General features: G+C 41.9%; 2 protein-coding genes and 2 long non-coding RNA genes across 4 annotated transcripts; 1 reads left to right on the forward strand and 3 right to left on the reverse strand.

Annotated features, from left to right (window-relative positions):
• Positions 1–6578: 6578 nt before the first annotated feature.
• Positions 6579–31802, reverse strand: LOC101174354 (peroxisomal acyl-coenzyme A oxidase 3-like). Its single transcript, XM_023966163.1, has 18 exons — positions 31557–31802; positions 30361–30458; positions 30153–30288; positions 24117–24191; positions 23302–23391; positions 23074–23217; positions 20642–20730; positions 20309–20405; positions 19150–19332; positions 17997–18119; positions 17749–17869; positions 17556–17678; positions 17254–17367; positions 16612–16727; positions 8077–8251; positions 7944–8011; positions 7783–7869; positions 6579–7293 (listed from the first exon to the last, which is right to left on the reverse strand). The coding sequence occupies exons 1-18, from the start codon at positions 31770–31772 to the stop codon at positions 7174–7176; spliced, it is 2175 nt and encodes a 724-aa protein (XP_023821931.1). The 5' UTR covers positions 31773–31802; the 3' UTR covers positions 6579–7173.
• A 5991-nt stretch (positions 31803–37793) lies between these two features.
• On the reverse strand, positions 37794–40638 carry LOC111949271 (interaptin-like). Its single transcript, XM_023966133.1, has one exon. It carries the CDS (start codon positions 40462–40464, stop codon positions 38041–38043), a length of 2424 nt encoding a protein of 807 aa, XP_023821901.1. The 5' UTR covers positions 40465–40638; the 3' UTR covers positions 37794–38040.
• Positions 40639–48234: 7596 nt separating this feature from the next.
• LOC110014503 lies at positions 48235–51036 on the forward strand. Its single transcript, XR_002875307.1, has 2 exons — positions 48235–49528; positions 49905–51036. It is a non-coding gene; the product is annotated as an uncharacterized LOC110014503 (long non-coding RNA).
• Positions 51037–53254: 2218 nt separating this feature from the next.
• LOC111949286 lies at positions 53255–54558 on the reverse strand. The gene is made up of 3 exons (XR_002875298.1): positions 54380–54558; positions 53940–54001; positions 53255–53296 (listed from the first exon to the last, which is right to left on the reverse strand). It is a non-coding gene; the product is annotated as an uncharacterized LOC111949286 (long non-coding RNA).
• Between the last annotated feature and the right edge of the window lie 1138 nt (positions 54559–55696).

The raw sequence follows: 55696 nt of genomic DNA on the forward strand, positions 1-55696 counted from the left end.
CAAACCAAGAAATAACTATTGTACATTATATACATTTTCATAAATACATGGAAATAAATCCTAAAACAGTTTTAATTAATGACTGGAAGTAAACATGTACACTTTTGTTAAAAGCTTCAATTTAACCACAAAAAATAAATGTTCTTAAAATCTTTTTCAATGTTTTCCTGGATATTACCAGTGTCTTGTGTCATTACATTTAAGAATCTTGATTTTAACTTTTTTTGTGAGTGGGGGGAAACTAGAGCACCCAGAGAAAACCCCACGCATGCATGGAAAGAACACGCCAATTTAACCATGCAGCCCGTTTTTTCACTTAAAAAACAAAAACAAAAAAACAAAAGTTGAACTCAATCACTGCACACACTCCCACTAGCTTCTAAACCCTGACCAATCATGATTTACATCTTTTCTATTTTTGGTTGTGGGGGGAAAACTGGAGCACCCAGAGAAAAACCCACGCATGCATGGAAAGAACATGCAAACCTTACCATGCAGCCCCTTTTTTTAAGACAAGGTTCATCTTTTTTTTAATTGTGTGCAGTCGCTTGCGTGACTTTTTTAGAGCAAAACAATCTGCGCCAAAATTTGGTGAAAGAAAACCTCTTGACCTTCTTTCCTTTCTTTGGTTCCTCTTCTTCTACCTCAACCTGTTCTTCTGTGGTTTCTCCCTCTTTGGTGATGCATTCCTGATTCCCAGAGTCAGTCTGTACAGAGACTGTTTTCTTCTCCTCAGCATCAGAGTCAATCTGTACAGAGACTGTTTTCTTCTCCTCAGCATCAGAGTCAGTCTGTACAGAGACTGTTTTATTCTCCTCAGCATCAGAGTCAGTCTGCACAGAGACTGTTTTCTTCTCTTTGTTTGCCTTCATTTCTTCCAACTCCCTTTTTGCATCTTCTGCTTCTTTTTCTCTGAGTTTGTTCAATTCAAGGAGAGCCTTTTTCTCCTCCTCATGTTTCTTCAGTTGCTCTTTCAGCTCAGTAATTGTGGATTCATGCTGAGCAGAGACCTCCAGTTTCTTGTTTAGGTCAGCATTTTCTTTCTCCAAATCTTCAACTTCATTGACCAGAACTTGATTTTCTGCCTTTAGTTCCTCATTTTCCTCCTGAGACTCCTGATATTTTCTTTTAAGGTCCTCAAAGGCTTTGTTGGTGTCTGGTTTGGGTCCTTTGCCTCCCTTTGCAGCCTTCTGCTCTTTGAAATCTTTAAGCTGCTGTTTCAGCTTTTTGATGCAAGCTTCATTTTTGTCATTGATGTCCATTTGTTGGATCAACACGGCCTTGCACTCTTCCAGCTCCCAGACCATGTCAAGGTTGGCCTGTTTCAGGGTCAACTGTTCTTCAGTCGTCTGATCTTTCTCTTCTTTTAAGTTGTTGAATTTCTGTCTCAACTCTTTGGTGTCAGTTGAAACAGCAAGTTCTTCTAGTTCTTTCTTCAATTGAGCATTTTCATGCTCAAGAGCTTCCACCTTGGTAGAAAGAGCCTGGCCTTTTTTGTCCTGGATGAGGTTTTCATGGGCCTTTTTCAGCGTGTTGAGTTCCTCCAGAACTTGACTGAGTTTTGGGCTTGGATTGTTGCGCCTGTTTGCCTTAGTTACACGGGGCATTTTTACCACTTGTTAGGTGTAAAATAACAGAAATGACAGAGTTTCCAGAAGATTGCAGAAACAAAAGCTTTTTGTCTCTGCAAAGAATGAGCTCCAAGTGTCCAAGTTTCCAAAGTACTCTTTCTAGAGCAATAACCTTAGATCTCTTCAACCACAGCGAATGTTTTGACTAGAAATCTGAGATGTATATGTGGACTAGAGTGGCAGTCTACAATATGTCACATTATGTCATGTGATGTCATGTGATGTCATATGATGTCATGATGACAAACTCACATCAGGTGCTCTGACATCATCATTACATAAGGGCATTGATGTCACGTGAGATCTATGACATCACTAAACCCCTTTATCTTTAGAATTGTATACCTTTTATCTCTTGTTGTTTTTTTCTATTTTTTAATTAATTAGTAACTAACAAAAGCACCAACATCAGGTTGGTATAGTCATCATGACATCATAAAGCAGTTGGTGACATCAATGGGTCTTGACTTGGGCTTTTTGTCACGTTGCCTAGCAACATGACTAAGGCATCATCAAAGGGCCTTTGTCATGTTGCTAGGCAACAGAGCTCTTTTCTTGGTACAGAATAGGATTGATGCAACCACTTACACAATGTATCAGCTCTCTCCAGCGGTTTAAAGAATGATAAAAGACAATGTTTAAAATTAATTTTAAACAAATATGCAATGAAAAACTTAAGAACAGACAAAAAATGTAAATTAAAAAAACATACATTTAAAGATAAATACAGATAGGGCATATAGACATTTTTGCTCTTGAGCACCTCCTGAGGTCACCAGCAGCTTCCTTTGCAGGTTGTTCCTCCTGAGTATTCTTAGGAAGTGGAGACGCTGGGCCTTCTCCAGCGCCGCTGTGGATTGCTCTGGATCGTATAAATGCACTGTTTACGTTTTCTGAACAAATCTTATCAAGTTGGAATTTGGAGCAAGTTTAACTCGGCCAGATCTTCCTCTGAAGGATCAGCCGTACTGCATAAAATATTCATATTTCTGACAATTTCCTTTTGCTTTATTTTTCTATTTTTGCCAATTTCACCTGCTATATGTCTGCTTTTGAATGTAAACCACTCCCACTTCCCTTTGTTTGTCATTTCCATTCCCTTGACTTTCAAACATAGAGATTTGATCTCCTTGGTAAATATATCTTTTAGTAAAAGTTTATTGTTAAATTTCCACGTGTTGTGAGATGGGTGTGTATTTTTGCAGTTTTAGGGAAAGGTTAATTAGACAATGGTCAGTAAGTGGAGACGGTTCTATTACACAGTTTTCTACATCTGCAGATATCGGTTGAGAAATAAGTCAATAATCTATTCTTGATCGCTGTGATTGTTTGAAGCACTAATCCATGTATAGTTTAGAGACGTGGGATTTTTTAATCTCCAGTAATCAAATGTGTTTGTTGACAAAAATAAGTTTCTGATGACATCATTGTGTTCTGGTTGTTGTCCTTTAATGGGTAATCTATCAGGCCAGGAATTTGAAACAATGTTAAAGTCTCCTCCAATAATTATTTTATCTATTGCTATGATTTTAGTAGAATGGAAAATCTTTCATGCGAGTTTTTCCAACCTATTATAATTTTGTAGTTTGTTATTGTACCCATATAAAGTCAGCACAATAATGAATTGCTCATAAATTTCAATAGCTGCTAATAACCAGTGGCCTTCTCTATCTCCAAGATGCCTAATTATTCTTCCCTGAAAACCTGTTAAACAGAATCATGACTCCTGCTGAGCGGCTCGTGCCGTGTGATAAAGGACTGTATCTCCCCATTGTTGTTTCCAAAATACTTCATCTGCTGGACCTGAGTGGGTTTCTAGCAGTAAAATTAGATTTGCCTTAAATTCTTTTGTAATATTTATCAAACCTCTGGTATTTAATGAAACAAAGAAAATAGACATGAACACTAAACAGAATACTTGGTGTCTAAATAAACGCTGAGATTTCCTAAAGATGCAGGAATGAGCAGAATGTCTGTCCAAAACCATAAAACGACAATACGAGACCAACTTTCCCCAATAACATTAGTTATACGTTTTTTAATATTTGTATATACTTTGTTGTTATCAACCTTTGAACTCACATTCTAAAGCTTAACAAAAACACTGAAACTCTGGTCTTCATGGCGTCACTTTCCTCCCTTCAATCAGCGCGTATCCCTCCTTCAGAAAGGCTCTCTTCCCGCTCCGTATGGCTTGGTCCTCCATCGTTCTTCTTTGGAAAAGTCCTCTCTGAAGTAGATCTTCATCTCTTTGCAGACTCTGGCTTCCTGGGATTTTCTCCACACTTCATCTCTCACCGTGCGCATTGCAAACTAGATCATTATGGCTCTTGGCATGTTGTTATTCACAGCGCCTCTTTTCCACTGCAGCCGATGAACGGTGTCCTGGAGCTTCTCCACAGACACACAACCACACGGCTAAGGATACCGAGGACGACCTCTCTGGTGTTTTGTTGTCTTTCTCAGGCCCCCCCATCAGCCCCAGGTCCCATCTTCTCTTGTATCTTTAGCCCTCCAGACATTTCTCTCTCAACTCTTTGTTTTCTGATGAGAGATGCTCCACACCTTCTTGCAGCTCCACAAAATTTTATTTCTTCTCTTTTGTAGATTTTCCAATCACATCCATGTGATTCTCTATGCCTTCCAATTTCTTTTCCAAGTCGTCAAATCTGTTCAACGTGAGGGAGGCTAGCATTACCAGCGCCATCTTGTTTTTTCAAGGCTCCTCGTTTCTTCACTCTTTTTGGTTTGGGCTGTTTCAGCAGATCGGGTCATTCACATCCTCAGCAGCCGCTTGCTCCATTTGCACCGTATCTCCTTCTAATAACTGAAGAATGACTAATCATGGTCGCTAACGTTAGCTTGCCTTGGGTTAGCCATTCTTTGAGAAGTAGAGAAAAAATATGAAAAATGTATCTTGGATCAGGTATCTTCTTTTTTTATATTGATTTTCTGAGGCTTCTGGGGATGGTTGGTCTCACCACAATTCCTAATTGGACACAAAATTTGGTTTCTCTTTCAGAACCTGCCCCAAAAACCGCCACTCACTCCACCATCTTCCAAAACTCTCAGGTCACGTTTGTTCTGAAGCACTTGTTTTAATTTTAAAATTGATTATAGGTCAAATGTCAATCTTTTTTCTTAAGCCCTTGTTTTTATTTTTAAAGTTATGATAGGTCAAAGGTCACTTTTTTAAATTTTTATATCAATTATGGCTACTATGAAGAACCTATAATCTGACATATTCAGTTCTTTCACACTCTTTTGTTATGTATATCATTCCACATGTGTTAATTCATAGTTTTGATGCATTCAGTGTGAATCTACAATTTATAGTCATGAAAATATAGAAAACTCTTTGAATAAGAAGGTGTGTCCAAACTTTTGGTCTGTATTGTAACTCATCAGTAGGATTACTCCAAAAATATTTGGCATTTTCCTCATTTTGTGCACCAACTACAACAGTAGAAATCTTGATCTTAAACAGTGCAGCTGTTTTCCTGCCTGCATTAGCTTCTGTCTTTATGTCAAATAGGATTCTAACACCATCTAAACAACAGGCAGACCTAAAAAAAATACATTTTAGATGGAAAATAAAGACACATAATAAAAATGTCTACAATAAAGATTTACATTATCATCATGAGCTGAGTCATCTAAAGGCACGCCATGATCCAGGTTTAGCACCCGCGGCTGCGCTCCGTGCTCACCTTGCAGCCTGCGGCCTTCACTCCTCCCCTTTTCCTTCACACACATTTACCGTGTCAGAGACAGGAGTAGCAGCTGGAGGAGGCGCCAATTCACAAGTTTTAGGCCGTTCTAAAATCTGTGATATTACAGATAATAGAAAACCAAAAGTGGCACAGATCTTTGTTGTTTCCAAGCACTGAGCCGCCCCCACTTTAAATTTGCGCCCGCGCCACCCCCCGTACGGACCGTTCCTAAAACCGTCACTGATTTTGGTCTATAATTTTCCAATCTGGTTTCTCGCAGGGACTTCTGGGAGATTTCCAGGGCACTGGATTTTGGAATTGTAGATCCAGACAAAATGGTGAACGCCTATATAGTGCACTATGTAGTGAGTAGTAAAGGAATTCGGACATAGCCAGTGTTTTTCTTTGCATTTCATGACATGACTTTAGCAGCAACACAAAGTTGGAATTTTCTTTTATTCAACACAAACCTTAAAGGAGAAATAAACTGTTTTCCTGCTTTCATCACGATGTTTTGAAGACTGTTAGAAGAGATGTTTGCATTTATTGTGCTTCATGACGGTTAACAGCAGCACAGTAATAGAAGCTGTCACAATAACGCAATGCATCATGGGAAATGCAGTGAAAAACAGTGGTGCTGATGACGGACAGACTTGAATTGAGTTGAATTTCCTCTGTCTGTGTGAACAGGATGATGCACAGATCCAGCTCTTTCTCTGCGCGTTCTTAGTTTATGGATGACAGAAAAGGCAGAGTGGTCAGACAACCTGAAGATGTTTATTTAGTAGGAGGGTAAAGACTCATTTTACATGTCATTTGTGGTCCTCCATTGTTGATATTGGTTCATTTTGAACAATCCAATTCGATCCCATTCACTGACCTAAAATGGATCCAGAACTTCTTTATTCAAAACTTCGGCCAGTGTGACTCAGAGAGAAATACCTGATACTGAACAGTGCAGGTGAAGTTTTCCACATTCCTTGGATTTCTTGGAAGATAATCACATTTAAATTAAATATGTGTCCAAACAAACAAGTAAACAAGAATGAATGTCAAATCCATTCCCATTTTAGTTTTCTAAAGTCCAGCCCACTGTTGTTTTTCCACATCCAAAGAATCCAATCCAAATAGAACATTCTAGCACACTGCATGTTCATGTCTTTACAAATTCAAAGTGTTTCCACACATTGGACTGGAATGATGGACTGATCCGTGTTTGCTGATATCGCTGTGACAACATGTGACTCACAATCAAAATGGTATTTTCCAAGAAGATGGATTTATTTCATTTTGAAACTATTTTCTAATGGTTTAGGTCGATTCGATGAACAACTTGCCTCAGACAGATAATTGCAGCGCCTGGTGGGGAGTTGGAAATGCTGTGGAACAGAAGCCCAGACAGACTCTGCATGTTGTGAGTCTGTTGAAACCTCTGGCTGAGTCATCTGTCAGAAGGGAGAACTTTAGCTGGAACTGAGGGAAACAGCAGACATGAAGTTCAAGTAGACCATGTCTTCACCTCCTTGTATGATGTTGCTGTTTAAAGCTGTGACCTAAAATTCTTGAGTCTCCTGGGACTCCAGTCCACAAACCCAGTGACAGTCAGCAGATGGGAAGAATTCTGTCACACACAGGTTTTTATTAAATCTTTAATTATGGCTGAAATAGACCCTTTTTGATTAGAAAAAAATGCAGTCAAGGTGTTTGAAACATGTCATCTATTTGTGTGTTTGTACAGTGTTGCAGTCCTCATTAGAGACTTTAGTGAATCTGACCCAAAAGAGAGAAATGAGCATTTTTGGTTGACAGTGAAGGAGGAAGATGAAGATCTACAGGTTTGAGCGCAGAGATCCCACCACCGGTTTGTCCCAGCAGAACTCTTTCCACCAGGAGGGGCGCTCCAGCACCTGATTGTTCTGCAGCACCGCCGACCACAGGTTCTTGTAGAGCTGCAGGAAGAAGCAACATGGAGATGAATCACAGGATATTAGCTACAAAAACGTCTACAAGCTTTCTCCAAAGGCGTCTTTATGTTGTCTACTCCTGATTCACGACAATTTGAATAAAGAAACACTCAAAAATGCAGTTTTAATCTTCATTTTCTTTATATAAGTCTTCCATCATCAGGAAAATGTTTGTGTTAAACACCCAAAACACAGTTTTCATTATAGTGGGTCTTTGAATATAACCTAGAAACTGCAGGAAAGCCTTGAATCATTATTCCTGTAAAGAACCACACTAAACTAGAAACTTCCTGCTGAACTTGGAGAAATGGAGCCTGGATCATCCAGAAACATCAGGACTGATAAAAAACAAGTCAAAACCATGAACTGCAGACAGGAGAGACGCTTCTTCATCAAGAACAGCCATTTCTGCTGAATCATGAAACATGGTATGAAGAGATTTTCAGTGCAGTCGGCTCCTGGTGATGCTCTCACCTGTCCGTCTGCTTTACCAATAGGAGAGTTGAGGATGAAGTCGGGCGGAGCCAAGACGTCCACCAGAGCAACGGCGTCATCCTTCAGCTGAGCCACAAACAGATTCAGCATCAGCATCATCAGCCATAGTCATTGCTCTGTGGGTGGATGTCTTTGTGTACCTGGGAGCAGAGAGCCAGGATTGCTGTCTGCAGCAGCTCTGCAGGCCTCCTTCCATTCACATATCCGCCTGCACACAGATCACCTTTGTGTTACCAGCTCTGCCTCCAGCAGACCGCCTCCTTCTCAACATACCCTGGTACAGTGTGGCCATGTGGCTGCTGAGGCTCCACAGTCCATACAGGGAGAAGAGCTTGCTGAGAACGGCTCTGAGAGCAGCCGGCGTGTCCTGATCTGAGATCAGCTGCTGACAGTTCTGCAGACAGCAGTGCTCCATGAAGGCGATGGCCAGAGACCTGCAGAAGTAAACCTGGACAAAGACGGCCGCAGCTTCAACGTCTGAAACCAGGAGGACAAAGTAGAACACCAAAGTGTTGGCCTATTAGACTGGAATTCTGTTCAAAGCGCCACCTTAGGGTCATCAGTGGTATTTCACTGCAGGAATTCTGTGATCAGGAGCCGTTTTCACAGATTTTGGAGATTTCAGACTAAAAGTGATTCAGGAAACTTCTCAGAGCAACAATGGAGAAGAAAAACAGAAGTGGTTTAACCTGATCCTATGAAGGATGAATCATTTTAATAAATCAAAATGTGGTTAACACCATAATTACACGAGGATAAGAGGGGCATTACTGATGTTTGATTTTGTAAATAAATGTAAAAGAACTAGGCCAGAAGAGCAGCGTCTACTGAGCCTGATTAACGAGACACGAGACAGAAGTTGACTGTGTGCTGTTTGTGTTCCAGCTGCTCACTAAAGGCTAACTCTAAAATAAATCCACATTTGTCCGGGTCATCCTTTCAAGTGTGCAACATATATACCCTCTCCATTTCTATGGGCTTGGGACCATCACAGAAAGTACACAGCTTTGTGACTCTGAGGCTGGATTATGTATTTGTTTTTTTATTTTATTTTCTTTACTGTTTTTAATTTTTTTTTATTACAAACTAAGAAATAACTATTGTGCATTATATACATTTGCATAAATACATGGAAATAAAACCTAAAACAGTTTTAATTAATGACTGGAAGTAAACATGAACATTTTTGTTAAAAGCTTCAATTTAACCACAAAAAATAAATGTTCTTAAAATCTTTTTCAATGTTTTCCAGGATATTACCAGTGTCTTGTGTCATTACATTTAAGAATCTTGATTTTAACTTTTTTTGTGTGTGGGGGGAAACTAGAGCTGAGAAAACCCCACGCATGCATGGAAAGAACACGCCAATTTAACCTTGCAGCCCGTTTTTTCAATTAAAAAACAAAAACAAAAAAACAAAAGTTGAACTCAATCACTGCACACACTCCCACTAGCTTCTAAACCCTGACCAATCATGATTTACATCTTTTCTATTTTTGGTTGTGGGGGGAAAACTGGAGCACCCAGAGAAAAACCCACGCATGCATGGAAAGAACATGCAAACCTTACTGTGACAGAGCACAAGTCTGTCACGATTTGAGTTAAATAAAGTGTATTTGCTTCTGACAGCATCAGTGGGTGCACACACTGTATAGCTGTAAACTTCCAACAGTTCTTGCAATTCACTTTATTTATTTTCTGTTTTTGGTTGTTTTCTATGTCTTATCTGTTTACTTCCTGATTTCATAGGAGTACTTCCTGTATCCTGAATGTCCAGTGGACCCACCTATTGTTTTGGTTTCCTTTGACAGGCCTGTTTTAAATTCAAAATGATTTCTTTTTATTTTGCATTTTTGTTTAAAGAATGTTGTTAAAGTTTGGACTTCTTTGTCTAATTATTGCTTTGGTAATTAGGAAAATGCATGTAATTGTTCTTTTGTTTTTAGGAAATGTTTGATTTTGATTGTTAATTGTGTTTGTTTGGCAAGGGGTGGAGCCAACCACCTATAAAAGAGGACCTCTTTTCAAGATGGAGTCTGTCTGGTGATGTCTGGCTGCCATGCTGCTGCACTGTAGGCTGCAGACTTGCCACATTATTTTCAATGGGTGCATTTTTCCCCACATTCTGCCTTACAACTACATAAAGAATGAGAGCACTTTGACTCTTTGTGTGGACAGTAGTTTGTAATTCTGACATATGGTGTCAGAAGTGGGATCAGTGTCTTGGAAGGAGGCCAAATATGGCAAGCCGCAAAGGCCCAAAGAGGAGCTACGCACGTCCCACAATGCGAACCAGAAGTCAAGCGGTGAAGGATGAGGAAGTCGAACCAGACTGGGAAACCGATGACGATGGGCCATCAGCAGAGCGTCCCGGCCCGAGTGGAGATGTGGAGCAGCCTAAGATGGTGGAAATGCTCCAGCAGTTCCTTGGCGCACAGAGGACCAGAGAAGAGGGTTTGTTGGCTGAACTGAAGAACCTGAGGGTGGTTCTCCAATCCCAGAGACAACCTGCATCAGATGTAAGTGACTCTCCACGCGCAGTTAGGAGTGAGGCCTCCTTATTGCCACTCCCAACACCAGCGCCCCCACATCGTCGAACAGATTGCGATGAAGTTGACATGGACATGACAGCTGTACCCTCCATGATGCAACCACCACCCTTCCATCGGAAGGACCCCAAGATGCTACCATATCAGCCGGAGGAAGATATTGAAAATTTTTTACTCCGTTTTGAGAGGATTGCAAAGACTTGGGGTTGGGTGTACACTGAATGGGCATACAGACTTGTACCATTGTTAACAGGAAAGGCTCTAGCAGCCTACTCAGCGATGGATGAGGACCTCTCAGACTCCTATCCTGATATCAAGGAGGCTTTATTGGCCAAATTTAATGTCTCAGCTGAGACCTATAGACAACGTTTCAGAGACACTAATGTCCCACAAGGGGAGTTGCCTACAGAGACCTATCATCGTCTTAGGGGTTTATATCGTCGATGGATAAGGCCTGACCAACGTGGTGTAGAAGATATTGGAGAAATCATCATCTTGGAACAGTTTCTTCGGACCTTACCCCCTGATATACGCACGTGGGTGAAGGAGCATGAACCACCAACTGGGATGGAAGCAGCTAAACTTGCAACACAGTACATTAATGCTCACAGAACAACTGGCCCAAGGACACAGCAGCGGGTCTTTCATCACACCCTTGGAGATGGGCGGCGGCCGGTTGACAAAAGACCAGAGGCTCAGAGAACCGGCAGTGGCGTGAGTAAGACTACACCTCGTGGTGACAATGCAGGACAGGCTTTAATCTGCTATTATTGTCAGCAGCCTGGACATAAAGCTTCTGTGTGTCCTCTTAAAAAGCCCAAAATGTCTGGTTATTGTTGTGTGCCACAAATGAGTGTTACTAAGTTGCAACATCCATGTTCAGACCCTGCTTCTTCCTACCCAGTGATTGTTAATGGTGTTCATTTAACTGCTTTATTAGACAGCGGCAGTTCCAAGTCTTTGGTAAAGAAATGTTATTTACCAGACCATGTTCTCAATTATAAGAACAAAACTGTTATTGAGTGTGTCCATGGAGATGGCAAAGTATATCCCACTGCTGAAGTTACTTTGGATCTGGATGATCGAGCATTTCTTTTGCAAGTTGCAGTGTTGGACAAAATGCCAGTGGATTGTGTTATTGGGAGGGATTGTCCTCTTTTGTGGGACTTACTTGGGGACAAAAGACAGACCAATGTTGTTGCTGTAGTCACAAGGTCTCAGGTTAAGGCTGGGCTGGAACCTCTTCCAGATCTTCATGGTGATCTTTTTGAGGGCGGCTACAAAGGCCAAAAGAAAACACGGCGTCAACGCCGTCAAGAAAAGCATAGAGGGTCTTTTGAATCTCTTGAACAGAAACCTCAATGTCAGAATTTTGTTTGGGATGTACCAAATGACATTAGACATTTGCAGTTGACTGACACTACTTTGGCTTTTCTGTATAATCAAGTTGAAACTGAAACTGACAATGTCTCTACAGATACAAAATGTGTGTTAGATAACGATATTTTGTATATTCAGGGAGAAACAGGTAAGCGGTTGGTAGTGCCTACTGGATGCAGATCTGTAGTTTTGCACCTAGCTCATACAGTTCCATGGGCAGGACACCTGGGCCATCTAAAAACATATGCAAGATTAGCAAAGCGCTTTTACTGGCCAGGTATGTTTAAAGATGTCAGAGACTTTTGTGCTTCATGCCCTCAGTGCCAGCTGACCAGTTTAAATAAGGTTAAACAAGCACCGCTACATCCTCTGCCAGTTATTAGTACCCCTTTCCAGCGCATTGCCATGGATATTGTAGGACCCCTGGAGAAAAGCAGTTCTGGAAACAAATATATTCTGGTCATCTGTGATTATGCAACCCGCTTTCCGGAAGCTTTCCCTTTACGTACCATCAAAACGAAGGCAATAATAAATGCTCTTGTTCAGCTTTTTTCTCGTGTAGGAGTGCCGAGCGAAATCCTGACTGATCAAGGTACCAACTTCACCTCCAACCTGATGTTACTACTGCATAAAGAACTGGGCATCAAAGGAATCCGGACAACGCCATATCATCCACAAACTGATGGCCTGGTGGAGAGATTTAATCAGAGTCTCAAGCAGATGTTGCGTAAATTTGTTTCAGAAACTGGACGTGACTGGGATAAATGGTTGCCTTTTCTCCTGTTTGCATACAGAGAAGTTCCCCAGGCTTCCACAGGTTTCTCCCCATTTGAGCTCCTGTACGGGTGGCCAGTCCAGGGACCCTTGGATTTGCTGAGAAAAGAATGGGAAGCAAGTAAGAAACCAGTGGCTGAGGGAATCCTGTCCTATGTACTTCAGATGAGGAATCATTTGGAAAAGTACAGGGACCTGGCACAAGAGAACCTTACCAGAGCCCAAAGAGACCAAAAATCCTGGTATGACAAGAAAGCTCGTCAGCGTGAGTTGGAACCAGGTAAAAAAGTTTTGATACTTTTACCGCTGACGGCAAACAAACTTTTGGCTAAATGGCAGGGTCCATATGAAGTGATTAGACGGGTTGGTCCAGTAACATATGAAATAGCACACCCAGACAAAGGGAAGCACAGTCAAATATATCACGTCAATTTGCTGAAAGAGTGGAAAGACCGTGAGCAACTACAATCTCAACAGACATTAATGGTGTGCAAAATACACGAGGATGGTGATGACCCTATTACCTGTATGCCAGATGTTTCTTCTATGCAGCCTCGATTGGATCATCTTTCACTTCAACAGAAACAGGAGATGTTGGATCTACTGGCACAAGTACCTGGCCTGTTCAAGGATGGACCAGGGAGGACTTCGCTAGTCCAACACACCATCCATCTAAAAGATTCTGCACCTATTCGACAGAGGCCTTACAGGATCCCTGAGTGTCTGACACACTCTCTTAAGGAGGAAATCAAGAAAATGACAGACTTGGGGGTCATTGAGCCATCTGAAAGTGAATGGTCTAGTCCAGTGGTAATGGTTCCGAAGAAGGATGGGTCCCAGCGTCTTTGCATTGATTTTAGAAAAGTGAATGCTGTGTCCCGCTTTGATGCATACCCCATGCCTCGTGTTGATGACCTGGTAGAGTGTATCGGAAAAGCCCACTATCTGACCACATTAGACCTATGTAAGGGCTATTGGCAGATTCCATTGGAAGCGGCCTCCAGGCAATACACAGCTTTTCGAACACCAGGGGGTTTATATCAATTCACAGTGATGCCATTTGGGCTCCATGGAGCACCTGCCACTTTTCAGAGACTAATGGATACACTTCTGAGGGGTTGTGAAAGTTACTGTTCTGCCTATCTAGATGATGTGGTGGTTTTTAGCCATTCATGGGAAGATCACAAGAGACATCTTAAAAATGTTCTCACAAACATTGAGAAGGCAGGACTAACACTCAATCCACAGAAATGCGAGTGGGCGAGGATGGAAACCCAGTACCTTGGATTTCAACTGGGCGGTGGCAACATTCGTCCCATGGTTGATAAGGTGGAGGCAATACAGAAGACTGAACGACCCCGCACCAAGAAACAGCTGAGATCTTTTCTTGGACTTGTTGGTTGGTACAGCAGATTCATCCCACATTTTGCAACCATGGCAACACCTCTTACGAATCTCACCCGCAAATCCTCACCAAATCCAATTCGATGGTCAGTTGATTGTGAAAGGTCTTTTGATGCCTTGAAGAATGCCATGTGCTCTTCTCCAGTTTTGTGCAGTCCAGACTTCCAGAAACATTTTTTGGTGCAGGTGGACGCCTCAGACGTTGGACTTGGAGCAGTTCTGACCCAGAAAACTGAAGGACAAGAAAGACCTGTACTGTATCTAAGTCGTAAGCTGCTGCCAAGAGAAACCAGGTACTCGACTGTAGAAAAAGAAGCGCTTGCAATCAAATGGGCCTTGGACAGTTTGAAATATTATCTCTTGGGGCGTGACTTTGATCTGGAGTCAGATCATAGAGCGCTGCAATGGATCCATACTATGAAGGATCACAACCCCAGGATCATGAGATGGTACCTTGCCTTACAACCTTTCAGTTTCAGCATACGTCACAAGCCTGGAAGAAACAACACCTTGGCAGACTACTTATCTAGATTTCCCACAATGGCAGCGCTCGGAGAGGGGGAAAGTAATGTGACAGAGCACAAGTCTGTCACGATTTGAGTTAAATAAAGTGTATTTGCTTCTGACAGCATCAGTGGGTGCACACACTGTATAGCTGTAAACTTCCAACAGTTCTTGCAATTCACTTTATTTATTTTCTGTTTTTGGTTGTTTTCTATGTCTTATCTGTTTACTTCCTGATTTCATAGGAGTACTTCCTGTATCCTGAATGTCCAGTGGACCCACCTATTGTTTTGGTTTCCTTTGACAGGCCTGTTTTAAATTCAAAATGATTTCTTTTTATTTTGCATTTTTGTTTAAAGAATGTTGTTAAAGTTTGGACTTCTTTGTCTAATTATTGCTTTGGTAATTAGGAAAATGCATGTAATTGTTCTTTTGTTTTTAGGAAATGTTTGATTTTGATTGTTAATTGTGTTTGTTTGGCAAGGGGTGGAGCCAACCACCTATAAAAGAGGACCTCTTTTCAAGATGGAGTCTGTCTGGTGATGTCTGGCTGCCATGCTGCTGCACTGTAGGCTGCAGACTTGCCACATTATTTTCAATGGGTGCATTTTTCCCCACATTCTGCCTTACAACTACATAAAGAATGAGAGCACTTTGACTCTTTGTGTGGACAGTAGTTTGTAATTCTGACACTTACCATGCAGCCCCTTTTTTTAAGACTAGGTTGATCTTTTTTTTTAATTGTGTGCAGTCGCTTGCTTGACTTTTTTAGAGCAAAACAATCTGCGCCAAAATTTGGTGAAGGAAAACCTCTTGACCTTCTTTCCTTTCTTTGGTTCCTCTTCTTCTACCTCAACCTGTTCTTCTGTGGTTTCTCCCTCTTTGGTGATGCATTCCTGATTCCCAGAGTCAGTCTGTACAGAGACTGTTTTCTTCTCCTCAGCATCAGAGTCAGTCTGTACAGAGACTGTTTTCTTCTCCTCAGCATCAGAGTCAGTCTGCACAGAGACTGTTTTCTTCTCTTTGTTTGCCTTCATTTCTTCCAACTCCCTTTTTGCATCTTCTGCTTCTTTTTCTCTGAGTTTGTTCAATTCAAGGAGAGCCTTTTTCTCCTCCTCATGTTTCTTCAGTTGCTCTTTCAGCTCAGTAATTGTGGATTCATGCTGAGCAGAGACCTCCAGTTTCTTGTTTAGGTCAGCATTTTCTTTCTCCAAGTTTAGTTTATTAAATTAGTTTTATAAACTAATTTAATCAAATATTAAAGGATAATTAAAGAGGTTTTCATGACCAGATGATGATTTCTATGAAGCTTTTTCTCTGAAATTATTGTTACATTTTTCTTTAACAAACTTATATAGTAGAGTGATGGGAAAGCTCTGCAATTTCAGTCATTTCAAAGATAATTTAATAGTAAATGCTTGATGCAAATGATCTGACCTGCTAAAGAAAGAAGGAACTAAACGCATCAGGGGGACAGTGATTAAAAAACATTCAAAATTTCCTGATGAGTAAGTTTAGAAAACATTGTGATCACAGCTCCAGATCTTCTTTTCTGCGTTCCATCTTCTCTACATTTACTTTACATTTTTACAGTTTAACCCTTGTGCTATCTTAGATGACCCCACCCTTTCATTGACGTGTTCTCCCTACCATGACAAAGGTGGATAAAGGTGGAAAGATTTCATGTAATCCATGGACACCAGTGAAGATCACAAATCATTGAAGAAAAAAGGTTCAGAGCACTGTCTAGTGGGTCTAGATGACCCAACTCCCAACGTTAAAGTACCTAGGATAGCACAAGGGTTACAATCATAATGCTGAAAATCCTCAATGCAGTTTCTGTTTTCACTGTTTGATATTTCCCACAATTCCTAGCATATTTATGGAGAATCCATAGTGTTTTGTGGGAGTTTCTGTTTGAATTGAAGCTGTTTTTTCAAATCCAAACCGCTAAAGTGTGTCATCCAGACTGCTGAGTGGATTGTTGGCTCCCCACTACCACAGCTGGAGGAAATCTACTCCACCAGGCCCCTTCGTCGAGCCACAACGACCCCACCACCCGGGACTCTTCATATGCAACCATCTCTCTTGTGGCAGACTCATGAGCAGTCATGACCCCCCCAAGTGTTACTGACAAAAAGTAAAAGGTAGTTATATTCAAATATAATAACATGAAAGCTTTTCCTTCTTTTCCTACCTGGCTGTTGTTCCGAGCCTCAAAGTCGTCTCTGCCTGCAGCTCTCTCCTGCTCCAGCCTCTTCTGACTCTCCTCCATCAGGAAACAAACCAGCCACTTATAGGCATCCAGAGGCACTGAGGAGACAGACGAGGGCGCTGTTAGACTGCAGTAGAGACACTGCAGAGACAAAGACGTCAAAGGAGCTTCTTCTGCTTCTCATCTGTTGGTCTCTTTAGGTAAAAAGCAGCTCAAACTAGATTCAGTTTAACTCAGAATTTCATGTCAGGAAAATAAATGACAGCAGTGGATTTTAGTGAAAGTATTGAAAATATTTATCAACAAATGAAGATGTCAAACTGTTCAGTCTTGACTCAGTCTTGAAGGAAAATTCAGAAGCAAATTTTTAAAGGTAACATCCATAAACTGCATTGCTGCTGTGAAGAGTTACCTGATGGGATTAAACAGTAAGGGGCCGAGCACAGAGCCATGTGGTACACCACAGAAATCTCTGAAATGAACATTTAAATTTTTTCTCTAATGTTTATCTAGAAATTCTCTAAATTGATGTTTTGATAAACCAAACTCTGCTTTGAGGAAAACTCTTCGTTCCCATAAAAAACTGCATTTGTCTAATAAATGTGATTAGTTTGTCGTGAAGACCTTGTAAGTTCAGACACTCCTCCATTGTTTCTGCTGTGAATCTGGTCTTCAGGATGTTCTGATAATCGTCCAGAAAGTCCACAGAGTGAAGAGGAGACTGAATGTGAACGGCGTCTGAAAGCAGACAAACACAGAGGTGTTATGGAGAAGCAGAGATGCTCACTGATGGTTGCTGCAGCTGCAGCCTCAGCCTCTGCTGCCACCTTTCTGTCTGCAGTGTTAGAGTCAAAGTGACTGAAGGAAACATTCAGATAAAATCCCGGAAACTTCAAAGCTCATCACAGAGTGAGATGGACACTGACTGTGCCGTTTGGCCTGGAAACAGCTGAGCAGGTAGTTGCTGGTCTGTTGCAGCAACACGTTGTTGTCTCCCTCATAGGTGCAGTTTGGGTCGTTGTCGTCACGCAGACTGCCGAGTCGGTTCACTGAAACGCACAAGAACAGCAGTCAGGTCTCAGGCCCGCTCAGAGTCTGAGCATGTGCGCTGAAGCTGACTGGCGAGGTATCCGTGTCCTCCGCAGGCCTCCCTGCACTCCTGGATCCCCCTCTGAGCCGTCCAGGAGCCCAGAGGTTTACAGGAACTGGTGATGGCGTGGATCTCCCGACCCAACTCGTCCTGTGGACGACACCAGCAAAGTCTGACACTTGAAGCTGCTTGGTTTCTCCAAGCAGAGGCGGTGAGTGAGCCTCTGATCCATCAATGACCTTTGCCTGAGGTCCAGACATGCAGCGTGTCCACTCACCTGTCTGTCACTCTTGTCCTTCATCATCTGTCCCATCTGGAACTCTACAAAGTTCATGAAGACGGATTTGGTGAAGAAGTCCAGAGCGTAAGCTGCTGCCAGGTAAGGCATGAGACGCCATTGCTGCAGAGAAACCAAAAGCTGTGATCCGTGATCAGCTGCAGCCACATCCTCAGCTCTGGTGGCCTTTTCTCCTCTGAGACTCAACATCTGAGCTGGAGCCTGAAGACTGAGCCTCTTCAGGATGTCTGCTAGGATCCTTTAAGCTGGAACGGACTTTTATTTCATGCTGACTGGACCGAGAGTTTAGGAACATGAGAGCTAGAATTCCTTTGAATTTTGGAAACCTAAGTGTACTCATTCTCTCCAGATTATTCTCTTTCAAAGTAATCTGCTTAAAGTTTTTGGAGAAACCGACATGGGGCCTCTGTCAATTACCTTCCCCCTCCCCCGTTCCTGCTCTGCCCTGGACGCGACCAGCTGGGTTCACTTACCTCATCTTCATCCCCGCCTACTTAAGGAGATCCAGGACCTGTTTTCGACGCCAGTCCGTTGTTCCTTCCTCGGTGCTTACGTCTGGCCAGCTCACGTTGTGTGCCTTGTCTAAATCCAAGCTTCGTTAACGTTTTATCTCTTCTCCACCCTCAGGAACTGTCCGCTTCACGGGTGAACCTCAGGTCGCAGTCCACCGCTCACGCTCTCCCCCTTGGATTCTGCCGAAGTCACGCTCTCTGGACCTTCCTGCGGCAAACCTCCAGTCAGCCGCCACGCCACGTCAAGACTCCTAACTACTCACCCTCTGTTAATTAAACCATCTTAAACTTACCTCACGACTCCTAGTGTCCTTCTGGGTTCCAGCGTTTGGGTCTGTCAGAAATCCCGCAAGATCATGACAGAAACTAGTTTAAGGGAAGTTGAACCACAGCTCTATCATGAAGGGTTAAATCATTATTATAGTTATTATCATCATCATTACATTTATGGACTTTATCAATAAATATAGAAAATGTATACGATAAATGCTCTACAATATTAGTGCATAAACTTTTTGTCTTTAGTTACAGTTTAGTACAGCACAGAGTTTCATTCATTGGCTGATCAATTTCTTCAGGTATTGTGAAATTCAGTGATCAGACAGTTTGATCAAATCCACCTGTAGCTGGTACTCCAGCACTGGAATCTCCTCCGTGTCTTTGGGTCCAAACTGTCTCCTGGTGGCTGAGAAGCGGATCGCCACGGTCAGAGCCAGCTTTAAATTGACGACACCCATCCTGCCGATGTACGCACGACCTCCAGACAGGGCCCCCAGAGAGGCCCCAAAGCGCTTGTTGGGGTCCTGCAGAAGAAAACAGAAACTTAAGACTGTAAACTCTTCAGCACACAAACTGATTTCTTTCAAAGTTGTAATAAAGCTACAGTCAAATCTGCTGATGAAATCGGAATAAGACACAAAATCTAAATCTCTGAAACACACTAAATGACTCAAAGTAGAGCTAAACCTGACAGATGTATTTCCATTTCATTCTGAATCAGGGTTTATTGATTTAAAGGGCCTTTATCGTGCTTTTCTTGGGTCTTTTAGAGTACATCCATATATATAATTTATTACCTTTGCCACACTAAAGAACAATTTTTCTTTAAATATGAGTTCTTTTTGCAGTTTTTTTTCCTTCCTAGAAGTAAGACGACTCAATCTCTGAAACTCTGCCTTTCTCTCCTTGTGGGTACCGCCCATTTGATGACGTCATCCCAGAGTTGCCCTCGGCAGCGTTTCTGCCTCCCGCCCACAAAAACAAGCAACATCTGAACTTTTGCAAAGATGGATGAGCATATTTTGCATATAAAAGGAAAGTGTTCAGTCGATCACCGCTAGCTAAACAGAGAAAGTGGTTAGCCTGGGGGCGGGGCTGGCAGACTCTTCCTGGAAGGGGCGATTCCTCACTTTGTGAAGTCACAATGTGAGGACCCCTTGCTTCCTTGAGCTGGGACTTTCTCCACACAGACACCTGCATGAACATAGAAGCAGAAAAAGAAGTGAAGACATAACCAAAGATGATGATTGAAACCAACTTTTCTTCAGGCTCTTTAAACCTTCATTAGTTCAGCAGGAGCTAGGAAAGACAAACGATCCAAACCTCTGTGAGAACCTTCCACCCATGTCAACACCCCCAAAGGTGTTGAAACCACAGAAAGACCACGTTTCATTTTGAGACATGAAGCTGATAAATGTGAAGAGCATTGGTCAAACTGGAACATCCACCTGAAACGTGGGATAAATGAGAAAATCCTCATTTGTTCAGCAGAGTTCTGACCTTGTACGGAGTGACGTAGCGTCCATCAGGGGTAACGTCTCCCGTCTTGTTCAGCAGGTTTTCTCGCGGGATTCTCACGTCGTGGAACATTACAAACCTGATAGGAAGGAAACAAACTTTGTAATGACTCCTACATTTCCTATTAAGATATATTTAGCTGCATTTTAATGCTAAAGCCTATCTGTTTCCATGGTAAAGATTCTGTTAAATTAACACACAGTTTGTGTTCTGTGTCTTCCACCTCCTAACCCTTCTAGAGAAAAGCTGGAAGCTTTACATTAGATACAGACAAAATAAAAACACAGAAAAGTGTCGGTCTCTGGTCTCACTGACCCGTTATCCAGTCCGTTCTGGCCCAGTTTCTTGCCCATGTCTCCAACAACAACCCCTGGCAACGCCAGCAAGGTCTTTGGGTCTCTGACCTGCAGCACAGAGTTGAACATCTTTGATCACTAAATATTAATAAAGTTAAGCTCATTTTGAGTGCAAGTTCTACAAAACATAAACACAAAAATGGATCAAACAGCTTTTAAGTTTTGATGTTGGAGATATTTGAGCATCAGAATGTTTCTGCTGTGTTCCACAAGGCTCTGACTCAATATGAAGGGAGAGATTTCATTTTTCATCTCAGTTTTTACTACAGGCTCTATAATTGTACTCAAGTCCCTGTTCATGACTTTATTTTAAGTCTTTGCGTTTAGAAAAAAATCCAAGGTTTCTACAGTCATTCAGATGTTAGTACAAATAAACAAAAATAGATCAGAATGGAAATATATTATTTCAATAGGGAGCCAGAAGCTTAATTACTTAAGAAAAAAACATAAAAAACAAAGTTGTTGCAGTTCATACAGTTTTAACGCTTGTGTTATCTTAGATGACCCCACCCATGCATTGACGTGTTCTCCCTACCATGACAAAGGTGGATGAAGGTGGAAAGATTTCATGTAATCCATGGACACCAGTGAAGATCACAAATCATTGAAGAAAAAAGGTTCAGCGCACTGTCTAGTGGGTCTAGATGACCCAACTCCCAATGTTAAAGTGCCTAGGATAGCACAAGGGTTAAGTGTGGGTACGCAGGTTCCGCTGGTGAGCCTGGTTCCTGCAGGGGGCCTGGGCAGGCCTCCTTGCCCAGGAAGAGGAGCGTCTGCCCTTGGTCTGGAGGTGGAGCTAATGTCGGCTTCTGCTTCCAGGCTGTAGCCCAGGTGGTCCAAGTTCAGAGCCCTGTGGAACACCATAGCTAATTCTCGGTTGGTTCACATGAGTCATGTCTCCTGCTCATGTTCATGTGTGGTTACAGGAGGAAGGAAGGCTGTCTTTTTCATCAGGAAACTTCATACTACCTGAAAAAATGTGCAGAAGTTGTCCTGCAGCTGCAAACCTCACGTGCTCTATAAACCATGTGAACCAACAGCACCAATCACAAGACAGAAGTTTGTCTAAGCAGACGGCGTTCAGGGGAATTTTCCCACACAAGGATTCGACATTACATCCCTTGTAAACATTTTGTTTGTCAGGACTGCCCAAAGCGGCACTTCCGCCTTCAAAAGCCGCCTTTAAAGCTCCTCCTCTGCTCAGAGACTCGGTCCTCCTGAGCCGGGCAGCTCACTCAGATCAGTCGTACGGACTGAGGTCTGAAGCGTCCTCCGGAGAGTTGTACGTTACAAAGCCCCCTTCCCGCAAACTCGAGGACTCCGGCTGCACTGATCAGAGACATGCTTGGCTCGCGTTGAGCATGTAGCCACACCGAGTGAGCTCTGATGTCATCGCCCCGCCTCCCTCCTGGAAATGCTGACTGGTATTGAGTTTTGCTACAGTTTTTGCAGTGTGAATGTGAAAAAGGGAAAATGCAATCCCCTCTTTGCATTTTCGATTTATTTATGTCACAAAATGAGCGATGTTGAAGTAGAAAATGAAAAAGCATTTTAAAGGACTGGCATTTAATTTTATTTTTGAGCCATTTGATGCAGTTACATTGTAAAAATGAACAAACATTTCTGTTAATCCATTTTAATGATCAAATTAGATTTTTCTAGATGAATTTTGCTACACATTTACCAGAACTTTTTGAAAATGAAATGTATAATACTATTTTCTTTATAATTTTAATTAAGTGACAGAATAAGCAGTGTTTAAGTAGAAAAGAAAAAAGCATTTTAAAGGATTTCTTTTTCATTTTGAGTCAAGAAATGCAGCTTCATTTTGAAAATGAAGAAGCATTTCTGGTATTGACTTTTATTTTTAGTTATGCTTCAGAAACGCTTCCATAATTTTGAGCTGTAAAAGTGGAAAAGCTCGACTAGCTTTCCCTAAAACAAATATTTCAAAAAATCCCTTGTTCAACAGTGTGACAACTTTTTTTTTTCCGTTTGACAATGTGACCCCTAACTTTTGAAGTTTTGTCCTGATGACGCTGTGATACAGAACTAAACCTGAGGGCTGTGCTGGAAAAATATTGTGAGAACCATCATTACATCTCCTCCTTCCTCTTTCGGCTTCTCCCATCAGGGGTCGCCACAGCGAAACAACCTCTCCTTCGAGGACGAGTCGCATGGTTAACTTGGCAATGTTTTACGCCGGATGCCCTTCCTGATGCAACCCTCTCAATTTATCCGGGCTTGGGACCGGCACAGAAGCAGAGAAGGGAATAGGGAGGAGCCCGGATTCGAACCTTGGTCTGACGGACAGAAGGAGCCGCAAACCAGCACAAGCTAAACTAGCTCCGCTAGAACCATCATTACATCTGTGAGACAAAAAGGACTTACCGGCACGACAAAGAAGGGAAGGCCATGGCAGACCTGGTCCGGTGTGTAGAGCTGGGCATACAGCAAACAGTGGGTGGCGTTCTTCCCCAGGTTCCCCACCCAGAACTTGGCTGCCTCGAAGTCTGGAAAGTTGATCACAAACTCCTACACCAAACCAGAAAAAAGAAGTCTCTCTATACGCTATGATTTCAAGCCTTGGTGTTTGGGATGATGGGCAGAGTGGCTGACCTGGGTGGATGGGTCGTATGTGGCTGTGGTCCTCATGGCTCTGGTGTTGCTGCCATGGCTCAGCTCAGTCAGTGCGAAACAGCCAAAGACCTGAGAACACGTAGGTAAGTCATTCAAAGGCAGCAAAGCCTCATGGGAGGAATAACTCAGGAGTCACCGATGTGGCATCAAGAGTTTTCTCAGTGCTCAGCTACCCAACCCTGATCCTCCAATGTTACTCACACCTTTTTTTGAATCTCTGGGAAAAAAATGCTTTTTTTTTGACAATGAATTTAAAAAAATCAATTCAAATGAATTTTTAGACATAATCTTTACAGATGGAGTGGATTGTTTTTTGCAACTTTGATAATGCAACCACAAAGGGGCACTATCCAGCGCTTTGGTATGAGAGTTCTAAGTTTGAGTTATTAAAAAGTATAATTATAGTATTATTATAAAGAATTATTTTTAAGGAAAATGTCCTCCAGTGTAACTCTAAAGCCAAATAAACCATGTAAATCACTGACAGAACTTCCATACTGGGTCAGTTGTGGTGCAATTGATTCACAAGGTGCTGGTGGAAAATTGGGGGTGGACTTTGCTAAAAGACCGGTCTGTCTAAAGTTGGCCTAATTGCCTCTCTGCCTGTCATTAATTTTGGAAGGGCCAACATGTTTCCTTGTTGTTGGTTTGGACTTTAGTTTTTGTATAGTAGTTGTAGTCTTCTGTGTCTTTCTAAAACGTTTGGGGCTGCTGGTTGAACGGGGAGACCTTGAGGACCAGAGTTGGGCAGGTGCTTTAAAACCAAACAGGAACTCCTTAATCTTTCTTCTTACCGTCATGTCTTCGCTGCTTTCAACAAATTTTCTGTGCCTGCTTGTTCCTGAATTAGCAATAGTTCCTCCAAACATCTGAAATGAACACATTAACAGGAAAAGGGTAGAAGAATGCTAACACAAGTAATGATACAAACTTAGACTCTCTGAATCAGTGCATAAGTTCACGATTTGATTTATAGTTTGATCCAACTCAATGCTAATACTATTTCCTATAGCTTTATTTTTTTTAAATGAAAATTCATATAAACTGCCACCTTCTAGGCGTGTGAGAGCTTGAATTATCCTAGGGACTATGCTAATCTTGTAAAATGCATTTACCAGGAGGTACTGTCCCTGGTTAGGGTCTCCGATGGCAAATGAGTCTGAGGTGACGAGCCAGACTAAGAGCACTTCAAATTCCCCTTTTGAATATTTTAAAACAAGGCCTACTAGATCGCCTAGACTGACATCAACATAATCCCAGCCCGGAGCCAGGCCTGGGGTTCGGGGCTTACAGGCAAGGACCAGGCAGAATAGTCATTGGTTGAGGTTCTTCCCAGTGAGTGAGAGAATTACATCACTGCCATTCCAGGGATGTCAGGGTCACTGTCAGGGACATGTCTCTACCTGGGATCTTGGCTTCTGAGGCAAACTTTAGTACAGAGTACCCACCCTTCTTGGAGTCTCCAGGAGAGGTATTAGAAAGTGCTCCAAATGGGACTCTATTGTCTTACTGAGAGACTTTGTTGCATAAATGGACAGTGACAGTTATACCTGGAAGGTCATGGTTGGGAGAACTGTTCTGAATCCCTGATTTTGGAATTTTGTGTCAGTCCCAGTTTGTTGACAACACCGTGTTTGAGTACAAGGTTGTCCATCAGTGCACATGGAACCAGAACAGCCAAGGAAGACGGTGAATGATCAACTTTGACGTTGTGTCATCTGACCTTCTGTCATGTGTTTTGGACATTTGGATGAAAAGAGGGGCAGAGCTATTAATCAATCACCCACTGGTGGAGGAGAAGGTCGGACAAGCCACGACGACTAAAAAGTATTGGGGGAGTCTTTTGGGCATATTTTGCTGGGCCCACTGTCAGAAGGGTCCTTAAACCCTTATGAGCAAGGGCTCTAATGAGGTACCACTGTCTACTGACGGCGTGGCTGTAAGATTTCTGGTATTAGTTGGGGCGGCAATCCACAGATCTGGGGACTGTCGCCAAAAGTAAGGGATGCCATCAACCTGTAGGAGCTGGGCTGACTTCCGGGACTCCCAAAGCAGTCAACATGTAGTGATAGTCCAATTAACATCCACCACAGTTAATTGAAGAGGCAAACATTCATGTGTAAGAGGAGTTTGGGGAGGCCATAGAGAGGGACAATTGGTTGGCATCAAAGAAATTCTGGCAAGCCATACCAAACCTCAAGAGGGGAAAACGGTTCTCTCCCAATACTGTCTACAGAGCTGGTGGAAGCTACTCCACTCAACTGAGGACATTGCCAAGAGGCGGTCGGAATACTTATACTCGCCGACATGCATTCCACTGAGAAAACATAGGCTGAATAGCCAAGGGTGGGCAACAACATCCCCAAGCTGTAGTCAATGAACTAGTCAAAGCTTCTTGGTACCAAGGATCCCAAGGTGGATATTGTGGGGCTATCCTGAAATTCTCCTTTTGACATCTCACAGTGCCTCTGAACTGGCATACTGGTCGTCCTTGTAAAGAGCAATTCCTGTTCCAAAGGGTTCTCTACAGCTACAGTACACACACTTGTATACATTATTCAGCATCCCTAAAAAAATCCACTCATGGGTAGTGCTGAAGAGAATTCTGACAATAGTCAAACCACAGGATCAAAAGGAACAGATCAGTTTTTGTCCTGGTCGTGGCTCTACTTACAGCAGAAAATATTTTCTGGAATTTTATCAGGTGTTGTTGTTCGTCAACTCGTAGTCGAGTATGACCATAGCAATACTAATAGTACATTGTCTAAGGGGCGGAGGGATGTGTCCGCATATGGCTAATAAGGCCAATATGGGCAAGAAAACCCCTTCCACAGGTTGAACACCAGTGAGAGGGGGTCGTGTTGGTAGGTTGGTCAGCTAGAGCCTTACGTTTTTGGCGTTTTTCCTTGGCTGCGTTGGAACGTTTATTTTCTGAGTAGATGGCACCTTTATGAATCAAGTTACGCCAAGTCGGTCTGTCAGATGCTGCAGTTTCCCACGTGGAAACGTCGATATTGAAATCTTTCAGATGTGATTTGATGCAGTCTTTGTAGCGTTTGCGCTGGCCTCCAACTTTCCTGCTACCATGGCTGAGTTCACCATACAGCAGCTGTTTGGGTATCCTGGAGTCTGACATACGGCAGACGTGTCCTGCCCATCGTGTCTGAGCTTTGCGCATGGTGGTAATGACGCTAAGGAGGTCTGCTCTCTCCAGGACCTCAGTGTTTGTGATTCGATCATGCCAGCGAATATTAAGGATGTTTCGGAGACAGCGGAGATGGAACTGCTGGAGAAGTTTCTCATGTCTTCTGTAGGTGGTCCAGGTTTCGCAGCCGTAAAGAAGTGTTGTTAAGACGACTGCTCTGTACACTTTGATCTTGGTGTTTTGTAAGATGCCTCTACGTTCCCAGACTGACTTCCTCAGTCTCCCAAAGGCACTGCTTGCCTTCGCGATGCGGTTGTTGACTTCTGCATCGATGTTGGCGTTGCGGGAGAGAGTGCTGCCGAGGTAGGTAAAGTTTTCTACATCTTGAAGTCGCTGCCCCTTGACTGTGATGTTTGGTTCCTGATATGGTTTTCCTGGGGCGGGCTGATACATCACTTCAGTCTTCTTGATATTGATGGTGAGGCCAAAGTTGTCGCAGGCAGATGAGAAAGCGTCCATTTCCTGTTGCATGTCTTGCTCATTGATGGCATTGAGGGCACAGTCATCAGCAAAGAGCAGGTCACGAATCACAGTTTCTTTTACTCTAGTGACGGCCTTCAGACGTCTGAGGTTGAACAGCCTTCCATCACACCTATACCTGATGGGTATGCCTAAGGGTGTCTCCCTGAAAGCATCAGTCAGCATTGCAGAGAACATCAAGCTAAACAGTGTAGGGGCAAGTACGCAACCTTGCTTAACTCCATTTGACACTTGGAAAGGGGCAGAGGTATTTCCATCATCAAGAACACGGGCCATCATCCCATCGTGAAATTGTTTAACAATCTTTACAAACCTGTTTGGGCAGCCAAATTTTGCCATGATTTTCCACAGTCCCTCTCTACTCACAGTGTCAAACGCTTTTGTTAAATCTACAAAGGTGGTATAGAGATCTTGATTGTGTTCCACACTTTTCTCCTGGATCTGACGAGCAGCAAAGATCATATCAACAGTCCCTCGACCTGCACGGAAACCGCATTGGCTCTCAGGGAGATGACCTTGCTCAAGGTGTTTAAGGAGGCGATTTAGGAGCAGTCGGGCAAAGATCTTTGCAGCGATGGAGAGAAGTGAAATCCCTCTATGGTTGTCACAGGAACGCTTGTTGCCCTTTCTCTTGTAGATGTGGACAATTGTGGCATCTTTAAAATCTTGCGGGAGGGTCTCACTTACCCAGAAAGATTGGAGTAGCACTGTTAATTTGTGTAGGAGAGAAGGGCCCCCTGACTTGAATACTTCAGCAGGGATGGCGTCAGAGCCAGGTGCTTTTCCAGTCGACATCTGCTTGATTGCCTTGGCAACCTCGTCCTCTGATGGTATTATATCCAGGTCTGGGTTAATGTCCACCTGTGGGAGGCGTTGGATAGCTTCGTCATTGATAGAAGATGGACGATTTAGTACGCCATTGAAGTGTTCTGCCCATCTCTCTACAATCTTGTTTTTGTCAGTGATGAGTGTTGCTCCGTCGGCGCTCAGTAGAGGGGAACTGCCTGATGTTGGTGGTCCGAATATACACCTGAGCGAGTCGTAGAATCGTTTCATGTCGTGTCTGTCTGCAAAGCCTTGAATCTCGTCAGCCTTTTCACTCAGCCATGTATTTCGAATGGAACGGAGTTTTGATTGAACCTGTCTACGTTTACTGACGTAGGCATCTTTCTTTAAGACTGAGTTTGGATCGCACTGATGAGCTCTGAAGAGCTGGTGTTTTTCTTCCAGAAGAGCTGTGATTTTGGCATCATTTTCATCGAACCAGTCTTGATGATTCCTGGTAACTGGTCCGAGCACCTTAAGGGCAGCAGAATGAATTGTTGTCTTCAAGGAGTCCCAGTCGTTTCCGATATCCTCAGTCAACTGATTTTCTAGGCTTTCTACTAGTTTTTCTTGAATGAAAGGGAGCTTAAGCTTGTTGACATTGAGCTTTTTTACAACCGTCTGACCCTGTGGTCTTCTTTTGGACTGAATATGCATATTGGTCTTAGAAATGATGAGACGATGGTCCGTCCAACAGTCAGCACCACACATCGCCTTAGTCACGCAAACATCCCGTCTGTCCTTTGCTCTGACGATGACGTAGTCGATGAGGTGCCAATGCTTAGATCGAGGGTGCATCCAAGATGTTTTCTTTCGAGATGGGAGGCGGAACATGGTGTTGGTGATAGCTAAGCCATGGGTGGCGCACATTCTAAGCAGGAGGAGACCGTTACTGTTGCATTTTCCTACTCCATGGTGTCCGAGGACACCTTCCCAAGCCTGGTGGTCTTGACCTACACGAGCATTAAAGTCGCCAAGAAGTAGAAGCTTATCCGACTGCGGAACAGTGGAAATGAGGGCATCCAGTTCTTCATAGAACTTCTCCTTAGCATCTTCCGGGTTAGTCATGGTGGGGGCGTAAGCGCTAATGAGGGTAGCGGATCTCCCTCTGCCCAGTGAGAGCTTGAGTTTCATGAGACGATCGTTTATGCCTTCTGGTATATTGTCAAGTTTCCCTATAAGATGATCTTTGATTGCAAAGCCAACACCAGACTCACGTCGCTCTTCACTACTGCGGCCACTCCAGAAAAAGGTGTAGCCGCCTCCGATCTCATTGAGCTGGCCTTTGCCTGGGAAGCGTGTTTCGCTGAGGGCTGCAATGTCGACGTTATAACGGGCAAGTTCTCTCGCTACGAGGGCCGTTCGTCTTTCTGGTCTCCTTGACTTACAGGTGGTTGAGTCGAGGAGAGTTCTAACGTTCCATGACGCAAGGGTGAGCTTGAGTGTTTTCTTCTTGAGTATTTTCTTGTAATTTCGACCGCAGTGTGGGAACCCGCCAGCTGCGGTATGCTGGCCAGGTGTGTTGTGGAACAGGCTATGTTTAGAGCACCTTTTCTAGCTCCGTCCTCAGGCTACGGAGGCAGGCAGAGCTATCCTGAATAGGGCTGCCTGGTCGCTTAGGGGGCTGCCGGACTTCCCTGCTGTCCCAATCAGAGAAGAACGACCGTATGGCCTAAGCCGCCTGTGTGTAGGATTGCAGCTACAGCTTCCAGTGATTCCGCACCTGCTGCTTCGCCGTTCCCCCATCGCCACAGGGCTTTGAATAGGTCGATGAAAGTATTGCTATGACGTGCGCTGTACTTGGATTAAAGTGAAGGTGGCTTGCGCAGCACCAGCCTCACTCTCTCGTCCTGGTGAGCCTGACCCAACGGCAAGACAGGGCCAAGACAGTTGGAGACTCATCGAGGGTGCAGGAGCTGCCGGAGAGGGACGAAGTACGCCTTCTAACCGTCTGCGGGGCTTCACTCCGGATTTGCTGTCGGGGTTTACTCCCTTAGCCTTTAGCCAACCAAGACCGACCTGCAAGGCAACAGGAGGCTTATGCCACGCAGTCTCCATTATTTCGCCGAGACCCTGGCACGGGGGGCTAAGTGGGTACTCGATCTTGCCCAAGGATCTCCCACGGACTAGTGGAGGGAAGGAGGTGTCCTACTTCTCCATTCTAGACCTGCTCCAGGCTGGGCCTAGCCACCCAGGCTGGGCCTAGCCAAAAATATTTTCTGGAATTTTATCAGGTACTACGGGTATAATCACCTATGATGCCCTGGTTATTTAGGTCTTTTGAAACAAAGTGACCCATAATGCACTCCTTATGACTCACTCCTTTGTTGAGAAAGACCTTGGCGAGGCAGGACCAGTCGTACATGCCGAGGCAGTCCTCCAGGGTTTTCAGCTTCCAGGGGTTCCCATACGCTTCTTCTTTTGTCAGGAAATTGTAGCGAAAAATTTGCTTCATCCTGCAGGTTCTAAAATTCTCGTCAGAAAATGTTTGTGAAGAGCAAGATCATTTATTCATCATACGTGGTCACCTGAGGAAGTTCAACTCTCTCATTTTCTCTAAGGAGAGGTCTTCTCCTGGCTGACGGGCAAACAGAGGATCGTTCTCCAGACTCTTGAAGATGTATTCCTGCATGAAGAATACAAAGAATACAGAATACATGCAGACAAAACAAAAAGGGCACCACATTAAACAATGTAGTGGTTCCATAGATTGTAAAAATAATGGACAGCTCAACCCCTCCCTTCTCGTCTTCCCAAATAGGATGTACCATTGCTTCCTGGTATGGGCGCTGCCATGTTGAAACCAGTTTACAATGATTGAGTTGCTCTGAGTCATTGTATCTATGGTCACTACATTGCCATAGATACGATGACTCAGAACGACTCAGACCAATTACTGTCGACTGGTTTCAACATGGCGGCGCCCGTATCAGGAAGTGTTGTTTTTATGGTCTATGAGTGAACGTAGAACAGATACGTTTATTTCCAGACACTTTTTACAGGGAGACTGTTTCAACCAGGAAAGGTTTCATCAGGTTTGGTTTAGTCAAACAAACATAAAATTAGTCAAATGGAAAAGCACCGACTTTCAAAACTGCACAAAAACACAAGAAACAACCAATGTTTGGCAACAAAATATAAGAATGTAGATTAATACAAATTATTTTATAAAACAGTTTGATAATAAAATTTCATTTAAATGCTCTGAAACTCTAACATTTTTCAGCTCTTCGAATTTGAACCACTGTAGTCTTTTCTTTCACTTCATACGAACTAGAAAAATTCTGATGTTTAAAAGCTGCAAATCTGAACTCAAACAGCCTTAAAGTTCCACTCTGATCCTCTTTAAAGTTATTATAAGTGTTCCCCATGGTCTCTTAATTATGATCACACAGTTTAAGCCAAAATGGAAAAGAACTGTGTTTTATTCCTCTAGTCTACCCATCGCTGAGAGCTTGGAGCAGGGAGGTTGAACATCACAAATTTGCTCTTTTTCCAACGGTATTTTCAGTTCACTCCTGATTGACACCAGTTTGAATAAAGAAATACTCAGAAGTTCAATTTTACGCTTATTTTTCTTTATAAATGTCTTCCATCATCAGAAAAATAAAAAATTTTCATCAGAGTGGGTCTTTACACATCAAGTTTCATGTTTACAGACTCCAGCAAGTGAGACTGAACTAGCAATGCAGATCATCAGCAGGAGCAGAGACTCTTAGTTCACCTTGAACTGGAGGATTTCATCTCCATCCATGAAGACGAGCATTTCCTTCCAGTCGAAGGAGGCCTTCTTCCTGTAAATATCCAGCGGCCCGCTGGGGAAGTCTGCTTTTTGGTGCTTCATCTTCTTCAGGCTGCAGGAGCTCAGACACACACCTGGACGACACCTGCAATCAAAAGCCCCTAAATCCACATGAAAATATTCAACTTCCTCTGCCATGTTGGGATTAGTCGTGTTAAGTTTTACACCGATTTTTGTTTCCATGTATTAACTCTGTTGCTGGTTTTCCATCAAACTGTCCAACAAGAATGTTGGCAGCAAAAAACCCATCAACTATCAACTATTAGGGGTTAGATATAAATGTATTTTACCCACAAGGATCAAGCCATGGTTATCCATTTTGACAGAACAGGAAAAAATAGTGATGCACATTCCAACACTTTGATTTCAGTGTGAAGGAAAACTGTGTCTTTAACGTGTCCCGTGTTCTCAAAATTAACATTTTATGAACAAAACTTGTGAAAAAAAGTGAAATTTTAAGTTCATTCAAATGTAGGTCCCATTAACGTAGCGTACAGTTTCAACGCTGCATAATAAATGTCAACAATGTTAAAGTATTTACCATTTTAAAAATATGATCCAAGACAAAAGCAAATATATCACAGAAGTTTGTGTCTTTGAACTTACAGGTTAACCAATCTTCAACACAAAAATCTGTTTCTGGGAGTGGTTTGTTGATCATCATGGTGTGGTCAGTACACTTTGACTTTATCAGAGCTGTTCTCTCTAACACATTAAGCCGTAGTCACATGCACCCATACGGGGGTTTGACCTGTGTTGCTGTTGTGGGACTTCGGGTCTTTTGGATCTTCAGTGGAGCAAAGGTCTGTCCTTCCCTCCCTTGAGGCTTTTTCGGCTGCCCTTAAGGGACGTTATGAAAATGGAATGTACCATTGTCATAAAAATGGAATGTACCATTGTCATAAAAATGGAATGTACCATTGTCGGGAAATGTATCTGTAAATGTATAGTGAAGTATTTGTTATGTGAATGTAAGTTACGTAAGGGTTAATGGCTGACGAAGTGTACATATCAGAAATGATACCATGGTCCGGGTAAATAGTTGATTCTGTTTGGCCAAACTGCAAGAACGCACAACCACACACTCACATCAACACATCGGGACAATTTAGATTCTCCAATAAACATAAACTTATGAAGCATGTTCGACCATTTGACATGAAAACCCAGAAATACATGAAATCATTAAAAAAAACAGTTACAGAATGGAGAAATAAAGAGAGTAACAAACATAATCTGACAAAGATAAAAGAAAACTCTCAGAGGAGCGGCCCTGGCAACCCTCCTTAAGAAGAAGCATGGCTTGGCATGGTACAGCGAGACTTCTGCCTTCCGCGGTCCTATTTCGTCGAAACTTCCCCCCGGACTAGCTTTGTCTGTGGACCGGCAGAGCTGTAGAGCGTAGTGCAGCGTAGTGCAGCGGAGCGCGACGCCCCGCGATCCGAAGCTCCAGATCGCCGAAGGCGGAAGTGATCTGAGAAACTCTAAAACATTATATGAATTTGTTTTTCCAGTGGTGTCCAGACAAAATAAAGGCTGATGTTATTCCCTCATATTTACATCCAAGATGCTAATTACGGCATTATGGAGTTCCTCCATGGCTAATGTTTTTAGCACGTATTAGCCTCATGCTAACCCTTCTATCGGGTCCTTGGAGCCAAGAAAAAAGCACTGACCAGACAGATTAAACAATTGTGAGCCAGCAGGCCCTTAATATTTATCATAACAGTAATAAAAGGACGATACGTGTTGGTCTAAACGGCAAATGTTTAGCATGGCGAAATGTGCTATAGCTGTTGATGGGGCTCCAGCTGTCCTCGAACAGCAAAATCAGCGCCAAGCTGCAGGAGAATATCTTCTAAATGTGCTTTTCTAACGGTAATGATTATTCATCTGAAGGAGGACCGCGGAAGGCGGAAATGCTGCTACGTAGTCCTGATGAGCTGTGTACAATCATCAGGAGTGCACAGCCGTCACAAAGCCACAAAAATGCAGATTCATTTTAAAAATGAAAAAGCAATTCTGGTTTTGACTTTTATTTTTAACTATGCTACACAAATGTTTCAATACCTTCACTGTTTTTGAGTTTTAAAATGTCAGCTTTTTTCAAAATGTTATTTAAAAGAAACATTTAGATATTGTCATGAACAGCTGAAAATGCAGCTGTGTAAATATTAGTCTCCAGAAACACTGTTCTGGTTCACTACTGCCACCTGCTGGCATAAATGACAGTCAAGTAAAGCTCCATAAGTGAGTGATGAGCATAAACATGAAGCTGCCTCATAACAGCTAAAAAAATTCCAAATGCCTGAAGCAGAAGAATGAGGCAAAAAAGAAAACCTTACATAACATTTTTGATGAAATGTAAAGCTCTATATGTTTTATTTAAAAACTGATATAAATCCAAGGGTACATATCTGTACAGCATATCTTTCTTGCTGCAATGATTTAATGCCACTTGTTTTATATAAAGTAATATGTATCCAAAGACATTGTAAACAAAACTTTCTAAGTGGCAAATGAAATTAAATAATATTTGCTTCAAGAACTTTGCATTTTATCCCTCACCTGTCTGGTGATACTGCTCATATTTCCTCTGCTGGGCTCAGATAAAGTCCTTCAATGGATTTTCAAGGTGATTTTGACCAGTTGGTTCTTGTGGGGAGAAAAGTTAACACATTTCATATTATTATATGAGTATTTGGACATTTTGACTTGAGCCAAGATGCTATAAAAAGGCGTTCACTTGATATTACTAGAGTTCACTACTAGAATAATTATTGGACATAAAAAAGTGTCAATATATATATTAAGTTCCACAGCACCTGCAGCCCACTTTTAAGCATCAGACACCCATTGCTGGACAGTGTTTTCTTGTACCGATAGTTCTGTTGTCAGCTGATCAAGGTCTGCTGATGCCTCAGAAATCCTTTGTACTGTCAAAAACATTGTTGAGTAATGTTTGAATGAAAAAAGTAAAAACCTATCTGGTTTTTACCTTGATGCATCTTTTAGCTAGTGTCTGGTCAAGCTTTTCCACCTTCCGCTTGTTCCAGCCAATGGCCTGTATGATAAAGATATCTGTGGGTACTTCAAGCATCCCATTGTCATTGTTATTCCTGCTCCCTCCCAACTGCAACAAAGGTGATTTGCTTCTGTTAGCATGGAGCAGCATGATGGTTGAGCAATGCAGAGATACCCACCATCACCAAAATGGATGTATCCTTCAGGTGGGAATGTTTGATTGGCATAAATTGGTCTGTAACGCAGAACCCGTGAATCATGGACTGATCTTGGATGCCCTACAAAAATATCTAAAAATGTGGCATTAGAATCACATACAGCCTGCATCTGAATGGAATAAAAAGATTCCTGTTAAAATAAACTGCATTTTCTTTTGGGGCCTTAATTCTTATGTTGCAGCCATCAATGCTCCCCATGGCCTTTTGGAAGGCAGCAGACCCAGAGAGCTGCTCTAAACCAGTGGCGACTAATGGCAGTTCATTCACAGTGGGGAGCCGGATGACCCTGTACATCAGCTGGAGGATGCGGTCTGCCGTCCTGTGGACAAAGTCCCTCACAGTGGACCGTGGCGTGTCAAAGGCTCTGGCTACCACACAGTGAGATGTGCCACACGCCAACCAGAAAAGGAACACCAGGACCTTAGTGTCCTGTACCCCCCCAGAGTGAGAGGAACCCGAAGCTGCTCCACCAGATGCCCGATGGTCCTGCGGGTCAACCGAAAGTCCGGTCTTGTGTCGGACTGACCATCAGCATAGAGGGCCAGGACAGAAACCTTAATGTTGGCCAAGCAGTAGAGAGGTGGAAGACCCTGTGAAATGTAACATTAATTATTCTATTTATGAAATTAAGTCTCATTTTTGGAATGTTTCTATTTATTTTGATGTCTGACATTTTATTTTATAAAGTATTAAGGCTGGAAAATCTCATTTGGCTAGATTTTTGGATTTTCCCATTGTTTTTTTAAATATGAAACACTTTGTGTTGAAGGCTACTATGGTTTTACTATGAAGAGAAAACACAAGACTTTCTCTGAACCCAATAGAGTGTTCAACCTTTCTGGAACAGAAGAGGTTAAAGCATTTTTCAACTGGAGCTCAATCTTTGGTTTGACATGAAGACATTTCCAGGAACAGCAGCTGCCTCCTCATATCTGAAACTTAAGGGAAAAAAGTGTCAGGTTGGTACAATCATAATACAAACTAATGCAAGCAACTGAGTTAAAAAATAATACATTTACATGAAATACATTTAATATTTCTATATTCATCAATCCCTAAACAATTCTTCATCAACATAAATTAATCTTTAAAACTTTAGAATCCTCTTTTTTGGAAGACTATTTACTTTGATGTTTCATGTCAAAGAATTTTCAAGGACACTGCAGGGAGTTGAACCCCGTCTAGCTGAAGCCAGAGTACCATCTACCAGTGCCTTTTGCTTTTTTGACTGAACATGGAAGCTAAGAAAAACCTGGAGTCCAACCAGCATATATACCCTCTCCATTTCTATGGGCTTGGGACCATCACAGAAAGTACACAGCTTAGTGACTCTCTGAGGCTGGATTATATATGTTTTTTTATTTTAACTTTTTTTAATTTTAATTTTATTATTACAAACTAACACATAACTAGTTATTGTACATTATATATATTTGCATAAATACATGGAAATAAAATATAATACAGTTTTAATTAATGACTGGAAGTAAACATGTACATTTTTGTTAAAAGCTTCAATTTAACCACAAAAAATAAATGTTCTTAAAATCTTTTTCAATGTTTTCCAGGATATTACCAGTGTCTTGTGTCATTACATTTAGGAATCGTGATTTTCACTTTTTTTTGTGTGTGGGGGGAAACTAGAGCACCCAGAGAAAACCCCACGCATGCATGGAACGAACACGCCAATTTAACCATGCAGCCCGTTTTTTTAATTAAAAAACAAAAACAAAAAAACAAAAAATTGAAATCAATAACTGCACACACTCCCACTAGCATCTGAACCCTGACCAATCATGATTTACATCTTTTCCATTTTTGGTTGTGGGGGGAAACTAGAGCACCCAGAGAAAACCCCACGCATGCATGGAACGAACACGCCAATTTAACCATGCAGCCCGTTTTTTTAATTAAAATAAATCCATAAAAGTTGAACTCAATCACTACACACACTCCCACTAGCATCTGAACCCTGACCAATTTTGATTTACATATTTTATATTTTTGGGCACGCAAACCCCTCCACCGCAATAAGGTGGCAATTCAAGGAGGGGGGATTTTTGTAACTTTTAAGATACATAATACTTTTGCTATTTTTGTAATTTCTTTTTATTTATTTTTTATTCTAATTATTAGGGAACTAAAATAAAACTGTACAGTGATTAAAATAAACTTTTTTTTTATAACCAAACAAAATAAAAACTCAGACAAAAAGTAAAACAAAACTGAAGTAGTTAAAGAAAACCTAGCTAAGACGTAAAAGGGGAGTCGTGGAAAGTTACCTTTAAAACATTCATTCATTTTTTTCATTTTCTTAACCGTTTTATCCCTTTTGGGGTCACAGGGCTGCCGGAGCCTATCCTGGCCACTTGTGACTTGTCACTTCTGAACAAGTCGCCAGTTTGTTGCAGGGTAGAATGTCCTCACTCACACACCCATTCACTCCCGCATTCACACCTGTGGTCAATTTAGAGTTGCCAATTAACCTATGAAGCATGTTTTTGGATGGTGGGAGGAAGCTGGAGACCCCGGAGAGAACCCACACATGCACGGGGAGAACATGCAAACTCCACACAGAAAGGTCCCCCACTGATGTTCTGTTTTTCACGTCCCCCAGCCGGGACTTGAACCGGGGGCCTTCTTGCTGTGAGGCAAGAGCGCTAACCACTGCGCCACCGTGCAGCCCTTTATTCTATTTTTTAAAACAATAAATTAAAAAATAGACTCGAAGATACACATTTACAAGATACACATTTAGAATAGAAAAAGAGGAAAAAGCCTCACTAGTTTTTACCCACACGATAACAATTCAATGTTTAACTCTTTAACACTGGAGCTTTTCCTATTGTTTGGCCGTTCTTGGACAGTCATAACTCCATCTAAGGTGTTAAAGGGTTAAAGCCTGAATGTGTGTGGGTGTTGGGGGGGGGGGGGGGGGGCTTGGCCTGTGTGAGGTAAATGGCGTTTACTTATAAAGTGCTTTTCCACCTTCTTTGAAGGCCCAAAGCCTTCACACACATATTTACACACTGGCGCCGACCTTCCACCAGAGGGATGGTGGGGTTCAGTGTCCTGCCCAAGGACACAAGGGCGTGCAAGGCAGGAATTGAACCTGCAACAATTCGATCAGGGGTCGACCGCCCTACCACTGCACCGCGGTCGTCTCAGGGTTGTGGTGGGGTGGGGGTAGAGGGCTCTCTCTCCAGAGCTGTGGTGGGGGGTCCACTTAGTCTTTTTTTTCTAGATCTTCTAAACAGGTTCAGGAACCTCCGACCAACATTTTTCTTTGTCGTCTTCTCTTTCAGCTCATCCACCTGCTGCTGTAGTTGATGAACTTGGAGCTGGAAATCCTCTTGAGTTTTTCTGATGATGGTCTTTTTCTTCTTGACAACTTTCTTTAGGTGAGCGATTTGTTGTGAAAGAGTGGACTTTTCTTCTTCCAGCTGTTGTCTTTCTTCTTCCAGCTGCTGCTGGCCTTCCAGTTCTTTCTGGACCAAAGCAGCTCTTAATTTGGTGGACTCCTCTACCTCCAGGTCAAAGCTGTGTCTGGCTTGATTTGTTTTGACCCTCTCTTGTTTAAGCTCTTCTTCCACTTGGTGTAATTTCATGCTGAGGTCCAAATTCTTCTTGTCAGAGGCCTTTTTTACCGTCTCAAGCTGTTTGTCTTTTTGCTCCAGCTTCTCCCTCAAGATGACCTTAGAATTGCTTATGACCGCATCTTTTTCTTTGATGGTTTCTTTTAATTTTCCCATGGCCTTCTTGTTATTGGAGAGCAATTCTGAAATGTTCTTTTCACTTTGGTAACAGGCTGCCTTCTGCTCCTCACATTTTCTTTCTAATTCAGCTATTTTTTCCAGCATGGAGTCCTTTTCCCTATTCCATGCTTCTCTGTCTTCATCCATCTGATCTTGTTCTGTCTCCAACATCATAGCATAGTGATATTGAAGATCCCCTTTCTCCTTTTCCAAATTTGTGGTAAGCTCCAAACGTTCCTGCTGTTGCTTCCTTTCTAGACCCTCAATCTGATTTTGGAGCTGGACGATCTTTTTCTTGGAGACCCTTACAGAATTGCTTAAGATCACATCTTTTTCTCTGATGGTTTCTCTTAACTGTTCCATGCCCTTCTCATTATTGGAGCGCAATTCCAAAAAGTTCTTTTCAGTTGCGGCCTTATCCTCCTCATGAGCTTTTCTTAGTTCAGCCATTTCTTGCTTGATGGAGGTGTTTTCTTCTCTTTCTTTAGCCAGCTGAGTTAGTGCTTCTGTTAATGTCAGCTCATGGTAATTTAGAAGACACTCTTTCTCCATTTCCCATTTGCTGGTGAGGTCCAAATGTTCCTGCTCATGCTGCACTTTTAGGTCGTGCATCTGACGGAGTAGTTGGACCATCTTTTTCTTGGAGACTCTTTTAGACTCAGTGACCTGGGTCTCCTTGTCCTCCTGAGCTGACTTTAGCTGAGCCATTTCTTTGAAGACGGAGGACTTTTCTTCCTGCCATTGCTGTCTTTCTTGGCTCATCTCTTCTACCAACTCATCGGCTTTCCGAGCGGCTTCCCGCAGCATATAATCTTTCTTCCGTTGCTCCATTTTTAGGTCGTCGATCTGACCTAGTAGTTTTACGATCCTTGTCCTGGAGACCTTTTCAAATTTGCTCATGATGGTCTCTTTTTCTGTGATGGTTTCTCTTAACTGTTCCATGCTCTTCGCATTATTGGAGAGCGCCTCCAGAAAGTTCTTTTCAGTTGCGGCCTTATCCTGCTCATGAACTTTTCTTAGTTCAGCCATTTGTTGCTTGAGGGAGGTGTTTTCTTCTCTTTCTTTAGCCAGATGGTTTTTGGCTTCTGTTAATGCCAGCTGATGGTCATTTAGAAGACGCTCTTTTGCTAAAAGTTCTGTCTTGTGGCTCATCTGTTCTTCAAAGTGATCAGCTTTGAGAGCAGCATCCGCCAGCTTCTGATCTTTCTGCTGGAGAAGCTCCTTCAGACGCTCTACTTCACTTTTCAGAGCAGTGTTCTCTACTTGAAGTGCTTCTGCGTTCTCCACTGAGGTCGACTCAGAGGTTGAAGTCGGCTCATCCAAAGCAGTTGAATTTTGTTTTCCCTTTCCCAAGGGTTTGATTTCCTCAGGCTGAGCTGATTTAGGGACAGACACCGGCTTCACAGGAAAAAATGCAGCTGGGCGAAAGGAGACGGGTGGAGCAAAACTTAAGGGTTTTAACCCTAAGGTTTGGTTTTGTGGGCAGGTTTTAGGCTTGAGGTTTCCCCAATCCTGCTGTCTTTTTGGTTCAGGGGTTTCTGGCGTCTCAGGAAATTCTTCATCCTCATTTTCAGAAAGGGGAGAGTAAACATAGTGAGGAGTTCCTGGAGTCTCGGGAAATTCCTCCTCCTCCTCCTCATCATCATCCAAAGGGGGAGGGTAATCATTGTCTTCGTCAGTGTCATCCCAGTCCATGAAAGTGTTTAGATTTTTAGGACGGGTAGAATCAAACCCAAAATAAAAAGTGGACTCGTTCTCCACAACAGAATCAAAATAGCTGAGTTGCAAATTCTTGGTGCTTTTTCGGACAGGACGGCGTCTTGATGGTTCCATGGTACGATTTATTGAGGTTTCTAATCAGTTTGACAAGAAAAGTTCTTTGTAACTGATGGCACTTCTTCAACTTAATACTTGGTTCTTTGCAATAGACGAACCTTGTGTGGATGAGAATCTGAAGATTTTGGTTCTATAAAGGAACTTTTAACAATACATCATGACAGCTGATGTTACATCATATGACATCATTTGACATCAAATGTTTTCATTTGAAGTGATATGACATCATATGTTCTAATGTAATGTATGAGTTATGTCATTGGTGGTGTGATGCGTAGTGATGCAATCAGCTTTGATATGGGGGGGGGGGTGTATTACTTAAAATTTTTACCTAAAATCTATTTTTATGTTAAAGAAGCACACAAAACACACCTTTGGAAAACACACACAATCAAACAACCTAAAAAGGATTTGAATCCCGATATTGACAGCCGGGTGAAGTTTCAGGAGAGAAAGGGAGGTTAACTCCAAATTCTTGTTATTTTCACAAATGTTTCAAGTTCAATTTAGTTGAATTTTTCATTGATTTGCACATTTACATTTTAGGCAGTGGGTTTCATTTTTGTCTGTAGCCCCCTCTTGAGTTTACTATCAGGATTGCTTCAGTGTCAGATGTAAAATATTTAGTCTGCATCAAATTGAACAAACCGACTTTTTAAAAAAATAGTGAAATGTATTTCCTTTGAGTTCCATTGGCCTCTGTGAATGAATGAATGTGTAATAATAAGTGAAAAGGATACCATGTTGGTTGAGGCCTTTTTTCTAACTCAGTAAAAAAAAGAAAAACAAAGCTCCTTTTTTTGCTTTTACGTTACTGGTCCGGCCCACTTGAGATCAGACGGGTTGAATGTGGCCTCCGAACCAAAACCAGTTTGACACCCCTTATTGAGGCCCTGTCTATAACCCTTGAAAATGCCAAAAATAACAAAATAGGACTTTCATAACTGCTAATGGAGGGGTGTTAATGTTAATGTTCCAATTCCTTCTTTAAGAATGACTTTTAATCACATTTTCGTTCATAAACAAGATTTTTAACCTAAAATAATGCAAAAATTCTCTCATAATGAAAGTTCATTTTTTTTAATTATCTGTTTTTCCTCCTTATTTTACTTGATTTAAATTCTGCTCCAATAGTCTTTTTTTCCATTGGTGCTTGCACGCCTGTGGCGTTGATGCTGCATGTTATCCTTTGTTCAGTTGGAAAAAATAAACCAACTTTGGCCTATAGCCAACACATTACTGGCTGTATCATCCAAAGGCCGCTAACAAAGGACCAACACTAACGGGTGAAGGCAGTCCGGTCGACTCGGAAACACACGGACTTTGGCCAGCTCCACCTTCGCCTAAAGTGCAAGTCCTGTTTCTGTTTTAGAAAATGTCCCAGTCTTCGTCAAAAAAAGCCTTTTTAATACCATTTAATTTACAAAAAACAGACTACTTGTCGTTTAGTGAGACTTGGCACAGAGTCCTGCTCTGTATTTACTGAGGCGTGTCCCCCAGGATACTCTCAGGAGGTAAAGGCCACCGTCATGGAGGAGCCTGTTGTTTACCACACCAACCTCCAACTGTCCCCTTCCTCTTTGCCTAAGCTCATTAGAAAGTCTCTCATTTCAATGTTTGTCATCATGTCCGACAACAATGTGACTCAGTGGCGGTTCTACACTAACTTACTCCCTGGGCGAGTAAGGCAAGGCAAGGCAAGGCAAGGCAAGGCAAGTTTATTTGTATAGCACAATTCGTACACAAAGTAATTCAAGGTGCTTCACAAAACAGAAAAATGCATTAAAATCACAATACATCATAGAAATAATCAACATAAAATTTACTTTAAAAGAAAAGGAAAAAAAAGAAAGGAAGGAAATAAAGGTGCAGATAGGACCTTTCAGTCATATACACGGCTAAACAGAAATGTTTTAAGTCTAGATTTGAACATGAACACAGAAGAGGCCTGTCTTACGCCTTGCTCTTTCATCCTTCTTTAGAGCATTTTTTTTAGAGCTGGACTCCTGCTTCATTTTTAGCAATAATTTCTTAATGTGTGACGTCCTGTGTGTGTCTTTGTGAAACATATCAGAGGGATTAGATCTAAAAAATAAAACTTATTGTAATTAATATGTTTAGGTCTTATAAAACATTAAAGACTAAATCATAGAACTCATCAGTGGGATTACTACAAAAATATTTGGCATTTCCCTAAATTTGTGCAACACCAACAGTAGAAATCCTCCAAAAAACCTCAATCCATGAAAAATGGTCTGCCCCCACCACCCCTCCCCCTTCCCTTCCCCTTCCCTCTCACACACGCGGCTCCGTCTCTATGACGGGAGGCGCAGCTGCGGCCCAGAGTTGATTGTCAGATAGAAAAAGACTCCCAATCACCTGTTAGTGTGATTCAGCCAGCCACCGGCGAGTTGCGCTCCCCTCTCGAGTTTTTTTTTACTTATGTTCCAAAGACTACCGCAAAGAGGTGTGGCCGCAAGCGTCTTGCAGCAGAGGGCGGTGGTCACGTGCGCATCGGGTCTGCTGTGTCGGAGCAAAGAATTGTGGGAAATAATCCCCATTGCCTGCTTTTGTCGAAATTGGGTTGAGCACGGATGTTTGTTCTGCCTAAATCCTTTTCATGTGCCTGTTTTACGTTGTTTCACTCTAAATTATTCTTTTTTTTTTTTGCACCATAAGTGTGAAGAGGAAACAGGAGGAAGACATTATTAAGAGTCTGATGTGTCAAAATAAAAGTACTGTAAATTCCGGACTACAAAGCGCACCCAATTATGAGCCGCACCCACCCATTTTCACGTGTTTCACTACTTTTAAACATACACAAGCCGCGTCGGAATAAGAGCCGCATGTCACGTCCCGATTCACAGAATAGGTAAAGTTCATTACCATTCTGTGGGAGGAGTCGACATTGCCTCATGCTCGTGCATTTGAGTACGCCCACATCTGCCAAACCGCATGGACCTCTATTCTGTTCACAAGTTCCTCAGTTATGGTTTATTTATTTATTTTTTTAGTTTTTTTTACTTATTGACAATCTAGGTATCATACATAAAATTACAAACAGTAACCATATAATCAACATTACATCCCTCAGTTATGATGAGGAAATTTACATCCACGATCCCCCATTTCCCATGAGTCTTAGGGGCTAAAGACGGGGCCAACGCCCGGCTCGCCACGCTGTTGTACGTGTTTAAGAATGAGCAAGTAGCAGCAGTGCGTGGAGGGGTGAAAAGGAACAGCTCTCCTTCCGCTTTTGTCGCAGCAGCATTATGGTACTAACAGGGCTGGTTAAAAAAACAAACCACAGCAGTAAAATAAAGCCGCACGCGTCAGAAGTTTCCTTCCACAACAAACACTCTTGGTCCGCGGACGCCTCTGCGCTCCGCGCTCGCCCCGCGCGATCCCCTTCCTATCTTCTCCGACACATCTGGCCAGGGCGGCTCCAGGGAGGAGCAAATCGTGTCTGTGCAGAGCAATCGGACTTAATACTGTACGTTTTGTGGATGAGGGGCGGATGCGTTGTTACGTGTGGGAGCCATCAGACTGCCATCGGCCCCGCAGCTCTATGTGAGCGAGCAGCAGCCAGGAGAACATGTCTCCAGCTCACACGGAGGCTGTGAGCTTTTCAAAGCAAAATTCCGGTCAGTCCTTAGGAACCGTTAAAACGACCACGTGGATTTGTGTTTCCAGTCGTGTCCCGACAAAATAAAAGCTGATGTTATTCCCACATGCGCTGTTCTCTCCGTCACGCAGCTGACCGGCTTTTCCAATCCCGTTGGTGATGGTGGATTTTTTCACGCTGATTTTAACTTGAAAGCTGCATCATATTGTAGCGGCGATCACGTGCACGTTGGGTCTAATGGCACCAAAGGATTCTGGGATGCGGCCGGGCATGCGTGTTTCTTTTTGTTGAACCATGACTGAAATGTCTAAGACCTGAAGTGACGTCCATGCTGTTTGGCTGCTTAGTTTGTTGAAAAACAAATGACTGTTGCTTAGTGTTGGATAAAGAATAAAAACCATTCACTGAGTCCGAAAGTACGTACATGGCGGCCGCCAATTAAATCCATAAATTAGCCGCGTCACTGAATAAGCCGCAGGGCTGTGAGCGCAGGAAAAAAGTAGCGGCTTATAGTCCGGGAATTACGGTATTAAGTGTCGGCTGCTGAAGTAATTTCAAATTAAAACTTCAAGCTACCTCTTTGAATATTGTATGTAGCACATTACTCATCGGACACAGCCAATGCCGCCCCCTATGAAGTGCCGCCCTGGGCGACCGCCCACATCGCCCATATCAAAAACCGCCACTGACGTGACTTAATTATCCCCAACCTATAAACTAAGCCTTTATCAGTAAAATACACTAATCTGCTGACAGCACTGTGTCCACCACCCAACCAGAGAACCAGAACCTGAGAGCTCAGAACTAGTAACACAAAAAAGATTTTAAATATTTCACCTCATAGACAAGAGAAGGACAAGCAGCTGTAGATTCTGTGAAAAAAAAACTGGACTTTTAAGAACATCCACTTACAGACAAATAGATCCATGAACGTCTTTGTTTACCTCGTCTGAGCTGGAATCTGGATCAAAAAGTCAATATTGCTCACCATTTTTGTTGCACCGGTAATGTGAGGGGCTGTAAGTTAGTGGAAGAGAGTGTAAACAAAGGGGTCATGGCTTACTTCTGCGCCAACAGTCCAAATGGAGAATTGAGGAAATAATGAGAACTAGAAAAGGGGACCAAGGAGACCTAAAGAAGGATGATGATAAAAGTGGACAGGAGAATGGAGATGAAGATGGAATGGAGCAGATAAACTGTGAAGAGGTAAGTTTGTGCTGAACTCCTGCCGCTCTGCAGAAACTATGTCCTGGAAAATGGCACAGGTTTTTTGTTCCAGTCATTTTTTGATTCACAGTAAAAGTGTTGCCAGTGGTCTTTTAATAATGATTATGCTGATTTTAGACAAAAACAAAATAAAACTGGGTGGTTTTTTTTTACTAGAAGTTGGTTTTTGAAGAGTTCATTGGAAATTCACCTCTATATTATGGGCGGAGCATATGGCATGGAGTAATTTTGAAGCCTGCTCCAATATCCAATCATCCCTATGTTTACACTCTCCTGCTATCTTACAGCCCCCTACCCATCAGATCTACTGGGTTTTTCAAACAGCACTTTTTCATCTGCTCCTGAATTAATAAAGAGATACTCAGAAATGTGTTGCACACTTTAAATGAACAGCAAACCACTGAACATTTTGTGTGTTTTATTCACGGATTCTTCCAAGTACAACAGCGTATGCAAGCTCATACATGTGGTTTTTCCAGACAAACAAACTCTCAGCAATCAATAGATCCCTGAGAGTTTGATCTATTGATCCCAATAAATACCACAACATACTGAGCTGATACTGGTTTTACCACCAGTTAAAACAAACTAAGTAAATCAAATTGGTAAATATATTCAAATTGAAAAAAATACAAAGACTGTCAAGATGGTTACAGATTTAAAAAAGTGAAATTTAAGATTTTAAGAACTTTATAAAGATTATAAAATATAGAAATCATATGTACAAAGAAAATGAACTTCATTTTTATTGTAGCAAACATACATAAACACTAAATGCAAGAAAATGTGAAACTGATGAAGCAAAAATTACAAAAAAATACAAACACTGACGTAATGATTTCACTGCAGCATCATCAGGTTAGACTTTATGGACAAGATTAGAATAATGTTTTCATTACATTTATTTTCTAAATTTCTAAATGATTGAGCATCTGAAGCTGCGTAAACAACAAACGTGATTTGCACATCAGGAGGAGCAGTGTCAATGTCATCTGAAGTCCTGCAGCGTGATTAGAGCAACGGGTGCAGCAGAATTTGAGCAGCGAGGCAAGAGTTCAAAGTTCAGAGTTCTTAACCCGCTGTATCCCTTTCAGAGTGACAGGGTTGCTGGAGCCTGTCCCAGCTACTGTTGGGCAAAGGCGGGGTACAGGCTGTACGGCAGCCATGTGAGCGGCTGTTGTGGTTAAGCCATGTATAAAAATGACTTCATAAGTATTCAATCAAAAGCTTTGCAGTGAAAATATATAGAAAATATAATAAATAAAAACTATCCAGACAAAGTGTCATGATCTCACAAAGATGAGGAACCCAGATGCTGCAACCCAGAAGGAAGACAGGTAAGTGGATGATGAGAAAGGATTTATTATTTTCTCCAGAGGTGAAGATGGTTGAAGAGGGTCCAGACTAGACGTGGCTGTGGCGAGGCTGGAGGGTTTAGAAACGGTTAGCGGGTGCCGAGGGTTTCCGATCTCCTGAGCCGTAGAATGAAAGGTTCGCGCTGCAGTCACTCGTGAGAGGTTGGATCCTGAGACAGGGAATATAGAATTAGTAGGAGCCAGAGACTTTGAACAAAGCAGTAACAAAGCTTAGAACCAGAACAGTCACCATAAGGGGTAACAAACTGGCGTTGAGTAGTGGCGTAGGGTCTCCTTTTGAATCCACGGAAGATGATGAGGAGAGTGATGGCAGCTGATGGCACTCAGGAACATCAGAGCAGAGCTGGAGGGGGGAGGAGACTGCCAGGCACCGTGACACAAAGTGCGCATATCTTTGTAATTTTGTTAGTTTTATGCGCCAAAGTCACTTTATTTAACCTCAAAGTTGACAACATTAACTGTCTTCACACAAAAATGACATGTAATAACTGATAAATAGTACAAATAAGCCATTAAAGTAGACATCGTTTTGTTAGGAGAAAGTCATTTGAATGTGTTAACAGATGGGGTTTACATATCATGTTCTATCCTAAACATACTTTAACCACGGCTGAGCAAACAGCGGCTCACTTGACCGCAGCCACCCTAAACCGGTCACTGCATGAAGCTGGAGCCGCCTGACCAAAATCATTTGGAAAGCTAGCTTCCCCACAAGCACTTGCATAGTTAGCTTCCAAAGAACCAAGCTAGTTAGCATCACCATGTGCTCGGCTCTCCAGCAATTCCACCGGAGAAAAGCTCGATTAGCCAGAATAAATAGGTCTCAAAGTCATTTAGTGTCTGAATTTAAAGAGTTTTGCCAAGACTTACCTAGATTCCATGGAAAATCGTTGTTAATTCAGAGACTTTGAAATCCCAGTTTTGAAAAGATACATAAACGTACATTTCTTGGTTTGACCCTTAATCCCCAAATCTAAGGAAAAATCATGTTTATTATTTACAGTTATTTACAGTATAAGTTACATTTATTAGTAGTATTTTAAGACAAACTAGTTATGTCTTAAAAGTTTAATGTTTTGAATGAACGTTCTATGTGTTATATTGTTCTGTAGTTTTACCATAACTTATTTATTTTGTCAAAATGAAAGAAAACACTTCAAATCTAGCACCACACAAACTCTGGCTGTGTCTGAATTACTACCCTAACCCCTAACTACTAAAACCCTATATAGTGTGGCACTATATAGTTCTCTATAGTTCTCTGAATCTTCAAAGCAATTCGGACACCCGTGCTCACTACTTTTCTCTTTCGGGTGTTATTCATATGGCGCTTGACACGAAAACAAAGTGGCGCGTTACCGCCACCACATGGTCTGGAGATGAACTAGTTATCCTTTAACAGATTAGGACGAAACCAAATTATCCAAAATAAAAAAAAAAAAAATATATATATATATATATATATATATATATATATATATATATAAACATTTTACGAAGACTGTGTTTATGAATCTGCTGTGTTCTGATGATGTAAAATTTGACTGATTTATAAATAATAAAATTACAAACACATTGGTGTGGATTTAATGTATTTGTTCAGAAATAAATTGGCAAGTTTATACTAGTCCATGGCAATGTTTATATTTATTTTCTTAACCCTTTACTGTCCCGTGTGTAGCAGGATGAGTTAATTGGGCTCCCAGGTGTAGGCACTCCAGTCCTGGTGCTGCTAATTAGCGCCAGGCCACCTATATAGCGGGACGGAGCTGGCTTCTGCTCATTCCTGCCTGAGACTGCCTCCCTGGGTTGTACAGCCGGTGGGCTTGTGACTGGGGTGGAGGCGAAATGAGAACGCAGCGCTCCGGCTCCTTGTGATATCCCCCACTGACTGGTATGTGTGTGATGTGTGCCTCTTCGCCCTGCATGTCCTCTGGTTGCAGAGGTAATGCCCTGCTGCCTATTTTCTGGTTTGCCTCCACAGGGTGATTGGTGGAACCTGCTGCTGCTTTGCTTTTATCGTTTTTGCTGTGATTTCTCTGTCCGGGTCCCACCCCCGCCACGACGGGGCCGGTTGGAGCGAACGCCCAGCTCACTGAGACCTCTCGTTGCTGTGGCATCTCACCGTACTGTGGACGGCTCCCACCAGTTGATCGGCGGTGGTCGGGCAGCTTACCGCCCCGGAACACTAATCATCTTTTTTTTAATCTTTATTTTTAATTTTGTGTCTTTTATTGATATTGTCAATTTTATTTGTTTCAGGTGGTAGGAGGCCGAGGTGGTGGACTGCTGTGTCTGGTGGTGGGTCCCAGTGAGCTGTGTGGTTTTCCATCACGTGTGCAGTGATTCCCAAAGGGGTGTTTGCGCTGTTCTTGCGCTGTTTTTAGCCACCTCGGTAAGCTCCTCCTCCAGAACATTTTTAACTGACTTTTATCAAGGATTGGTGTATTAAAAGGTTTCTTAACATTGTTTTTAACTGAATTCTAATAAATTATATTTTAAAACAAACCACAGCCTCTGCCTTGGTTTAGAGCAGGACCTGCACCTGCCTTCCTTTAAAATCTTTTCCTGGGGCTCAGCAGCCCCAGGTGGCGTTGTCAACCCGTTTTCTCGTGCTGCCACACGTGCGACGAGAAAATGGCGAATATTAATCTGGCCGTTTTTCTGTTGGCAATAATTTGATTTGTTTTTTGCAACATCAGTCCAAAAACGAGCTGATATGCTACACAAGGCAGCAAGGAGGAGAACCAGGCGTCTCACAGCGGCAAGGAGAAGCAAACGTCTCATTTTCAGAAGATTTCCTCTGGCTGTCCTAGCCAGACATGAACAACTTGTGAGTTAAACTTTAGCATTTGGGGGTACGCCATCTACTGGGCCAGAGTAGATTCTTTTTTTTTTTTCTTCACTGCATGAGTTGTATAAATCCATGTAACACTCGTAAGTTCAGAGAAAGTTGTGTTTTTCTTCAGAGTCAAACCATATCAGCCTTCAACACAAAGTATTCTGTACCAGTTTATTTAGAAAAAAGATTTACAGCACACTTGTTTTATACAAAAATGCTTTCATTTTTAAAAATTAATATGAAAACCCAAAAACCCAGCCCAAAAAACTTGAGGTTTTCCAGCATTCAAAAATACGCTATAAACTAAACTGTAAGACATCAGAATAAATAGAAACTTTCCAAAATGAAACTACGTTCTATTTTACAGGGTCTTCCGCGTATCTACTGCCTTCCCAACATTAAGGTTTCTGTCCTGGCCCTTTACGCTGACGGTCAGACACAAGACCGGATTTTCGGTTGACCCGCAGGACCATCAAGCTCTGGAGCAGCTTCGGGTTCCTCACACTCTGGGGGGGGCACAGGAGACTGAGGTCCTGATGTTCCTGGCTGGCGTGTGGAACATCTTACCGTGTGGTAGCCAGGGCCTTTGGTATGCCACGGTCCACTGTAAGTGACATAGTCCACAGGACGGCAGACCGCATCCTCCAGCTGATGTCCAGGGTCATCTGCCTTCCCAGTAGGGCTGAACTGACATTAGTCGCCTCTCGTTTTGAGCAGCTCTCTGGGTCTGATGCCTTCCAAAAGGTCGTGGGGAGCATTGAAGGCTGCCACATAAGAATTAAGGCCCCAAAAGAAGATCCAGCTATCCTTTTGTTAGATATCCTAGATCGGTCCATGACTCACGGGTTCTGCGCAACAGCCCAATTTACGCCAATAAAACGTACCCACCTGAAGGATACATCCTTTTAGGTGATGGTGGGTATCCCTGCATTGCGCAACCCATCACGCTAACACCCTACAGGGAACCCCTGAGAAATGCAGTTGAGGCCCGATAAAACCGGCACCACACCAAGGCACGCTCTGTGGTGGAGAGAGCCTTTGGAATGATGAAGACGAGGTGGAGAGCCATATTTCTGGGGTCGTTGGAAGTTAAATCAAAATTTGCCGTCAAAATCATTGCCTGCAGCGCCATCCTGCACAATATGTGCATCAGTAAAGGGGACTGGTTGGAGCCCACAGTTGTTGAGCCACAGCAGGACAACGCCAGGAACCAGCAGGACAAGCAGAGGGGCGTCCGTCTGCGAGGACAAATCTCTGGTTTCCTGTCAGCTCCAACTGTGCCACAAATGGCTCTAGAAGACCACGATTATTAAGATGTATAAAAAATAAGTGTTAAAGATGAGATGAAATTGTAAATAGTTACCTTTGATGTTTTTGAGATTGTTAAAAATGAATCAGGTTTAAATAATACTTGTTAATAATTCATTTCTGTTCATGAATTTTTTTAAACATATTGGAACAATAAAAAAATTACTTTTTTTCAACAATCTTTTCCAGAACTAGTAAGAGTCTTTCTTGTCGCTTTTCCTCTCTTCTGGCTCCTCTCTGCCTTTTCTAAAATACATAAAGGCTGCCTCTTAGGCTGCCTCTTAGCTGGCGGTCGCTCCTCCATCATCTTTCCCTGCCTGCTGCTGCTGTTGTTGGACTGAGGCAGAGGATGCTCCAGAGGATGTGGAAGGGTTCTCCCAGCATGAGGCATGGAGGCCTAACAGATGTCCTGCTGCCTATTGCCTCATGCATCAGGGAGAACCACTTCCAGGATGCTGCTGAAGCTTCCCCTGCCTCAGTGCCACTGCCGGTGGGAGGCCTTAGAAGTTCCTTGAAATACCAAAAGGACACTTGTGAAAAAATATCTTAAGTTTACAGACTTTTCTAGGCCTTTATTTCTTCACAAACTGTTTTCTTTAGGTTCTCCTGTTTTTTTGCAGCTCTGGCTGGACTAATAAATTCTGTCAGCCCCAATTCCCGTATCACTGCTCTAAATACAAGGTAACACCAAAAACCTTTTCCCCAAATGACAATTAACACTTTAATGGTAAATGAATAAAAATCTGAGCTGTATCTTTACTCCCATCTAGCAGCTGAGGCGAATATTTTGCCTGAAAACAGGTTCTTTCTCCATCTGCAGGCGGATCAATCTCTCCACATCCTCGTCTGTCCCTACATTTGTAAAAACATTTTTGAAAAATGCGTTAATAACTAATAAGTGCGGTTAGAACTCATCCTTTTTGGATGTACTACTACTACCTCCTGTGTTTGTTTTTAGCCTTTGACGCTAGTTAGCGTTAGCTTTAGCATTACCGAAATCAATGAGCTTCAAAATAATGTAGGCTGTCGATTGAGGAATATAACATTTTAAACATGTCATATAATATATATACAAATATATTTGACAACAGATACTTGCTACTTCTTCAAATCCTTACATTTATAAGTCATCTTCTTTGTGCCACCGTCCGCCATTTTTGGATCCATCAAACGCAATGTATTGTGGGTCAGACGCAATGCATTCTGGTTTGAACGCAGTGCATTCTGGGCAATATTCGCCAATCGAGTGAGCATCGATCCACACTGGTTTTTCAAGGAGACTTCTGGGAAATTTCTAGTGCACACGATTTTTGAACTGTAGATTCGGACAGCACTACAAAATGGCGACCGCACTATATAGTGCACTATATAAGGGTTAGGGCAGTAATTCGGACACAGCCTCTGATCTTATTACAATGGAAAGTTTTGTAAAATGGTAACGCTTTCTTTTACAGTAAAGTACTTACAGTGTACTTAAGTGGTATTTACATGGTACTTATAGTGTAACTACTGGGTACTTTCAGGGTACTTACATGGTACTTTTTTATGGAATTTACTGGGTACTTACAGTGTGTTTACATGGTACTTTCTATGGGACTTTACTGGGTACTTACATGGTACTTTTTGTGTCTACTCTGTACTTACATGGTACTTACTGTGTATTTATATGGTACTATTTGGTTCATACCTATGTGGTACATACTGGGTATTTATAATATTCTTACTGGGTATTTACATGTTGTGCAAAGGTGTCTTTTATGGTACTTACCACATGTAAGAACAAGGTAAGTACAAATAAAGTACCTTGACCTTTAGGTCTGCACTCGCTGCACGTTTCATGGTATTTACCATGAATTTACCACAGAAACTACCCCTTAAGTACAGTGAAACTGTAACTGTAAAAGAAAGTCAGCCCTATTTCCACTCAACTACATGGTACTTTCATTACTAAATACTGGGTATGTTCACTTGAATAGTACTTGGTACTTACCCCTTAAGTACACTGAAACTGTAACTGTAAAAGAAAGTCAGCCCTATTTCCACTCTATTACATGGTACTTTCAGTAGTAAATGCTGGGTATGTACACGTATTACCATCCCGTACAGTGTACATGAACACACTTGGTCTTCTGTCCTCACCACATGAGACAATGCTAACCTGTTGGTAAGGGTAAAGTAACTACATTGTAAAAACATATTCTGGCCTGATTACTTCTTGTAACATGAGGCAAGTTTAAAGAGAAACAAGACAGCTGTGAAAACAACAATCTTTAATATGATACATGTCTGCAGCATACAAAGTGTCATCACAATGAAATATGTTTTAAGTACAAAACAGTACAAAGGAGCATTCCAAAAAACACATTATTGGCCTGAGGGTCGTGCTTTTTGTCCATCAAAATTCTTTCAGCAGAGTTTGGTAACGGTGCAGGACTTCTTCAGGGTTTGTAACTGCAAGAAAATTCACAATATGAGCTCAAGTGAACATAAAAAGCATAACGACTTTGATAAAATACAAAATAAATTGTACTTATTTAATCATTTCTGTAATGAGTTTGATAAATTTCTGTGAATTCTTTATAGCTTTGACTGTAATGCTTGAAATTAATCAATTATCCTCATTTATGAACATGACAATAAATTATTCACAACTTTATATTTTAGTTACATAAACAAGAACAACAAAAAAGAAATCAAAGAAAAAAAATCAAAATTGCCATAAAAAAATCAAATTTGTTTAGACAAAGAATGACAAAAGCAATGTTTTAATTGGCAATTGCTGTGTGTATTTATTCTTTATAAATATTATTCGCACCTACAATTTGCATTAGCATGAAAAACATTGCAGTGTAAAAGAAAAGGAAAAAATAAATAAATAGGCAATTTCAAATTCAACACAGTTATTCACAAAAATATGTTTTAATTTTCAAACATTTACATTCACTGTTGGGTGGTATTGTTGTCTCTATCATATTTGAAAATAAATAAATAAATAAAAATAAAATAAAAACGGCGAAAGAAAAGAAAATGGGGAAACGGCATTTAAACTCTTCATTAATGTAAATAATATGTCCACTTGGAGGATTTAGCTTACTTTAGCTTACTCTCCTGTGGCTTCACGGATTCGTCTGGGATGTCTTCTTCACCATAGCTGATCTAAAGCGGTAAAAAGACGGAAGTACGTCATCATTATTTTAAATAAACGCCTTTCTTTGATTTTCCCAGAAAGACGTGCGCTCAGTCAAACGACCACAGAACAACAGACTTTATCATTTAGGCTACGTGCTTGTTTTACAGGTGCCTCTCTCCTGGTAAGTAACAAAAATGTTTGTAGATTTTCATTACAAACTTTGAAAATGTATACATGAAATAACTGAAATTATTGCAGCAAGGTAGACAGGCTCTTACGTCACGTTTCAAACACAGAGATAGCGGCTTGAAATCACGAGGTTAGCTTCTTTATAAAGTTTGATCAGTTTAAATATTTACATGTAATTTATCCAATATTTAAAAAAAAAAAAAACACTGGCTTACCTGCCAGATGAAGAGAAATTCAAACTGTTGCGCGCGCCTCGAGGTTCTCCGGATTAATCTGCACGTTCACTTTGGGGGTAGTTGTGCTGCATTCAAGTGCGCTGGGAATTTGCAACTTTACTTCCCCTGCCATACTTAACAAAAACACACACTCGGGGTGTTTTTAGTATTAAAACTAATTATTTAGCCTTGTTGTTTTACATATTTTCCTGACATTATATAATATATATTTAAAAAAGTTCATTTTTAGAACAATATTTTAAAAAAGTTAAGTTTTGAATAATTTATTATCATGTTTTTAAATGAGGATAGTACTTGATTAATTTCAAGCATTACAGTCAAAGCGATAAAAAAATTCATAGAGATTTATCAAACTCATTACAGAAATGATTAAATAAGTAAAATTTATTTTGTATTTCATCAAAGTCGTTATGCTTTTTATGTTCACTTGAGCTCATATTGTGAATTTTCTTGCAGTTACAAACCCTGAAGAAGTCCTGCACCTTTACCAAACTGGACAAAAAGCACGACCCTCAGGCCAATAATGTGTTTTTTAGAATTCTCCTTTGTACTGTTTTGTACTTAAAACCTATTTCATTGTGATGACACTTTGTATGCTGCAGACATGTATCATATTAAAGATTGTTGTTTTCACAGCTGTCTTGTTTCTCTTTAAACTTGCCTCATGTTACAAGAAGTAATCAGGCCAGTATATTTTTTTTTACAATGTAGTTACTTTACCCTTACCAACAGGTTAGCATTGTCTCATGTGGTGAGGTCAGAAGACCAAGTGTGTTCATGTACACTGTACGGGAAGGTAATAAGTGGCATTTACTACTGAAAGTACCATGTAATAGAGTGGAAATAGGTCTGACTTTCTTTTACAGTACAGTTTCATTGTACTTAAGGGGTAAGTACCAAGTACTATTCAAGTGAACATACCCGGTATTTAGTAATGAAAGTACCATGTAATAGAGTGGAAATAGGTCTGACTTTCTTTTACAGTACAGTTTCATTGTACTTAAGGGGTAAGTACCAAGTACTATTCAAGTGAACATACCCGGTATTTAGTAATGAAAGTACCATGTAGTTGAGTGGAAATAGGGCTGACTTTCTTTTACAGTTACAGTTTCACTGTACTTAAGAGGTAAGTACCAAGTACTATTCAAGTGAACATACCCAGTATTTAGTAAGGAAAGTACCATGTAGTTGAGTGGAAATAGGGCTGACTTTCTTTTACAGTTACAGTTTCACTGTACTTAAGGGGTAGTTTCTGTGGTAAATTCATGGTAAATACCATGAAACGTGCAGCGAGTG

This window comes from Oryzias latipes, chromosome 18, assembly GCF_002234675.1.
Source record: "Oryzias latipes chromosome 18, ASM223467v1".
Lineage (NCBI taxonomy): Eukaryota > Metazoa > Chordata > Actinopteri > Beloniformes > Adrianichthyidae > Oryzias > Oryzias latipes.

Bases quoted from the DNA above. Each gene is read 5' to 3' on its own strand.
- LOC111949271 (XM_023966133.1), bottom strand. From the start codon at position 40,464: ATGGAACCATCAAGACGCCGTCCTGTCCGAAAAAGCACCAAGAATTTG.
- LOC101174354 (XM_023966163.1), bottom strand. From the start codon at position 31,772: ATGGCAGAGGAAGTTGAATATTTTCATGTGGATTTAGGGGCTTTTGAT. The intron at 18,120-19,149 runs GTGGATTTGATC...GTTTCTCTGCAG, and splicing joins TGCTGGAGTACCAGCTACAG to CAATGGCGTCTCATGCCTTA. The intron at 7,870-7,943 runs GTACACAAAGAC...TTTGTGGCTCAG, and splicing joins TCCTGGCTCTCTGCTCCCAG to CTGAAGGATGACGCCGTTGC.